The sequence below is a fragment of the Solanum lycopersicum genome, chromosome 7 (assembly GCF_036512215.1).
Source record: "Solanum lycopersicum chromosome 7, SLM_r2.1".
Taxonomy (NCBI): domain Eukaryota; kingdom Viridiplantae; phylum Streptophyta; class Magnoliopsida; order Solanales; family Solanaceae; genus Solanum; species Solanum lycopersicum.
The window spans coordinates 37,229,266-37,301,354 of record NC_090806.1 but is presented as its reverse complement, the minus strand read 5'-3'; the positions used below and the strand labels follow the sequence as shown (position 1 = coordinate 37,301,354).

Sequence of the window (72,089 nt, the reverse complement as noted above, 5' to 3'; positions counted from 1 at the left end):
ATTCATAGATGATATTGTGTTTTACCATGGTATTCCGTTATCCATCATATCGAATAAGGGTGCACAATTTACATCTAGGTTTTGGAGGTCATTCCAAAAAGGGTTGGGTACCAAGGAGAAGCTAAGCACACTTCAATCCCTCGAGGATATGCTTAAAGCTTGTATAATTGATTTCAAGGGGAATTGGGATAGTCATTTTCCTTTGGTTGAGTTTTCCTACAATAATAGTTATCATTCATCTATATCTATGGCACCTATTGTGGCCTAGTATGGTAGGAGATATAGGTCGCTGATTGGATGGTTTAAAGTGGGTGTGTCTTCACTTTTGGGTCGCCAATTGATTCATAAGTCATTGGAGAAAGGTCATATAAAAATAAATCACTTGAAAACAACCTATAGCTGACAAAAGTCTTATGCCAACCATAGGATAAGTGACTTAGAGTTTAAAGAAGGTAGTAAGGTGTACCTAAAAATTTCACCTATGAAAGGGGTGGTGAGATTTTGCAAGAAAGGAAAGTTGAGTCCTCGTTATGTGGGTCATTCTAAAATTTTGCAAAGGGTTGACAAGGTTGCTTCGGTTCATCCGGTGTTCCATATATCCATGCTTAAGGAGTGTATCGGTGATTTCGAGTCCATTCTTCCTATTAAGGGTATAGGTGTATAAGAGAACCTCTCCTATGAGGAGGTTTCAGTTGAAATCCTTGATAGACAAGTAAAGAAGTTAAGATACAAAAAGGTGGCTTTCGTAAAGGTGTTATGAAAGAACCACCTAGTTGAGGGTACAATATAGGAGGCCGAGGCTGACATGAAGTCTCGTTACCCTCATCTATCTGAAAACTAAGGTTAGTTGTACCTATTATAGTGAAAATAATGAGTTTATTTGATGTTACCCTGATTTTGTAAAATACTGAAGTATATGTTTTGTTACAGTGAACTATGCCTATAGAAGTGAAAGTTTTCAAAACAAATGCTCTTTTAATTGATTTGAACTTATGTGATGTATTTTGGTATGTTGTGCCTTCATGAGTTCTATTGAGCATGATGATATGTGTTGAAGAAAGCTTTGGCACAACTGAATACTCATATAGTGAAGCTTGAACTCTTATAAGTTGTAAATGATGTGTTGAGTTGCATTGTGTAAAAGGTCATGTGGTTATGTTGATTTGAATTGTAACTCGTGTTTTGATATGTTCTTGTTGGTTGGCCTGCTAGTATTGAGTCTATTCCTTCCTTCCAAAGTATTTTAGTGTCATTTGGGGACGAATGTTCCTAATGGTGGGATAATGTAATATTCCAAAATTGTAAAGCTTAATCTAGAGCTTAACATGCGAGCCTAAGATTTTTAACACTGTTTTAAAGTCAAATATGATGTATATAAGTCATTTATTAAGTTTTAGAATAAAAATGTCAACAAACGTCCATGACGTCTGGAAACTAGTACAAGAGGTGCTGGCGTGCCTTAGTCTATTTGACAAGGTTTTAGGAGTCGGAATTTGGAAGTAAGATGTCTAATCCATATTAGAGTTGGTTTATAGTCGAAATCGGGTTCCTTTACCCAAATTCTGTATTGACACATAAGTCTTACTTGATTATATATTTAATGAATGTTTCCCATAGGAATTGAAATTGAGACCTTGGCATACTTACAAGATGCATAAGTCTTGTAGAATATAATCTTGGGTAAGTGTAAGTCACTTAGACGAATTATGAATTAAGCCTCATGGCTTGTACATATGGTTTCATAAGTCAAGTGTACGTTACAAGTAAGTAAACCTAAGATAAATGTGATGAATTAATGTTACTAGAGAAGGGTTAAGTAAGGGTGTGAAACACACTTAAAGGCCATGTGCATTGGCATATAATGAAATGAACATTCACATAAAAGGGGTGAGTAATTACGATGAGCTAATATGCTAAAGTTAATGAATGTGGTGACAACATGATAAGAGGCTAATTTGAAAGATGTGATCAATCTTAGATGAGCCTAAGTAAGTGTTGCCAATAACGTACTCACCGATGAGAAAAATAAATAAGGAGACTAGTCTCTAAGATCTAATGGAAGTATTGAGATTAATACACACTTAATACTAATGATGAGATTTGAAATCATCTAATGAGTAATTATTCCCTCATGCTAGTAGCCAACTTCTATGATGTGTGAGATGAATGTAATGGAACTTTATACGGTGCACCGATAGGCTACCTATGAGTTGCGATTCTTTCTTTCGAAAAGGCAGAGGTTCGTGTAAATCTCATAAGATGAGATTGTCCATTTAGGCGGGTATGGGTCTCGTTATATATCCTTGTCTTTGAACCTATGCAGCCAACATAAGGATCTTGTAGGGTTGAATCCCCTACATACGCTAGCATGTTTTGGTTTCACCTTGGCCGGTGATTCCACCTCTTTTTGGTGTGGGGTAGACACTGGATTTCATGGAGCTCACATGATCTATGTCAGTTCAAGTAAAAGTTACCAAATATAGAATGAGGGTAACCTCACTAATGCACAAAACGAAATGAATGATACCAAAATTGTTTGGTTAGGATAATCAAGAAGTGAACTAGACTCAAGAAATGACACTAGGTTGTTCTTGGTCATTGTACAGTGAACTCGATAAGAGTATTAAACTACATCATAGGTATAGATGGTGCTTGCACCAGCCTATGAATGAATGAAACGAATGAAAATTAAGTATGCATGAATGAATGAAGTATATTCTGTGTTTGCCAAAGAAGGCTCCCTAGTTGAGGTCCCATATGTTGAGCCTCATTTTGGGAAGTCCTAATGTTAAGTCCATGATTCCAAAGTCTCATTGCATATGAACGAATGATATGTGATATATGTATGTGTTGTATGAAATATGTTATGTGTTGTGTGCAATATAAAAAGAATGATGATGCATGTTACTCTCATAGCATGACTTTCCTAAACCGATTTGGCAAGTTCAACTGACTTGGCTTTCCATAAATCATATCACTAGGAGAGAGCTTTCCTTAATCATGCATGTCCTTGATGTGTACTTGCATACACCCATACTTAGTACAAGTGTGTACTAATCCCATACAATACTTTACTTTTAGGTGCAGGTGTCGGTGGACGCTAGAGCTTACGAGACTACATTGAATCTATCCAGACGTGGTGCATTCACCCGGACTTGGTAGACCCTCATGTTTGCGAGGATGATTATCTTTTATATTCCACCTTAGACGTATGCATGAGATAGTGGAGAGTGTTCCCCTAGCATTTCTTTCTTACTTATTTCAGATGTTTTATTTGTACCATTTTGGCAACTTCATATTTATGCAGTTGTGAACTATTTCCTTTATTTGAATATCTCATTATTAGATGGTTGTGGTGAACTGATGTGATATATTGCAATTCTTATTATGAAGTCTATGTATACTTCAAAGCAAACAAAAGTTTTAATTTTTTTTCTAAAATAAACCTATATGATGTAATGATGACGTATGTAGGCTTGTCTACGACCTCTAAGAGGTCAATGATGCCATTTTCTAATAGGTTCTAGAACCCGATCATGACAAACGTGGTATCATAGCATTAGGTTAAGTTCCAAAGATAATAAGTTCACATCAACCACATCGAGTAGTTTCTAACTTATGGTAGTGAAGTGCACCACTATCATGGATTAGAGACTGCATCATTCGTAGGAAAATTTCCCTCTTGTGATCTTATCGTGCTTTCCTAAATGTCTGATTTCTTGGAGTTATGAGCGTATCTAACATCAATTCTTATGTATTCAGAAAATGAACACAAGGGGAAACGCGGGCAAGGGAAAAGTAGGACAAGTTGCTGGGGACAACCAAGTTGCACCCCAGGCTCCAGCGGCAGGAGTGGCTATGCCAGTTAACCGTACTGGGTTGAATGATGCTGAGGTGCGGACAACTTTGGCACAGAGGGATCAAGCTATCACTGCAGGCTCAGGCTATGGTGAGATTTTACGAGGATGAATCCTCTATTCTTTACAGGATCTAAGACTGCAGAGGATCCTCAGTAGTTCGTGGAGGAGGTCCAAAAGATTTGTGGCGATGGGGGACATGGACATTGAGAAATCTGAGCTGGACTCGTACCAGCTGAAGGATGTTGCACAGGATTGGTGCAAGATGTTGCAGGATAGCAGGGCGTTGGGCGGAGGTCCGATCACATGCGAGCTGTTTAAGATAGGTTCTTCCTAGAGAGATGAGATAGGCTAAGTTTGAGGAGTTCATCAACCTTAATAAGGGCTCGATGACTGCCAGGGAGTATTCCCTAAAATTCATTAAATTGTCAAGGTATGCCACTTCTCTTGTGTCGAACAGCAGGGACGAGAAGAGCAGGTTCTTTTTACAGGAATCTCAGAGGAATTGGAGGAGGAGTGTCGGGCTGTGATGCTCCATGATAGCATGGACTTGTCCAGGCTGATGGTGCATGTCCAGCAGGTTGAGGACAGTAGGAAGAAGAGAATAGCTCGTGAGGTCAGGAGGCATAACCATTCTGACCAGACAGGTTCCAGCAAAGGTGGTGGCAGGAGCCTTTTTGAAGTTCATGATCAGCCCAGATTTAAGAAGGGGCATCAGAGTTCAGGGAACTCTAACTCTCAATGGAGTGCAGCACCCAGAGGAGGCAGACCCGAGCACAAGAAGGGCAATGGAGGTGATGTGCAGCATCCCAAAAAGGAATGTGGCAAGTGTGGTCGTATTCACCGTGGATAGTGCAGACTAGGCACAAATGCCTGCTTCGGTTGCAGAAGTGTGGCCACATGGTTAGGGACTTTCCACAAAATAGGGGTCAGGCTGGAGGTAATGCTCAGCCTAGACCTAATCCCCAGAATTCTACTGCAGCCGAGCCTCCTAAGAGGAACAAAATTCTACGCCTTGAAGGGTTGTAGGAGAAGTCTGCTGATGTAGTCACAAATACGCTGCAAGTTTTCCTAACCTCTGTTTATGCTTTACTTGATCCAGGGTCTACACTTTCTTTTGTGACTCCCTTGATTGCTCCTACTTTTGGAACACTACCTGAGGTTTTGCATGATCTATCGTAGTTAGTACTCCCTTAGGAGAAAATGTGAGAGCTGATAGGGTTCATAAAGACTGCCCAATAGTAGTATATTGTAAGACTATGTGTGCAGACCTTATGGAGTTACCCATGAATGACTTCGATATTATACTTGGTATGGACTGGCTCCATAAATGTTATGCCTTTATAGATTGTCGTAGTAGGGTTGTGAGATTCTATTTCCCTAATAAATTAGAGCTGGTCAGGGAGGAGTACGATTCGAGTCATTCAGGTCCCTTGATTTCAAATCTAAAAGCTAATAAAATGATATCCAAGGGATCGTTATTACATCTTGTGAGTGTCAATGATCTAGATTATGACGTTTCTTTCATAAACTCTTTGCTTGTAGTGAATGAGTTCCAAGATGTTTTCCCTGATGATTTCCTGGAGTCTCTCCCCCTCGAGATATTGATTTTGGTATCAACCTAGATCCCGATACCAAACCGATTTCAAATCCTCCCTACATAATAGATCCAGCTGAACTCAAAAAGTTGAAGCTGCAGTTAAAAGATCTCACTGATAAGGGCTTCATTCAGCCGAACATATTTCATTGGGGGCATTCCAGTGCTGTTAGTAAAAAAGAAGGATGGAACCCTTAGGATGTGCATCGACTATCGGCAGCTCAACAAAGTCACTATAAAGAACAGGTATCCACTTCCCAGAATAGATGACTTATTCGATCAGCTCCAAGGGTCTATTTTCTTCTCAAAGATTGAATTTCGTTCTGGAAATCATCAGCTTAGGGTTAGGGATTAAGATATCCCAAAGATAACCTTTCATAACCGTTATGGTCATTATGAGTTCCTAGTCATGTCATTTGGTCTCACTAATGCACCAGCTGCATTTATGGACCTTATGAACCTAGTCTTCCATGAATACCTTGATTTTTTCATTATAGTATTCATTGATGACATCCTCATCTACTCTAAAACTAAGGAAGAGCATGAACAACATTCGAGACTAACCTTGCAGGTACTTAGACAACATCAGTTGCATGCCAAATTCAGCAAGTGTGAATTATGGCTAAGATTAGTGACCTTCCTGGGTCATGTTGTGTCCAATAACGGTATGGAGGTTGACCTAAGAAGACTGAGGCTGTTAAGAACTGGCCAAGACCTCTTACTCCCACCGATATTTGTAGCTTTCTAGGATTGGATGGTTACTACCGTAGGTTCGTGGAGGGTTTTTCTTCCATTGCTACCCCACTGACAGCTTGGACTAAGAAGAAAGCCAAGTTCGAATGGGCGGAAAATTGTGAGAAGAGTTTCCAAGAGCTCAAGGACAGACTCACTTCAGCACCCAGTGCTTACGTTGCCTAAATATGGTGAGAATAACACTGTTTATTTTGACGCTTCTAGGGGTTGGTTTAGGTTTTGTTCTTATGCAGGGTGGTAAGGTGATAGCCTATGCGTCCAGACAACTCAAGGTTCATGAGAAGAATTATTCCAATCACAACATAGATTTGGCAGTTGTGGTGTTTGCATTGAAGTTGTGGAGGCATTACTTGTACAGGGTGCATGTGAATATGTTCAAAGACCACAAGAGTATACTATACGTGTTCACATAGAGGGAGTTGAACCTACGTCAGCGGAGATGGTTAGATATGTTGAAGGAATATGACATAAGTGTCCACTACCATCCAGGGAAGGCAAATGTTGTAGATGATTCTTTGAGCAGGTCGAGCATGGGGAGTACATCCCAAATTGATGATGGGAAGGACAATTTGGTGAAGGATGTTCACAGACTAGACAGACTGGATGTGTGGTTGATGGTCTCTAAAAGTGAAAGTCTTTCAGTTCATTCTAGTTCTGAATCATCCTTGGTAGTTGAAGTAAAGAACGGTCAGCATCTTGATCCTGTGTTGATGCAATTGAAGGACTCAGTGCTGATGAAGATGAATGAGACCTTTACCTTAATAATAATAATAATAATAATAATAATAATAATAATAATAATAATAATAATAGTAATAATAATAATAATAATACAGGTTGTGTGTACCAGACGTGGATGATTTACAAAACAAAATTGTTGCAGAGGCCCATGGTTCTAGGTATTTGATACATTGAGGTTCCACCAAGATGTATCATGACCTCAAAGAGATCTATTGGTGGGATGACATGAAGAAAGACATTATTGAGTATGTGGACAAGTGTCATAATTGTCAGCAGGTTAAGGCGGAGCACCTTAAGCCTGGTAGTCTCACCCAGATGATTGAGGTTCTGACATGGAAGTAGGAGGACATTAACATGGACTTCGTGGTTGTTCTCCGAGGACTAGGAGACAATATGACTCCATATGGGTTGTTGTAGACATGATGACTAAGTCTACCAAATTAATCCCTGTGAAGTCCACTTACAAGGTCGAAGATTATGCAAGACTCTACATTGATGAGATTGTGAGATGGCATGGGATTCCTTTGTCAATTATTTCGGATAGGGGACCTCAATTCACTTTGCATTTCTAATATCCTTCCAGAAGACCTTAGGCACGTAGGTAAAGATCAGTGCTGCCTTCCATCCTCAGATAGATGGGCACGTAGAGCGCACTATTTAGACGTTGGAAGACATGTTGAGGTCGTGTGTGATCGACTTCAGAAGTAGTTGGGACAACCATCTGCTATTGATAGAGTTCTCATACAATAACAATTATCACTCCAGCATTGGGATGGCACCGTTTGAGACACTGTATGGTAGGAGGTGTAGGTCTCCAGTTGGGTGGTTTTAGATTGGAGAGTCATCCATTTTGGGTACAAAGATCATTCATGAGGCCTTAGAGAAGGTCATGGTGATTAGGGACGGGTTGGCTACTACTTAAAGTTGGCAAAAGTCTTATGTAGATAACAGGAAGTGGCCCTTAGAGTTTGATGTTTGTGGCCAGGTATACTTGAAGATATCACCCATGAAGGGGGTGATGAGGTTTGGCAGGAAGGGGAAATTGAGTCTGAGGTACATTGGGCCATAAGAGATTCTACAGCGTGTGGGTGAGGTGGCCTATGAGTTGGTGTTGCCTACGAAGCTAGCTTCTGTTCATCCAGTCTTTCATGTCTCTATGTTAAAAAAGTGCCTTGGTGATCCAGCATCGATTGTACCTATTGAAGTTTTGGGGGTTGATAAAGACTTTTCCTATGAGGATGTTCCTATTGAGAGTTTAGACCGGCAGGTAAAGCGGCTGAGAAACAAGGAGGTTGCCACAATGAAGGTATTGTAGAGGTACCATCTTTTTTAAGGTGCTACGTGGGAGGCCGAGGCTAATATTAGATCCCACTATCCTCATCTTTTCAGCTCTTGAGGTTAGACTTCCTACTCTTAATCTAAAGTTTCCTTGCCTCCTCTATTCTTTGTTGATATTGCTTGACTGTGTAATGTACTTATGTTATGATATGACCAGCATTGTGCTAGATAATTACAAGTGTCATTCGGGGATGTGTGTTCCTAAGGGAGGGATAATGTATCAACCCGAAAATGACTATGCTAAGTAATTCCTAAACGTACCTAGAATGCCTATATTAGACCGGGTCCACACAGCTTGATGCGCGTGGAACCAGACCTCAAAACCTATGCACCAGACAAGCTAACTATCTTGGTGAGTTAGTTGATCTAGGCAAGGTTGGGTCCAGCCATGTAAGGCACCCAAATATTAAGATTCACCCGGATGAGTCTTAACCGGACTTGAAAGGGGTAGGCTGAAGTTTGGAGGCTCTAGGAGTAAAATGGTCTTTTCCAGTATAGGGGTAGAATTGTAATTACCCTAAGTTTTTTTTAATTAATTAATATAAAAAGGTAGACAATTCAGGTAGGGTTGGCCAAATTTGACCCTTTTCACAAGTTACGCTTCACCTGGGTTCAATCCTTGGTGGAAGCAATGTTTGGAAGCAATGTTAAATCTTATTAATTTATATTAATTATCTAATTTAAGTAAAGGCACGATTAATCATTTAACCTAAGCATTTAAAAAATCAGATTTTTATTAGTAAATGGCAAGGAGTCCTAGTTTGACTAAGTCTTCAACTAAAACTCCTACTCCTACACTTACTCCCATCTCTCTCCACTCTCTTTCTCACGCTTATTTACTCTCATTCTCACGTTCATTATCAGTAAAAAGAACAAAATCAAAATTTCATCACTCTTAAAGAACTTGAACGCTAAAACTCAAAAGAAAAACTAAACTAAAATCGAAAAGCAAAAACATTGTTCTTGACGAGTTATGCTTGAAGTTTGGTGGTGAGGCTTTGGTATCATGGAGTGGGTGCCATTGGAGAAGATCTGGAGGTGTTGATCCAAAAAAGGTATGTGTTTTTATTATTTTTGGTCCCTTTCCCAAGAGACCTCTAGGATTCAGTCGAATTCTAATTCGAAAACTAGGAATATTCCCGTTGCATGTCCCTGTCACTAGCTCACATCGAATTTTGTAGGTTGGGTATTTTTTGCAGGTAGACTTTAGGGATGTGATGTGTTTTCGTGATGATTATGTCCATTTATATGTATTCGGATTTATGTGAGTAATAAGCATGCTTTCTGAAACTATGTGTTAAACGTGATTTTAACAGTATAAGTTACGGAACCCCATGCCGATTTTCTTAATACCCTGTTAGTGTGTGCATTAGGTATGTCGTGACCTTGGTCACTGGTTGAAGTGTGTAATATGCATGTTAACTTCTTGTGTTTTGTATGCAATTACTTGAAGTAAATTGTGAGGTTCATAAGTAATGTAATGTTGCTAAATTGAGTGAAAATTCTTGATCAAATGTAACCACGAAAATGCACAAAATAAACGTACGAAATGTCCAATGAATTGTCAAAAAATCTAACGTATAAAATGTTGAGGAAAAGGAGTAGAAAGCGTGATCAAATTTCCAGATTTGCTGGAAATTTGGTTTCGGCTAAGTTACTTAAAGAATTAGAGATTTAAAAAGTTTTTTTAAAATAAGTGAAGTCATTAAGGATTGAACCCGAGACCTCACTATATGAAGGCTGCTGAAAAAGTTAATATTTAAAGTAAGGTGAGGGGGATTCGAAATGGGGTAAGGCTGGTGAAGAAACAAGAGAAAAAGGGAAGATGAACAACATGAGGTGTGTGGGGATCGAACCAACAACCTCTTGGATAGATAAGGAAGTTAGGAGAAAAATTAAATAAAATAAAAATGAGGTTGTGGGGGATCTATCCCACATCCTCTCGGTCTAAAAGGAAGAATTAAGGAAAGAAAGTAAACAAAAGGGATGTGAGCGTAGGGATTTGATCTTGGGTCTCCAAGCCGATATGTTTAAAACAAAGTGAAGAAAAGAGAAAAAGGAAGTGTAGGTGTGGGGATTCGATCTGAGGCCCCCAAGCCGACAATTCTAAATCAAGAATTTATAATTAAAAAAAGCTAAATGTTATACAAGGGATTCGAAATCGGGTTCCTTTTCCCAAATTCTGTATTGCCACATAAGTCTTACTTGATTAAATTTTTAATGAATTTTGCCCATAGGAATTGAAATTGAGACCTTGGCATACTTACAAGATGCATAAGTCTTGTAGAATATAATATTGGGTAAGTATAAGTCACTTAGACGAATTATGAATTACGCCTCATGGCTTGTACGTATGGGTTCATAAGTCCAGTGTACGTTAAAAGTAAGTGAACCTAAGATGTATGTGATGAATTAATGTTACCCGAGGAGGGTTAAGTAAGGGTGTGAAACACATTTAAAGGCCAAGTGTCGTGGCATATAATGAAATCAACATTCACATAAAAGGGGTGAGTAATTATGATGAGCTAATATGCTAAAGTTAATGAATGTGGTGACAACATGATAAGAGGCTAATTTGAAAGATGAGATCAATCTTAGATGAGCCTAAGTAAGTGTTGCCAATAACGTACTCACTGATGAGAAAAGTAAATAAGGAGACTAGTCTCTAAGATCTAATGAAAGTATTGAGATTAATACACACTTAATACTAATGATGAGATCAGAAATCGTCTAATGAGAAATGATTCCCTCATACTAGAATTCATCTTCTATGATGTGTGAGATAAATGTAATGGAACTCTATACGGACACCGATAGGTTAGTTAGGAATCGTGATTCCTTCTTTCGGGAAGGCAGAGGTTCGTGTGAATCTCATGAGATGAGACTGTCCGTTTAGGTGGGTATGGGTCTCCTTATATCTCCAAGTCTATGAACTTATGCATCCAACAAAGGGATCTAGCAGGGTTCAATCCCCCTACATACGCTAGCATGTTTTGGTTTCACCTTGTCCTGTGATTCCACCTCTTTTCGGTGTGGGGTAGACACCGGTTTTCATGGAGATCACATGATCTATATCGGTTAAAGTTAAAGTTCCCAAAGAAAGAATGAGTCCAACCTCAGTAATTGCACAAAATGAAATGAATGATACCAAAGGTATTTGGTTTGGATAATCAAGAGGTGAACTAGACTCTAATGACACTACGTCGTTCTTGGTCATTGCACAGTGAATCCGATGAGAGTCTTAAACTACATCATAAGTATAGATGGTGCTTGCACAAGCCTATGAATGAATGAAATGAATGAAAATGAAGTATGCATGAATGAATGACGTAGATTCTGTGTTTGCTAAAGAGGCTCCCTAGTTGAGGTCCCATATGTTGAGCCCTCATTTTGGGAAGTCCTAATTTAAGTACATGATTCCAAGGTCTCATGGCATATGAAAGAATGTATGTGATATATGTATGTGCTATCTGAAATCTGTTATGTGTTGTGTGCAATATGAAAAGAATGATGATGCGTGTTACTCTCATAGCATGACTTTCCTAAACAGATTTGGCAAGTTCAACTGACTGGGTTTCCATAACTCATATCGTTAGGAGAGAGCTTTCCTTAATCATGCATGTCCTTGGTGTGTACTTTCATTCACCCATACTTAGTACAAGTGTGTACTAATCCCATACAATACTTTACTTTTAGGTGCAGGTGGACGCTAGAGCTAACGAGACTACGTTGAAGTTATCTGGACGTAGAGTATTCATCTGGACTTGGTAGGCCCTCATGTTTTTGAGGATGATTATCTTTTATATTCTAGCTTAGACGTAGGCATGAGCTAGTGGAGAGTGTTCCACTAGCGTTTCTTTCTTAATTATTTCAGATGTTGTATTAGGTACCATTTTGGAAACTTTATATTTATGCAGTTATGCACTATTTCCTTCATTTGAATATCACATTGTTAGATTGTTGTGGTGAATTGATGTGATATATTTCAATTCTTACTATAAAGTATATGTATACTTCAAAGCAAACAAAAATTTTAAATTTTCCGCTAAAATTAACTTATACGATGTAATGAAGACGTATGTAGGCTTGTTTGCGATCTCTGAGAGGAAACGGCAATGGTTTCGACTAGGGTCAACATCCTGGTCGTGACAAATTTATTCAAAAATATCTTTCGTACAATTTAGAATCTTCAAAACATGTATAACACAGTGTCAACCAAGACATAGAAAACAAAGGGAGAACATGCAACTCATACTTTAATGCAAGATTCCTATGATGAACAAGCTTCTAGGAACTCTTTAGTTAGAAGCTCAAGTAAGAATAGAAGGACAATGTAGAAATATCTACAACCTTACTACTCACATCACCATCCCCCACTTAGGGTAAACCCAATTAAGAGCAACTTAACCCAACCTCAAAAGGATCTTAGCTTAACAACCTTCCTTTTCATCACTGAAAGTGATTACCAACCTAAAAAGGAATTGCTATAACTCAACATAGGAACACCAAAGGCATTCTAAACCTTATCATCTATGCAAATTATCACCAATCATCAAGTTAGGTCATACTATTCAACCACATAAGGTTTCAAACATATCATAGACACCAAGGGTCACACAACATTAGGGGAAACAATATATGAGACATAGTCATGAGGCCTCTTTCTTTTATTTCAACATTAGAGTAAGGTAACTTCTATGTCAATTAAACCCACATCATCACCCTACCAAGACAAGCATGCTACCCTTACTTCTAAGATCAAGTATATACAAATAACTCCAATCCAAACAAGGCAACACATATATTTAGGCAACATGCTCATTTAGCTATTTACCCTATTTTTCAAAGCATTTCAACTCTAAACCATATCATAAGAATATCATCATGAAAAGTCATATAGCAAAACAACATTCCAAAATAGACTTATTTTATCCGTAACAACTTCTAACATGCTTTAACCATATCATGACATACATTTTTCAACATAACATGTCATTTCACATATAGCTCATATATCGCCACAAAGGGCATCACATTTTCAAAGCACACAAAAACTATCCTTCCACATACTCATAAAACCATAAAACCAAGATAAGCATCAAACTCACCTTTTCTCCCTCAAGCATAAAGATACCATCTCATCCAAGAAATCATAGGTAAAAGACCACCGGACAAGAAAACATAATAGAGAAATCTTATAGGGTTAAATTCTATGGCACGACATGAGAATGATGAAGAAGGTAAACTCTATCGTCCTATAGCCTCTCGCTCATAGAAGTGTTGCGACTCACCACCGATGATCGAAAATCCGCTAGACGTGGCGATATGAGACTTTGGTCCCTAAAACAACTTTCATAAACCTCAAGCTCTGATATCACGTTTCTCACGACCGAGGAGCACCCCCTAGGAGTAACATGGCGTACTTTACCTTTTGGAGGTCTTTTACATGCCCATAACTATCATTCATCGCATTGTCATAGGTAAATTTATGGAAAAATTTAAAACTTTCATAGCCCATCATATGGTAGAACATCACTTCCAATATATATAAATATCATAATACATAGTTAAAGACTCTAGTCTCTTTTTGTCATCCTAGACTCAACATTATTGAAGTATATTAGGGACATGGACCTTACAATATAATTCATGAGTATACGTATTACATAACTTTACAGTAAACCATGACTTAGGAAATCCTTGGACTTAAGGATTCCAATTCTTGAGCTTGGGAATCACATATCAAGATCCTCACTATTAAAGACATCCTTTAGACTTAACATAAGACTTTACTCACAATCCTAATCTAAGTCTACTAGTGCAATGTACATGTGAAACCCATAACCTAACACAAACTTAGTAAACCTATCATAAGACCACAAGCATCTAACATTCACTTCATATATTTACATGTCAAGCAAAAACAACTTCATTCTTGCCAAGCAAAACCTTCATAATATAGTCATTAAGACCAACTTTATGCATGTAGGGACAAGACGACATCATATAGACACATACCAAGCATTTCATAAACAAGTAGAGAACACTATGATGTCATGCATAAGGAACATAAACATAGTCGCTGCATTAGAACACCTTCATAGGACTTCGTTTAAGAGTCACCTATGTAATGCAAAAGTGAAGTACCATTCCCCTACCAACAATAAGCAACTACCCTTAGGTTATCCTTGTTAGGGTCTTAGCCATTTACTTCCAAAGTCCATTTTACTTTGGGGAAACTATAGCCTTAACCGACACTAATACCATGGGTGCCAAACTTGGAATCTGGTGTTGTAGAGCCTTACACCAAGGGAAGATGCTCTACTTAGCCAAAGTAGAACATTAACACATGCTATCATATTAGGTGAAATTACTTGTTATATCCTATGTGGCAAGCATAGTTTAAGGAACTTGGAGGTACATGTGGAAACCCTCTTTATGCCAAATGGGGCATTGTAGTTATCCACTTTTGGAAATATCACTCTATGCCCTTTGGGCTTTGAGAGTAACCACCTTTTGAGAACTATGGTGACCTACCTTCCTACAATGGGAACGGACACCCCTTATCTTCAAGTTCATTCAGTGCTAAGCTAAATTCCCTTTATTGAAAAGTCTTTATTAACATTACTTTATAAAATTAGGCTTTAGGAGATTGACTCCCCATATGCTTAGCTTATAGGTCATAGATGAGATTTCATCAACCTATATCATGTGAAAAACTCTTTCACATGGACATAGCATATTCAAGCACCATCTAGTTTAGGGTACTTGAGCACACCTTTCAAGGCTCCTCTATTGACTAGATCATCATACATGTGTGTGTATACTTATATGTGAGTAAACCTTTCACATAACACATTAAGGCCACACATGTTCATAAACATTACTGCATAAGTGTATTAATGAGAAATCCTTTCATATAAACACATTAAGAAACTAGGTATAATCATACTTGACATTGTAGCATATAAGACATGTTCATAAAATACTTATACATTCATATTCTTGGACATAGATAAACCAACCTTAGGAACTATCCTATCAAGTCACACATGTGCAATGCATATATAAGGTCCCATACCCTTGTCCATACTATTTCACCTATCAAGTCATCCTAGTGAATGATACATCACATAACATCATAGAATGGATAACATAGCATACGGCACATTTATTTGAGACTTACAATATCTTTACAGTAAGCTATACTCATTATGCACCTATATTAACTTTACTTCACATTAAACATTATAATACCTCATCATAGGCGGCACCTACACATAAACTTAAAATGACCATTTACATGCTCATAACATGAGCAACACAACTTAGATCATAGCTAGAATAGGAAACTATACATAGGCTTCACATAGTATGATCATCACCACCACATATTCATAATACAATTGCCTTCAAGACCATGTTCACATGTATATATTTATTTATATATATATATATATATTGAAAATAAATTAACACCGCCACCATAAGTGGACCATACCACACAATGCCATCCAAGGCTTCATCAACAATAACCAATGCTAATGCAAGACACTATCCAAGTCTAGAATTTTTCTTTCAATTTGAACCAAGAGAAGACAAATTAAATCAAAAAATACGAATAACTGACTACAAGTATATCAACCAAATAAAAATAACAAGACAATAATAAATCAATCACAGAAAATACAAAGATTTACATGAAAACCCCTTCGATGTTAAGAGTAAAAAATCACGAGCCTAGAAACTCCACTATAAACACCAAGAGTTACAATATTATTCTCCAAAGTTGGCCCAGTGCCAGATAATGAGCAACAACGAGACAAGATTGCATCAAAGCAATTGAAGGAGAGAATTCACCCAAAAACGAGCTTTTGTTAATGCCCTAAATCAAACACTACAAACAACTAAATTCAATCTCCACCGTTGAATTATAAGAATCAGATACTAAAAACATCCAATTCAAAGTTTAGCATGATCCAACGGTTAACGAAACAAAAATTTTTGTCCAAAGCTGATCGGCTTAGTAGAAAATTTCCTGAAGCAAAAACAAGATTTTTCTCTCAATCTCTAAAAACGCTCTGTCTTGTGTATTTGAAAATAAGACCTAAATAAGCTTATATATGCCATACAATATTGAACTTGTGGGCTAAAGTGAATTGGTCCAAATAAAACTTTCTTTTAGTATCCACGTAGGAAGGGAAAAAAGATCCTAATCCCAATATTAAGGACTTTACATCAAATAGTATAAGTATAATATATTATTTTACCATGAAATTATTGACTAATCCATTAAGAAAATATCTCAAACCGTTAAGAGTAAATAATTTAATAATTAAAAAATTAAAATCTTCACCAAAATCATTAAACCAACAAGTCATTACCGATAAACCAATAACTTATTTTCCGGCCAATTTTGAATAACCCTACTATTAAGAATTGCCCCGCGTGCCCCTATTGCTATTTTTATGGACTGAAGTCTTGTATCCGCCCCGTGCCGTTTCCAATATCAGTCCACTTGAGTCCTCTTTCAAGAATTCAGACATTGGCACCGTGGTAATCGGAGGAGACCAGAATCAAAATCGATCGAAACAGCCGACGAAGATGGAGGAAGATCATGGAAACAGCAACAGTAGTATAACAGTGGATACAACAAAATGGGACAGATCAGTGTGGTTAATGAAGTGTCCTTTAGTTGTCTCCAAATCATGGCAGTCTCAAGCCGCAGCTTCATCTTCCTCCTCAGATTCCCCCCAAGTTGCTAAAGTTATTGTCTCTGTTGATCCTCTTCGTTCCGATGACTCATCTGCTCTGCAAGTAAAACTTTCTTTTATCTCTTCGACAATTTTCCAACCTCACAAAAACAAAACAAATTCAGTTTCTATAACCGATCTTGTTGGTAGTTTATGTGGTATTACTGTATTTTTTAGAATTCGGACATTAATTTCTTTAATTTTTCTAAAACAAACATCTGAAAGTATTTGAGGGTTTATCTGATATGTATTCATGGAATTGAGTTTTCTCTTCTTTTTCTTGTAAATAGTTGGGAGCTTAATTCATATATGTGCTTTCAGTTGTGTTTGTTTCTTCATGGTTGTTAGGGAGGTTTAACCATAACACAAAAAACTTGTATCTTATAGTGCCAATTCCTGTGGACCATGATCCTGCATCTCAGAGATGAATATCAGTTCTTAAAAGTCGGTCAATATACCTCTTAGATGAATATCAGGTTCCCTACAAACGATTCACATCTTTTAATTCCTTTTAAATGGTTTTTTTATGCATAACTAGAGTTTTAGTATGAGGCAGTCATTGGTACTCTTAATGTAGACATATATTTATATATATAGTTGCTTAGCTTTTTTGTGTAGATATATAGAGTCTGACACTGAAATTATACCTCTTTACAATGTAGTCTGAGTTCCAGTGGTCCCTGTGTACCCATTATTTCTTCACTGTTTTATCTAAACACACCTCAGCCAACCCCCCCCCCCCCCCCAAACAAAACCAAGAAAAAATGACGAGAGATGTTAGCAATTATTCTTTACCCTTATGACATCTTATATGATATACAGTTCACTATGGAGATGGGTGGAAATGACGTTGGAAATATGCCGAAAAGTTACTCCTTGAACATGTTCCAAGACTTCGTCCCAATGTGTGTGCTCTCAGAGACAGGTCAAGGTAAGTATCCTGTGTCTATTACTAACATGTTATGAAGTTGTGAGAAGTTTAGTGAAGATTCCTGTTGTTCTTAGCTAATTGATTTGTATTGTTTCTTAGCGAGTTAAATCAGGTTGATTGTTTCCATTTTTTTCTCGAGATGTTATTAAGTTTATCTACCCCTAGTTAACTCTCACGTTGTGGGATTGCATTGGGTATGCTTCTGGTGTTGTGTACTCTTAGTCAACTGAAGGACCTGTACAAGTTCTTCGATTAAGCTCCTCCATCTGTCCTATCAAGTTTAGTTGGAGATTTTACTCATCTATTTGCTAGCAATTGGTTTGGGTACTGATATCAGGATTCTATTGTTTGTTGGGTTATCCAAAAAACCCATATCATATATAAAAAGGCATCTAGAGGGAACTGTAAAATTATCGAAAAAGGCATCCAGAGGGAACTGTAAAATTATCGAGCTACTCCACCCATTGCTTTAAGATTTTTACATTGGATGCTTACATTCCTTTTTGTCATATCACAGTCGACCTGTTATAGTTCTCAAAACATCGGGCTATAGAGTCATTTATTCCTGCAATATAATCGAAACAATTTGAAAACTGTCCAATTGCGAATTTTGCGTAATATACTTTATTTGCTTGATGACAGTGCTTTTCTTTCCTTACATTACCAATATCGTAGTATTGAGGAATTGGTTGGTTTTTTCTCAGAACTTCTCCAATTGTCAAAGTGTTTCAGTTTGTTTTACCTAATTCATTGTCTCACCCTCTCCTCTCCTAATTGTTGTTCTTTCTGAAGGAAGAGTTACCATGGAAGGAAAGGTTGAACATAAGTTTGATATGACACCTCACACTCGTAACATGGAGGAGTACCGAAAAATGTGTCGTGAAAGGACAAATAAGTCAATGATCAAGAACAGACAAATACAGGCATGTTTCCTACATTTGATTGCTTTTCTGATAAATCAATTGTCTTTCAGTGCTTTGATTAAATCTACTGCAAAATCAGGTCATTGACAATGATCGTGGAGTCAATATGAGGCCAATGCCGGGGATGATTGGCATGATTGCATCCAGTTCTAAGGTATACGAACCATCATCTATTCCTCTAGGCATGTAGAAATCTTGCCTTTCTATTTTTGAAAATGGTTGCATTGAAATCTCTCCTTTTCTTTTATCTTTTTTCTCTTTGATTGGTAAATGCAATTCATTAATAATAAGAACCAAGTAGGTTCTGTAAAGTATTTACAAGATTAAGTACCATTTCAGATTGTGTAAAGTATTTAAAAAGTCAACCATGGAATTTGTATCATTAGCAATATCTCGCCTTTTCTTTTATACACAACTTTTTTCTCTTTGATTGGTAAATGCAATTCATTAATAATAAGCACCAAGTAGGTTCTGTAAAGTATTTACAAGATTAAGTACCATTTCAGATTGTGTAAAGCATTTAAAAAGTCAACCATGGAATTTGTATCATTAGCAATATCTCGCCTTTTCTTTTATACACAACTTTTTTCTCTTTGATTGGTAAATGCAATTCATTAATAATAAGCACCAAGTAGGTTCTGTAAAGTTTTTACAAGATTAAGTACCATTTTAGATTGTCTAAAGCATTTAAAAAGTCAACCATGGAATTTGTATCATTAGCAATATCCATGTTGTACCGAGATATTCTCGTATTCCTTTCCCTCTAAAGATCCACCAAATCACTGAAGGGATGGTGTTCCATCTCTTAGGAAACACCATCTCTTTGTCCTTCCTATTCGTTTTAGGTGCACGCTCTATAGAAGCTTCTCATTATTGTCTGTGTGGTCCAATTGACTCCTAGAATTAAGAAAAGCTCTAGATATATGAGGTGTATGATCAAGGGAGAAATAACATCTTCATTATTCTTTCTAACACTGGCAGCATCTACTGCATATATTTGTTGCCCTCTTTTTGAAAGTTTTATGTGTTTGGAACGCTTCTTTGGCCACCAACCAGGTAAAGCATTTAACTTTAGTGGTTCCCTAGTCCTCCAGATACATTATCAAGGCCGCTTCTCCACAACAGTGGCTCTTCAACTGTTGGTAGCATGATTGAACAGAAAACTTGCCTTAGAATCCCGTTCCACCTTTTAAAGTCATTCCCAGGAAAAACCGGAGGGGTCCTGTGCAGACTAAAAGTAATGAGCATAGGCTATTGGCTGTCTATTTCTCAGTCATTTATATTGTGACTAAATACTATGTTCCGACTTTGGTTATTCCTATAATCCGAGACTGATGCTTCAAAATTTTGTGCCATAGTGAATAAATTTAGGTACTGCTCTTTCAGATTTGACTGGCCAGACCGAATATCAAGCCATAGCCTCACTTTTATGCCATCTTGTACTATTGAGGTCTTCGAATGAAAAGTGTCTCAATTAGCACTCTTATATCTCCATATACCACATGTGTTGGGGAAATATGGCTGTTCTGTGATCTAAGGATTGAGAGTCCATATTTAGTTACTATTACATCCCATACAACACAAAAGGTTTATATTACCTTCTTCCTAAAACCCCTTCGTCGTGAAATCTTCAAAGCAATTTTGGTTGCAAGCTGTTACTTTGAGCCCTCAAACTCTCGATGTCGTGTTCCCTGTCTTCATACCACCAGTAGTTATTGTTGCCCATTTTAAAAAGATATAAAATTTTCCTTTCTCTACTCCCTTGACACAAAAAATCTCTTCTTTGTTTATCAATTCTTTTGCCATTGTAGCTAGCAAAGGGAACAAAAACATAGTGTAGGTGGGTAGGGGGCGTTGATTGGTTCAAGCCTATCCCAATGTGAGGTATTTGCTCTGCCAACACAAAAACTTTTCACATTTTTCCATGGTTTATTCCAATTACCAAATGTTGGTTGCTTTAGACGTATGACCAAGTGAGGATCAAGTTGGGAGAGAGTAAGGAAAAAATCTTGGAGTTGGGGAGAAGTATGTGGCTCTAGAGCTTGGGAGATTAGTAAGGATGCAAATATATGTGACTTGGACATCTAATTGTATTAGGGAACCAACTAGAGATGTCTTAGGGGTCTCGAAGGGTAACTTTTGGGACATAAAGGGGGTTGGTGGTGGAATGGAGAGTCGAGGGTAGGTGGAAGTCAAAATGCTACGAACATGAAGTTGGTGGGAAGCTAAAACAAAGACAAAAAGAGGACAAACATGGAAAGGTATAAGATACTAAGAAGTAAGCAGGGTTGGTGGTTACGATAAAAACATTTGGACACTTTTATGAAGAATTGGATATCAAAGGCAGGGAACATAAGTTGTATAGTGTTATGAAAGGTGATCGCCTTCTCGTTGAAGGCGAGGCCTCACCGCCTATTATAGGCGTAGTAATTCGATTTCAGAAAAGCGAGTAATGACGAATAGTGTTTTGGACGGCGAAAGGCAACAAAGGCCAGCCTCGCGACGAGGCGAGTGGCGAGAGACTTGCCTTTTTGAATTGAGGCACCAATTAATACCAGAATTTAAAAATTATGAAGAGAACGATAGCAATGATAAAATAATAAGATAACTGAATCAAAGGAATTAACAAAAAAAAAATATTAAAAAAATTGAAGAATAAGATAGGAGAATAATAATAACATTACTGAAAAGGAAAACTAGACAATGCTCGACTTACTAACCTTCTAACTTAAGCCTTGACCTCCATATCTTCCTATCTATGTTTTCTCCTTGGTAAGTTGTATGTCATTTATGTCCATTCTACTTACCTCTCCCCAGGATTTCTGGGGTCTACCTCTACCGCTCCTTACGCCCACTCTAGCCAAACAAGTTCCCTTCAAAATTTTGGAATAACACACGTTTGAGTGGCTAACTAGGTTTAGTATCATTTTTGGGACGACTAGGATGCCCGAAGAATGGAGGTAGAGTATAATGATCCTGTTGTAAAAGAACAAGGGCGATATCCAAAATTGCAACAACTATAGGGGTATCAAATTACTTAGACACACTATGAAGATTTGGGAGAGGGTGATCAAGATGAGGATGCGGTACTATATTTGAGAAGCAATTCGGATCAAGAGATCGACAATGTAAAGGAGATTGTTGGAACTATATAGGATGAAGAAAAGAGACTTGCATATGGTGTTCATCAACTTAGAAAATGCATACAACACAATCTCAAAGAAGGTTTTGTGGAGATGCTTAAAGTTTAGAGCGGTACCTATGACATAAATTAGAGTGATTAAGGTCATGTACGATAGAGTGAAGATACTAAAGGACTGTGGGATGAGACTTAAAAATATCCTCTTAGTTGAGCCTTCAGATGGGGCTTCCTTGGAGATAAACTATCAACCTATTTTTATTTGCCTTCGTGATGGTTGAATCGCCACAACATATTCAATAGGAAGTACCATGGTGTATATTATTTGTAAATGACAATATTGATCGAGACATATAATAAGGTAAATGGAGTGTCGCATGGAGTGCAAGTTTAGTGTCGCATAACATGAGGCATATGGGGAAGTGAGGATTGATATTCAAGTCATCCTAATCCCTAAGAGAGGAAGCTTTTAGTTTCTTGGGTCTATAATTTAAGAAAATGGGGAGTTCGATAGGGATGTGGCATTGGAAGGAATGAAAGGAAGACTCATATTCGATGTCCTGTGTGATAAGAACATGTCACCAAAACATGAAGTTAATTTCCATATAGTTGTAAGACTGACTATTTTGTATGTGGTGGAATGTTGGCTAGTCAAGAAATTCATTCAGAAGATGAAGATAGCAGAAATGAGGATGCTTAGATGGAAATGTGGACATTCTAGAAGAGACAAGATTAGGAATGAAAATATACATTGCAAGGTTGGAGTAGTCATCATAGTGGAAAAAATGTAGGTTTGAGGCTGAGATGGTTCGGTCATGTGAAGAGGAGGAACATAGATGTCCCAGTGAGGTGCGAGAGATTGGCAGTGACAAGTTGGAGGAGATAGAGTGGTAGATGGAGGAAGAATTAGAGGGGGTGATTCGATGGGACAACTCTCTTCATCTCAGCGAAGACATGACCCTAGATAAGAGAACTTAAGGTCAAGGATTAGGGTATACAATTGTGAGGCAGTAGAGTGTTTTCCCACTTCATGTTGGTGGAGTAGTGTTTGCTTCCAATACACGCAAGTGCACGTGGTCGTACAAGAATATAGAGACTCAAAGAGTCGGATGTCGAACCCATATACATTTGTGATTTAGCAATAATCTAGTTTAATCTAATTCCACAAATTTAAGCAAGTGTTGAAGTGACCAAGAGAAGAGTATGGTTGTTCTATCTACTTAAAATAAAGATTGAAAGCAAATAAATTGGTTGTGATCGCAGTTTGAGAAAAATTCCAGGGTTACAACTCTGTTATGCTGTCATGTAAAGTATTCAATTTCATTGACTCAGTTTATTTATCTAAATGTTGATTACGGGATTAATAATATGATCATGGTCTTTCGAGCCTTATAATCGTCTATCCACATTTACCTCATAACCGCATTGTTTAGCGAAGACGTGATATCCAACATAAATGTAATTAATCGTTTTGTTGTTTCGTAACCAAGCAAGGCTTTCTAGGTATATATTCCTATCTTAGATGCTAATCTATGCTTTATTTTACTTGAGTAAAACCTTACTCCTTGTATTCTAAGTTCCATCTCAATGATTCGTTTTCCAAGTTCACTAAGAGATTATAGATTTATTTTAGTGGTAGCTAAGCATTAAAATAGCACAAGATTATAAGAACACTAATGATGATGAATAAACTTTGTCAACTCAATTCAATTATTTACTAGACAATCATCTATGGCCGTAACCCCAAAACAAGGGTATTTATCTACTCATATCTACTCATAAAGAACAGAAAAGTAGAGAGAAAAAGAACCCTAATGATGTGGTCAATTCTCCATCTTGAGGCTCCCAAAAGGTGATCAACCGCCCTAAAAATGTCCGAGGGTTATTTATAGTAATGGAAACTAACCCTCAATTCTAGTTGGGCTTGGACTAGGACTTTGCAGAATATTTTTTTTAGATACACTGGTGCTGCACGCCACCCATGCCCTAGTCAGGTTAGTGTGTCACGCCATCAGTGTGCTTGCTTTTTTCATCCTCTGAAGTTTGGACTCTAGCATAGTGCGCCAAGTAGTGTGATGCACCAGCCAATGCTGTAGCTTGCTTCATTTAGAATTCTTTCCAGCTTCGATCCTAAGTATCAACATTGCATCTTTGGATTTTTGTGGGTGATTTTGTCCACCTTTTTTTAAACCTGAAATGCATCTAATCACATATTTTAGTTATTATAAAAAATATCATGAATATGAACAAACACTTACACAAGGTTATTAAACAATTATGGTCCCCAAAACAAAGATAAAACATGGGTTAGAAGAGGCAAAATGTGCGTAGAATATGTTCCCTTACTAGTATTATTACTATTATGCTAGCATTATCTTATATGTCGATATTAATACTTTAATACTATTGTTGTTTCTTTTCTTTTGGTTATCGGTAAGATATGTACTATTCCATACTTCTACCTTTTTAATATTTTCATTTTAATCTTTTAATGTTGCATTTCTGTCAAACAATTTTTCTGAAAAATGATTTTCTTGAGCCAAGACAACTACAACATACCCCGTGGAATCCCACAAGTGGGGTTGGGGCGAGAGTCTTTCGAAAACCTCTTTACCCACAAAGTCAATAAAAATCTGAAATCTATTTTACTTCAGAAAAAACATAGAACTTTTTATAATTGAATTTTGGTACTCACTACTCCCTCCCATAGTTTTTTTGCTAAAATACACAATTTCGATGAAATTATAGTTTTTCTTAGTCAACTTTAATTTAAGTTTCAAAGCAACGTTAATTGCTTTTTTCTTAAACTTTTAAACTTTTCTCATCTTTGTCAAATATAATAATGCCATTTTCTTTAACCATCTTATTTTTGGATATTATATTATTCATAAAAAAGAATAAATAGAAGTGCAACAAACAAATTGTTTGTTGTGCTACCTGCTGCTTACACTTTCGGCTATCACCATCATTCCCTATTTACTGATTGAAACCACTTGTTTAAAATCTTCGGTGTTCCACTGGTGGGACTATACTACGCATGTTGTTTTGGTTGGTTGAGACTTTTGGTTTCAAGGAAGAAATACATTGTCTTTAGACTTTATGCTTACACTTTCGGCTATCACCATCATTCCCTATTTACTGATTGAAACCAGTTGTTTAAAATCTTCGGTGTTCCACTGGTGGGACTATACTACGCATGTTGTTTTGGTTGGTTGAGACTTTTGGTTTCAAGGAAGAAATACATTGTCTTTAGACTTTATGCTAATTACAGATTCATTTGGAATATTGTGTCATTTCAGAGGCTCTTTCTCGTTATCTAATGTATATGATTTGATATACTGCAATTTACTTAGTTGTAACTTTAGTGAATGCCTTCTTTAGACGACAATGCTTTTCATGACCTTCTGGAAAGTATGATAGAGCATACAATTGTGTTACATACACTCATAATTATGCTTTTGACTTCCTTGAAGTATCATTATATATGACTTTCGGTCAGAGTACTAGCTTGGCTCACTGTATTCAGTTATGTCATGGAACAATCGAAATGTTTTTTGATCTCTGCGAGGAAAGAAAGAAAACCATCTTTAGCCTTTTTAATCCATTGTTCCCATGCAGGATAAGAAGAAAGCAGTTCCTGTTAAGGGACCGGAAGTCAAGAGAACTAGAAGGGACCGTGGCGAACTGGAAGATATCATGTTCAAGCTTTTTGAAAGACAACCTAATTGGACTTTGAAGCAGTTAGTACAAGAAACAGATCAACCTGCGGTATGTTGTCTGATAAGGATGCCTTTTCTGTTATCAAATTCCTAGGTTATTTTTTTCTATTTTTGGTCACACTTATTTTACTGGCCTTTTGGTTAATATTCATTGTTGTCTTGAGGGAAGTGTCGGATTTACAGCTATAGCTCTTAGCATCCACGTCATATCACATAAGTTTGCTTTCATGTTATCTCAGATATGGACATTTTGCCCTCTCAGTGAGGGTACGACAAAAAGAGAGGAAAAAATGATTATATTTCCTTTTGGTGTGCTTGATTGTTTTTCTCCTTACGACATGATTTTGTATCTAATTATTTTACTTCTTTTGCAGCAATTTTTGAAAGAGATACTGAATGAGCTTTGCGTGTACAATAAAAGAGGAACAAACCAAGGCACATATGAATTGAAGCCAGAGTATAAGAAATCGGTGGAGGAAACAGGTGCTGAATGAATTATCCGTCTGTTGATAGGTACTGTGATATGTTATTGTAAATCATGAATGGATGTAGAGCTATGTTATTGGAATATATATGGAGCCCACTAAATTACAGTAGTACACTTATCTCAGTAATTTATTTTCTGATTTCTACTTGTATTTTCTAATTGACCCCCCCCCCCCCCCCCCCCCGTATAAATTATGCATTTATGCTTAGAAAGTTCTCCCGTCGCTTCAATGTTGAGTTTCTTCTCTTTCTCCCTCGTTGCCTTTGCTTCCTTCCCATTATTATGGAATTGTAAAACTGAAATGCCATCGTTGTATTGTCTGTGCTGTAGTGATGAATAGACTTCCTTTATGTTGTGGTGGATAAATTCGAAATTGCCTTGGAATCAAATGTTGTTTGTCTTTTTATATTTATTAACATTATCATTTTGTTGCAATTGCCTAAAAAATGAAATTGTGAATGATGATTAGCTTTATGTGATTTGTATGCTCCATTACCTTTTAGACTACTAAATTAGTAGTTAGTCAGACATTATATAATTAAACGTATGGCAGCACATGTGGACTGAAGCTTCTTTCTTTATATCTTTGTTGAATAGTGTCAATGGAGTTGAAAGGTTTTGTATCTTCTCCTATGTGGTCTATATTTTGCCTAGACTGCCTTTTGCAAGTGCTCACATCCAGTCTGCGCGTTGCCTGTTAAAAAATAAAAAGGAATGAGACCTTGCTGATGTTTGTTTTCCAGTGTCACCTCTATGGTGTTTTCCAGCATCCAATCTCCTATGTTTTGAAGAGAGTATGATTTTAGTTAATTAATGGGTCGACCTTATAGTGGACTTTGATTCTTTGAAGAATAATGAACCCTTCATTCCTTCTCCTACCAACACAAAATTTCTCTGGTCAAAATATTCTTTTTTTGTTACTTCATTAGTAATAACGAAACTGGACTTTGGACTTTGAATACAATTTACTTAAGTGTCTATTGGTAATAATGTCTCCAACATCTGTGTGTTTTGCCCTATTCATAATTTCCCCAGCAGTAAATACAACATGTACAACAGAAAATGACATTTTCTTGTGTCCCAAGGAACGCTTTGTCACTTTCAGCAACGTTATTAGGATGCTGTAACGTTGTGGGTTCATTTCCTTGCTGTCCCAAACCCACGAAGGTGCATGAAATAGTTTATATGGTATAATTCAAATTTCAAAAGTCAAACATTTTAACTTAAACTGTAATTTATGCATGAAATTTTTATTAAAATTTTAAAAAATTACTATAGATCCAAAAATTTAAAAGATATATGAAATATTATGGACAAAAAGAGACTTATTTAATTCTCTACATTCAAAATCTGCCATATAAATTGAGATGCGGGAGTGACAAGCTGCTAGTTTCCATGTTTGTGCAAGCATTCATGCGGCAATCTTTGCCTAAGAAAAAAACGAAGAAGTAAAAGCATCCCTCTAGCCTCTATCTTATGAGTTCAAAATCTAGGATAGAGACATCTGTATAAATTGTTTAGTCCCTGGTTGTGAACAGAGGCGTAGCAAGAATTTTAGGTCATTGGGTTCTAAGCTTTTAAAAAGAGTAACGATTTTTAACAAGAAGTAACAATCGTCAATTAATTTAAAGTTTTACAATATTGTATTTTTTAAATACAAATTTTGAGCACTCTTAGTATAATCATCAATATTGTTCTAAGTAAGATTAATATTATTAAATTCAGCATTAATATTTTGACAACTAAAACAAATATTTTACTAGTTTTACTATCATCTTGAACCACTACAGCCATCAAAAGTTCAAATTTTAAGAAGCAAACAATAATTATTTTAATATAATCAATTATCTGTTAGAAAATAAAATACAAAGCGGAAGCATTGCAGAATTATACATCTTAGATGAATATAGACAACAATCACAAATATGTATCACGTACAAAGTATGCTGAAAAATTAACTTAGGATTACCGCTTGAAGCGTGAAGTAAATCTGACTCCATTTCTATTGTCTTTTACAGTGATCTCAAATTAACAACTGAACTCTCTTAATACTTGGGTGGATAAGTATAGTACAGAAAACTAAATTGTGTTTCTAGGTTAGAAAAATCCATACTTATAGAGATATCTTCCTAATTCAAAAAAAGGAGTCTTTTTCATCAAGAAAAAGAAACACACGTTTCTTCTCCTAAAAAAGAATGCTTCCTTTTTCTTAGTAAATAAGATTCCGAGTTCTAGTTAAATTAGACACTAGAGGGATCATAAAATTAACTACTCAATGATTAATTTCCTTTAGAGCAATACTTGACTTATTTCATGTGCTAAATTCATAAATCTACCGGCCGAATTTACCCATGAAAATTTATTAGTTTCTCATAAAAAGGTGTATCATCAATCTCTAATATTGAGATATTAATTCCATCAACTAAGAATTATTTCACCAATATATATTAGTATCATCCAATCTACCCGTCATATTAACCTATCTCAGAATCTAACTTTTTAATAAATAAAACTATAATGAATATACACAGATCATAATCCTAACATCAAGATGAAGAATATAAGTACATTTAACAGTTTAGAGAATATGATTTTATAAATAAGTTTAAAACATTTATCTCTGCACGATCTCGTTCAATACATACAAAATGCACTAGCGCGAGAAGTTAGAACTGTACAATTCTCATAATCAAGATAAATTACATTTATTCTCATGCTATAATCTTTTTGATGGTTTGTCCAAATTTCCATCTATGGTTGTGAACTATAACTTTTAACTTATAAGAACCGATAATTTAATTTTTTGTACATAAGCTTAAACTCCATACACCAAATCATCTACTTATAAACGAATTGATCTATTTAATGTAACACTTTATTATATTGAATAAATAAATAAATAAATAATTTTTTAATAAATAGTACTATATCAAAATGAATGGTTAATAGTATATCCTAACAATCTCCCATTTAAACTCATAACCATGCACCTACAATTCTAACACATTCCTTTAACATGTTTATCCAAAGACGTTTGCGATAGGAGAAGCTCTTGAATTGTTCACCTCGCATGAAACCCGACAATGGCCCAACTGGAATGCATTGGCCAAAGACTTTATCGATCGATTCGCTTACAATGTAGAAATTGTTCCAGATCGATACTCTTTCGAAAAGATAAAGCACAAAACAACCGAGAGCTATGGGGAGTTTGCCTATAGGTGGAGAAAAGAAGCGGCAAGGGTGAGACCACCTATGTCTGAAAAGGAAATTGTAGAAGTGTTTGTGCGGGTGCAAGAGCCGAGTATTATGATCAAATCTTGTTGCTCGTAAGAGCAAAATTTGCCGAGATAGTCAAAGTTGGTGAGACTATTAAAGATGGGTTGAAAACGGGAAAGATAGCTCGTGTTGCTGTATCACCCGAATCATCATGTATGTTGAAGAAGAAAAGAGAAGAAATTGCTGCTGTTTCATATTGGGGGAAAGAAAAACCCTAGAAGCTCGTTATATTCCCAAAATTCCTACCAAGTTTGATACACGCAAGCTAGTCATCCCAATAATCCTCCAATTTATTAGAATGCTACCTCCACTTATCCGAATGTCCAAGATCCACTATACAAAAGTCCACCCCCCCAATTACCAAAATCTATCTCCCATTTACCCAAATCATCCTCCACCCTACCAAATTCCATCTCCCTACCAGAGTGTTTCTCCCAACTGTGCTAACGTACAATCGAACTACCGAGCACCCCCTCTTGCGTATCAAGTCCAAGATCCAATGTATCAAAATCCCAACCCAAAGATCCAAGTTCCAATGCCAAACTACCAGACAAACTCATATCCCAGAAATCAAGCTCCCCGTCCGAATAATCGAGGTTATCAACAGATGCCTCCTCCACAAGGAATTTATGATTCCCCTCGAACATAGTTCAAGAAGAAACCTTCGAGAAATTTCACCATGCTCGGATAAAGCCGAATAAAGTTGTACGAGCGACTGGCTGTGGCCAGATATATCCACCTAGTGGGGCCCGAACCCTTGGATATCAATTCAAAATTCTATAAGCCATATCAGAGATGTGCTTATCATTCCAACAGCGTTGGGCATGATACTGAGGACTGTATCAACCTCAAGCACAAGATTCAGGACTTAATTGATTAAGAGGTGATTTCTCTCCAACCAGCTGCACCTAATGTCAATACCAATCCTTTGCCGAATCATGGAGGCGGAAACGTCAGTATGATAGAAACATATAAGGATTGGTGTGGGACGAAAGTTATAACTCCAATCGTTCAGGACGAGTTGGAAAAGTCTGTAGTTTCCTTGAGAATAAAAGAGAAGAAAGAGTTCGTTATCTTGACACCCGCAGAGGCTATTGCCTTGGTGCCATCAAAAACTCTGATCAAGACAAAATTTGTGATTGAGACTGTTGTAGCACAAGGTATGACTCTATCTGGAAGATGTTATACTCCTGAGGAGCTTGCTCGCGTAGGTCAAAGGAAGGACCAAGCTAAAAGGCCAATAAGTGAGGGTGAGGCAGAGCAGTTCTGGAGATGCAGCCGAAATATTATTCTATTGTCAAGCATTTGGAGAAGACTCCAGCCCAGATCTTTGTATGGGCCCTGCTGATGAGTTCTCAATCACAACCGCAGGCTTTGATGAAGGCCCTAATGATTTGTATGTACCCGCAGGAACAAGCAGGGATAACTTGGCCTCTATGATTCACCAGGTTATTCGAGGGCATCAAATAAGATTTTGTGACAATGAGCTGCCTTTTGAAGGGAGGTCGAACAACAAGGCGTTGCACATCACTGTGGTATGCCGCGAAAAGGTCGTAAATCGCGTTTTGGTGGATGATGGATCTGGTTTGAATATTTGCCCGTTGTCAACGTTGAGGCAGTTAAGATTTGACTTGGGAAAACTTGGCAAAATTAAGTCAACGTGAGAGCCTTCAACGGAGTACAGAGAGATACGTTGAGAGCGGTGAATCTGATCATCCAAATGGGTCCAGCAGAATTCAGTGCAGAGTTTCAAGTATTGGACATCGATACCAGTTATGACCTTTTTCTAGGAAGGCCTTTCATCCATGTGGCTGGATTTGTCCCTTCTACTCTGCATCAGATAATGAAACTTGTTTGAAAAAACGAAGCGCTGGTTATTCATGGCAAAGGAAGTCACTCTGCCAGACAGGCGCCAATTATTGATGAAGTGTCGCGAGGTACATATTTCTACACAGTGGAGCTGGTAAATGCCACCGGTGAAGACTTGGCCCCACAGACTCCCATGCCTACTGTCTACAAGAGATAGCTACAGTGATATTGCAAAGTGGATTTGAGCCAGGTTTCGGATTGGGAAGGAATTTCCAACGAATTGTTGAGCCCATTCAAGTTCCTGTCAAAGGGGCAAGGTATGGATTGGGGTATGTCCCCACAGATGATGATGATAAGACGAAGAAGAAGAAGAACAAGCATTGGCCAAGCTAATTCCTCATCTGTATCAATCGTTCCCAGTACAGGAGTATGCCGAGCACGAAGACCTTTGGGAAGGAATCTGTGGCCTTTTCGAGGAGATCAATGCTATTATTGAAGAAGAGGCCGAGCTAACAGGATTCCGTGATGCTTAGCCAGGAGAGATGCTGCAGAACTGGACCTCCACACCCACTCTGATTCCCCGAACTCCTTGGTAGAAGAGCATCGTTTCATGCATATTTAAATTTGTAGTAGTCCGGAAGAGGCTTGAGATCCACCATTTTGCACTTCTCTTAACTATTCGAATTTTTTATTTTCCATCGTGATGTTTAAAAAGGCAACATGACCCTATACCATGGCCAAAGTTTGCATCGTTTTTTCAAATTTGAATAAAAGCCTCTTTTGTTTTAAAATTTGTTTATTTACTCATCTGTTATACTTTGCCTTCCTAACTTTGTTTGTTTATGGTTTCAATAATGTAAGTTATAAACTTGATAATGTCATGTCATGTCACAAGTTGAATGAACAAAATGAGGCAGGTGATGATGAGGTTGATGACTACGAAGAAGAAAGTGAGGAACCAAAATATGTCACCAATGAATTTTGGCAGTTTGAAAATCAGCATAAGCCGAATATAGAGGAAACAGAAACGGTAAATCTGGGAGACCCAGAGTGAGTTAAAGAGGTCAAGATTAGCATTCACTTGAATGGACATCAAAGAAAGGGCCTGATTCATTTACTCACTGAGTACATTGATGTGTTCGTCTAGGAAGTTAGCAACATGCTAGGGCTGAGTACCGATGTTGTGTCTCACAAATTTCCAATTAATCGAGGGTTCAGTCCGGTAAAGCAAAAAACTAGGAAATTCGAGCCTGAGTTGAGTTTAAAGATTAAGGAAGAGATCACCAAGCAGATAAAGTCTCGATTGGTGGAAGTGACACAATATTCAACTTGGTTGGCCAATGTTGTTACGGTCGCCAAAAAAGACGGGAAGATCAGAATTCGTGTTGACTACAAAGATCTCAACAAAGCTATCCCCAAGGATAGTTTTCTGTGCCAAACATTTACATTCTGATGATAACTGTGTTAAACACGAAATGTAGTCATTTGTGGATTATTATGCAGGTTGTCATCAGATTCTGATGGACGAAGAAGATGCAGAAAAGATAGTATTTATTACACTTGGGGTGTGTACCACTACAGGGTAATGCCATCTGGCCTAAAAAATGCTGGTGCTACATATATGAGGGATATGAAGACTATATTTCATGATATGATTCATAAAGAGATCGAGGTATATGTGGATGATGTCATCATCAAGTCCCACGAAAGTTTGGACCACTTGACATATTTGAAGAAGTTCTTTGATCGTTTGCGTCGGTATAACTTGAAGTTGAATCCCTCTAAATGTGCTTTTGGAGTACCAGCCGACAAGTTGTTCGGATTTATAGTCAGCAGAAGAGGTATTGAGCTTGATCCTTCCAAGATTAAGGTGATTCAAGATTTACCTCCGCCGAAGACTAAGAGGGAGGTGATCAGTTTCTTAGGGAGGTTGAACTACATCAGTCGATTTATAGCTAAATCAACTGTGGTGTGTGAGCCTATCTTCAAGTTGTTAAAGAAGACACTACGACAAAGTGGATTGAAGAGTGTCAGACTGCTTTTGATGTTATCAATAACTATTTGTCCAATCCACCGGTACTGGTTCCTCCTCGAGAAGGGAGTCCATTGTTGTTGTATTTGTCTATCTCGGATAGTGAATTCGGATGCGTGCTTGGTCAACATGACGAGACAGGAAAGAAAGAAAGGTCCATCTATTACATAAGCAAGAAATTTACTCCATACGAGTCTCGTTACACTTTGTTAGAGAGGACGTGTTGTGCTTTGACTTGGCTTGCACAGAAGTTGAGACATTATCTTTCTTCTTATACTACATACCTCATTTCCAGAATGGACCCGCTAAAGTATAATTTCTAGAAGGCCATGCCAACCAGAAAATAGGCTAAGTAGCACATGATGTTTAGTAAGTTTGATATTGTGTATGTGAATCAGAAGGCGATAAAAGCACAGGCTTTGGCTGATAATCTCGCAGAAAATCCCGCTGATGAAGAGTATGAACCACTTAAGACTTACTTTCACGATGAAGAAGTGTCATTTGTGGGTGACGATATTTCTGAAGCATATTTAGGTTGGAGACTATTTTTTGATTGAGCGGCAAATCATCAAGGGAAAGGTATTGAGGCGGTGTTAGTGTCCAAACCTGGTCAGCACTATCCCATGGTAGCAAAGCTCCAATTTAATTGCACGAACAACATGGCTGAATATAATCTTGTATTCTTGGTTTGATAATAGTCATTGACATGAATGTCTACGAGTTTTTGGTTATTGGAGACTTAGATCTTTTGATTCATGAAGTTCAAGGAGAATGGGTTGTGAAGAACCCAAAGATTATATCTTACGTGCAGTATGTACGTAAGTTATGCAAAAGGTTCCGTAAGATCGAGTTCAGACATACTCCAAAATTACATGAGTTTGTTGATGCCCTTGCCACCATCAGTTCTATGATTAAACATCCAGATACTGATTATATCGATCCTCTAGATATAGAGTTGAAAGAACATCCGATCCATTGTTCACATGTTGAGGCGGGACCAGACGGTTTACCATGGTATATTGATATAAAGAAGTATTTTGAGTCCGAAAATTACCCTGAAGATGCCACACCCAACCAGAAGAAGTCGATACGCCGTATGGCTCTCAATTTCTTTCTAAGTGGGGAAATCCTGTATAGGAGAACTCCAGATTTCGGCCTTCTCAGATGCGTCGATGCTGTTAAAGCTGCGAAGCTTATTGAACAGATACATGCCGAAGTTTGTGGCACGCATATGAATGGGCTTACTTTGTCAAGGAAGATCCTTCGAGCCGGGTATTTTTGGATGACTATGGAGAATGATAGTTGCAAGTATGTGCAAAAATGTCATAAATGTCAAGTGCACGGTGATTTGATCTGAGTGCCACCTCACGAACTTAACGCTCTGAGTTCACCTTGACCATTCGTAGCTTGGGGCATGGATGTCATAGGTCTGATAGAGCCAACCGCTTGTAATGGACATAGATTCATTTTGGTTGCCATTGATTATTTAACCAAGTGTGTGGAAGCAACTTCTTACAAGTCGATAACCAAGAAAGTTGTGGCTGATTTTGTTCGCAACAATCTGATTTGTAGATTTGGAATGCTAGAATCCATCACTACTGATAATGGTGCGAATCTCAACATTCACTTGATGAGAGATATTTTTAAACAATTTAAAGTCACTCATCGGAATTAAATTACTTATCGTCCACAAATGAATGGAGTTGTATAGGATGCCAATTAGAATATCAAGAAGATTTTGAGGAATATGATTGACAATCACCGATGTTGGTATGAGATGCTGCCATATGCTTTGTTACGTTATCGAACGACAGTCAGAACGTCAATTGGATCCACTCCATATTTGCTAGTATATGGAACAAAAGCAGTCATACTTGCTGAAGTCCAAATACAATCTTTGAGAATCATCCATGAAGCTAAGTCAAGTAGTGTTGAATGGGTCAGCAAGCGGATTGATCAATTACATTGATTGACGAGAAAAGAATGGTGGCTGTTTTTCATGGTCAGTTGTATCGATAGAGAATGATTCGTTCTTTTCACAAGAGAGAGAGCCAGAATTTTTGAAGTTCATTAGTTGGTCCTTAAGCGTATTTTTCATCATTAAGACGAGTACAAGGGAAAATTTGCACCAAATTGGCAAGGTCCTTATATGGTTCGTAAAGTATTATCTGGAGGTGCTTTGGTCCTGTCGGAGATGGGTGGCACCGCATGGCCGAAACCAATCAACTCAGATGTTGTCAAGAGATATTTATGTGTGAAGTTGCAGTTTGTATTTCTGTCATTTATTTGTAATTATTCTTTTTTTTCTTGTATTTGCTCTGTTTAATTATCCCTCTTGTAATGAACTATGTCTGACCTGAATTCTCAAGAATGAGATACGTAGGTGGCCTATGTCGGCCTCGGTCACCCCGTTTAACTTCTCTGAATATTTTTTTATTTTCAACTACGTTTGACCTGATTACTGCCTCAACGAGATACATAGGCGCCACAAGGGTTCGGTCATATCTCCCGTAAGATTTCTATTCCTCTTTACAATGGAAATGGGGATTGGATTTTGAGAGGGACTAAAATATTCTCGAGAAGAAGATTCTTCCTCAGCAAGTCATGACTGAAGATATTTTGAGATTTGCAACTGGGATAGAATTTTTGAGAAGATCTCAAAAATTCCACGATCTACTCAGTTACAGTAGAAAGATAAGCAAGATAGTTAACTGGGACAGAAATTTTGAGGATGAACTCAAAATTGTAGCATGGGTTTATCTACAAGTCTGGAGTGACTCGAAAAACTCCCCAGCGAATAATAAGATAAACATCCAAGCATTTGACTCAAAGAAGTTTGTTAAGCTTGATATGACATGACTTGGCAGTCACCTTTTTCAGATACTATTTCTCAAAAATTTATTTCTCTTAGAATTTCCCTTTTACATTCCATTTTTTTTGGCATAAAATATTTTGTCTTATCTATCAAGAGTCGGTAGATCGAGAAATCAACCGGACAAGGGGAAGACAACTGAAGAAATCTTCACAGATTGTTTTGTTTTTCAAACTAACAATTTTTCTGTGGACGCATGTTTATAGCTTTGCTTTGAAATCAGCAAATTCTTTCGATGGATGAATATGGAGAAGTCAAAGGAGGAGAAGGCTATCCCAAAATCCATAGTTTTCCTAGAAGCAAGAATCATTTTATATCACTTATGTCAGAGACTTAGGAATATGATTGTTTATTTCAACCAATTTCCAACAACATGAAATTTATAAAAAACGTCCAACTACATTTGAAGGTGAATCAAGAGAAAATCTCAAGGATGAGTTTACGATTCTGTAAAGGACGTCATTTGCATCATGATGTCTGATATGATATTACGCATTACCCGGAGGGGTTAGTTATTTTATCGTCGATCAAGATGATATACTATCTTAAAATCGTTTTGACGTTATCATCATTGGAGACGATATGATTATTCAGAAAGCACCCAGAAGATCACTATGTTGCTCGTTTGAAGCACTATCTTCATTTAGTACCACGGATGACATGAAGAGTCAATATGCATGCATCACGGAAGATCATGCATCGTGAGTCAATATCCATGCATCACAGAAAATCATGCAACTCGAGTCAATATCCATGCATTGTGAGTCAATATCCATGCATCGCCGAAGATCATGCATCGTGAGTCACTATCCATGCATCGCTAAAAATCATGCATGGTGAGTCAATATTCATGCATCGCAGAAGACCATGCATCGCGGGTTAATATTCAAGCATCGCGAGAAGATTTCATACCTCGCAGAAATTTATGCATCACAAATGCCTCGTTGATATTTATGCATCGCGAGAAGATTTCATACCTCACAGAAATTTATGCATCACGAGAAGATTTCATACCTCACAGAAAGTTATGCATCACGAGAAGATTTCATGCCTCGTTGAAATCTATGCATCGTGAGAGGATTTCATGCCTCGCAGAAAGTTATGCATTCTGAGAAGATTTCATACCTTATAGAAATTTACGCATCGTGGGAAGATATTCATGCCCCACAAGTAGTCATGCACTGCCAGAAAAGGAAATCGTGCATCCCAAGATGAATATTTATCCATCGGCATCAACTGCATTCTTTATTTAAATAAAAGTAAACATCAAGAAGAGCATTGAAGATGGCGTCAGAAGGAATACTAGCACACCGCATAAACTTTCCTTTATGTTGAAATCAAATGAAGAATGCATTGAAGATGATATTGCAAACACAAGACATAAGATTTATTTGCTTTACGTCAAACAGATTGAGTTGACATCAAATGTCGAGGAGAACGATTAAGTGTCAACACGGTAAAAGACAATGTCTCCCATTTAAATCGCATTTTTATACTGACGAGTTTTATCTCAGTCTTTGTTGAGAGCATCCGAAAGGATGAATTTTCCAAAAACAAACCATATGTGCGGACGACATAAAAAAAATGCAGCACAACATGAAACTTTTTTCTTACCAGCGAACTGGGAAATAGTCCAAAGAGGATTGTCAAACTCTAAGGACGCGAGTAGGAGCGAATTCCACCACAATCAAACCACACCCGTATCACAAGGAATGTGGGTTTTTCTTTGACTTTTGTCAGTTTAGGTCTCACATCCGGAAATCTTGATATGTGCCGGAAGCAAGCTTCCAAGCTGAGTGACAATGCGCCATGAGACTTGGAAATTATGTCCGTGTAAGCTCTTAATTATGGGCGTGAAGCGCGCTATGTTCATGACTAAGAGGCTACAAGAATGCTTTTCACACTCGACTCAATTTGTCACTCGTCTCAAAGGTTATCTAGCACAATAGATTTCCTTTTCAACCGATCGAGTCGAACTACAAGAAGCCTAATTCCTAAGGTTTAAGGATATGTAGGCAAGCTCAATGTTGAAAACTCGGCTGTTTTTCAATATTAGCTCTTAAATCCTATTCCCGAGCATTTTGATCCCTTCATAATTTGGTATCAAGATGGCTTTGCACTTTTTCAAAATCATGCGTTGAATCGAGCTTGTCGAACTACAAGTAGTCCGAGTTCTCATATAACTTGAAATATGTAGGAAGCCCTTTTCCATCTTTCGACCATAATTTTTTAAAAGTCCGTACGAAATCCTCTTCTCAAAGATAAAATGTAGTCGGTCAAAATTGGCTTGGTCATTTTTGTTTTCCTCAAATTTCTTGCATCAATCCCAGTAAAATGAGGGATAATTGTTAACACCTAGTTTTAATCTTCCCCGATATAAATTAATTAACGAGCTTCTTAATTTCCAAATGACTTAAAATAATTAGTTTTATAAAATTCAAAATATGTCGTAAGTCTATTTTAAATAGTTTTGTCATTTTTTAAAATTTTTTTAGATAATACATATGTTTTGCGTAATTATATATAGGATTAATACATTTTATGACTATTCAAAAACCGTCTCATAAAGATTTTTACTTCGTTTTAATAGTTTACTAATAAGTTCTATTATATAATATTCTATGTTCTAAATTTATTTAATTTGAAATGAAATTAATTATTTTATTTCGTTGAAGTCAAGAAGCTCGTTAATTTATTTATATTGTTTCATTTTATCTAATGTTTAGCCGAGTTCCTCGTCTAGATACCAATTTCTAAGTCATTTGACAAACCATTTTTTTGGGCCTCTTATGTTTCCTTTTTTTCTAGCGGTCCATCAATTTTCAAATCAAATACCTACTTCCCCTAATTTCAACCGATCCAAACCATTTCCTCCCCTATACCCGATCCAATTTCTTTCCCTTACCCAAGAGAAAGAAGACGCAGAAGCGTCTAAATCCCATGTTCCCCAGAAGCGCATCCTCATCATGCATTCCCAGGGACCAAAGTCACGCAAGGTCAATTTACAAAGAAACCCAGCGCATATAGTTCAGTTCCAGCGAGAGGTGAATTCGCAGAGACTCGGCAAGAGATGCAACGTTCTATTTCGTCATCTGCCATATTCTCCCCTCTCGTACGACTTTGACAGGCTGGGCTGGGCACACGAACTTGTTCTTGATGGCTTGAGATGAATCCACGTTATTCACCAAGGACAAGAGGTGAATTCGAGCCATCAATTTGCCTTTTCTTCTTTTGGATAAGTTCAAAGTTTTCGAAAGGTATGTTGGTTCTATTTTGGTGTTTTTTTTTGAATTTCAAATTTTCAATGGTACAAGAGTTTGATCTGGTGTTTCACCCAATTACGAAAACCCTAGTTTTCCCCTATAAATACCATCTTCTTCATCTGTTTTGGGGGTTGAACGATTTAGGTATATTTCAAAAAAAAGTTTCAAGAAAAATTAGAAAGAATTCTGTGGAAAAAAATATTTTTAGTTTTAGTTGGTTTTGAAATCTTCTGAAAGTTTTTCTACACTTGAGATTTTGGGGATATTTGGGCAATATCAAGAGGAAAAGATATAGAAAATATCTAGGTTCTCTTATAGATACATATTTCAGAATAACTATACTAGAGAATATTTGAGCGCCCCTTTCTTCCTTGGAGACTACGCGTTGCTCATCGGAGCTCTCAAAATTAGTGTGTGGTGTCGGAAGAAGTTCACTGCCTACCTCACTCGTTGTCTTTGTTCGCTGCCACGTAAAAGGTGATTCCTTTCCCCACTCATGTTCTATTTCGATAGTGAATAATTGCGTGATATGTGTGTTTTCTGTATACAATTTTTGGTTTCGTTATGTTTCCCCTGTTTCTCTTATCAGAATCATGTATTAAAAATAATAGTTAAAAAAAATTGTCCTATCTCGAGTAGAAATATTTAGGCTTTTCTTCGCATTTTATCATTTATTTATTGGTCTATCGATATTTTGCATTAATTATCTCAAATATTTTGTTGGGAGATAGTCATGTTGCAGCTATTTGTTGGGTCCTTGGGCTTTGATTCGCTGATTTTGTGTTTCTCTTTGTTCTCCTTGATCTCATTTAATGATCATTGTTAGCTCTCGTTTCCCGCTTTTTTTCCCTTTGATATGTTTTGTCCTATTTCATTTTACGTGAGTTATTGTCGTGCGATTCATGAATTTTCAGTTTAGTCTTATTTTGCATAGTGTATGCTCGGTCTATTTCTAAGTAGCGAAGCGTAATTGTTTTTCCCTTTTTTTTCTTACTCGATTCTATAAAATAGCGAAGTCCGCTCCTTGTACTCGTCTTGCCATGTCAATGTTGCTTCTTGAGTGATCTGTGTGATATAAGAGTTCCACTCCATCCTAACGTCGTATCGTTTGCCCCCATTTTACCAAGCATGTTGAGTTATCACTATGTGTTTTCTCCTTTTATTAATGCATATTATTATGCAACAATGAGTTAAGAGTTTGGTCATCAAAAATTGTTTCTCTAAGATTTTGATGTTTTCTTAGTCTCCGTTCGGAATCCAATGTGTTAAATTTTTGATTTGTTTGATGTTTGTTAAAGATTCAGAATTCAGGATTTTCAGTCATTATCATTGTTATGCCTTCCTGAAATACCTATCTTTGATAAAGTATTCGACTATGATTTTGAGCTTCTTGTATTTTCATGAGAATGTAGACCCCGTTTTGGCTTAAGTTAGCCATATACTTTATTCTCTCTCTACATGTTTAGTAATCTGATAATCATTTGTTTTTGCGCATTGTTTCGATTCATTACTGTAAAGAGTCTATCATTTTCTTTGGCATCTGCAAACAACGTGCTCGAGTTGTTAAGTTGAAACCGTATTTCTTGCCGATTGAAATATGTATGATCTCTGCCTCCTCTTTGCCTTGCATTCTTAGCCTTCTAGAAGTAGTATTATTTTCACTTAGATGGTGAGTCTTTTACTATCCGTTATTATATGCATACAAGTATTAAATGGATTTTCTCTTTATAGTCGTTGCTCATGCTACAACTATTGACCCCTTGGCTACTGTTATTTAATCTATTTTTTATTTGTTTCTTCTATAGAAGCTAATCCTTTATTGTTTGTGTTTGCATGCGATATACATCCGGATCCTCATGGGTCGTACCCTCAATTTTTTCCTATCGGGCCACAGAGGCCCAATTCTTTATTTCTATTCAAACCCATAACAAGACGAACATGTTTCAAAGTCGAAGAATCCGAAGCAAGTCAGAAGAATTGAAATGGCGGGAGCTAAGGATTTAGGCTATAAGAGCCTCAAATTTATTTTTGCCAAAATTTTGTATTTTGTTGTTTTAAGGGCCTAAGCCCTTGTCGTTTTGTTTTATTTATTTATTATTACATATTTAGTATAGGATAGGTACAAATATAAATGGGTCAAAAACCCAAAATAGGTGGGTCCAAAATTCTGGTCAAGGCGGACGGTAAATCCAAGTTCGGAACCAAAAATATCTCTCCCTCTCTCTCTTACTTTTTTACTTTACCTCTTATGTGTTTCGTTTTGTAGTTAGTCTTAAGGTTAGAGAACCCAAATCCCTGCAAGACGCTATTTTGTTTTAACGTTTTAATCAAATCAAATCAAGTAAATAAACTAAAATAACTAGATAATAAAATTAATACATCATTTTCAAAACTATTTTTTTAAAACAATTTTTACCTCCAAGTTTAAGCTAGATCATTTCAGCCAAACTAAGTTAGTTGTTGGGTAACTGCAAGTAAGCGGAACGTCTTAGGTGCTATCAAAACCTTCTGAAGACGTTATACGAATCTCCGAACCCCCCTAAATGTTTTCAAATGATTTTTCAATTTAAGTTTTTGAAAACTAGTTTTCTCAATTTTTCTCAAAATTAAGTGGCAACTCTAAAAAAGTCAAAAACTCTTCAAAACAAATAATATTTTTGCATTTTTCTATTAAAACACCATCAATGGTTGATCAAGATGTTGCTTGGACTTTACCTCAACAACCATTCACAGAATCTTTCAATCTAACACCCAATCTAACCAACCTATGAACATCCTTCACTAGGTCTTTCTTGGCTTCCTCTGTATGAGACACACTACCCATGGTCATATGACTTAGAGCATACGCAACCACATGGGCCTTGAAGGGGTGAAAAGAACACTCATGTCGTAATCTTTCAACAATTCCAACCACCTTCTTTGTTGGAGATTCAACTCCTTTTGAGTAAACACAACACATCAACAGGAATAGAGGAATCGGCCTCTAACTCAAGATCATGTGTTGGATAATTACTCTCATGCACCTTAAGTTGTCTAGACGAATAGGCTATTACTTTCCCATGTTTCATAAGCACACACCCTAAACTCACACGGGATGCATCACTATATACAACGAAGCCCTTTATACCCTCAGGTAAAGTCAACACCAGAGCAAAAGTAAGCCTATCTTTCAAGATTTTGAAGCTTCTCTCACATGCCTCCGACCACTCAAATTTCTTACTCTCTTCGGTCAAAGTAATCAGGGGAGATTCAATGGAAGAAACACCATCCACAAACCTCTGAAATGATATGACCAAGAAACGTCACCGACCTCAACCAAAACTCACATTTGATATACTTGGAAAATAATTGGTTCTCCTTAATCACTTGTAACTATAACAACCCTAATATGACTATGATAAGTAATGCCTAATGAATCTAGAATGCCTAGATTAGACCGGGTTCACACAGATTGATGCGCGTAGAATCAGACCTCTGAACCTCTACAACAACAAGACAACTAAATTGGTGATTTAGTTGAGCTAGGAAAGGTTGGGTCCAACCATGTAGGTCACCGAATATAAACATCTACCCGGATGAGTCTTAACTGGACTTAAAAAAGGGTAATCTTAAGTTTGGAGGGTCTTAAGGTAAAATGGTATTTTCCAGGATAAGGTTAGTATTGTAATTACCATAAATAGTTAATTAATCAATTAATTAATATGGTGGATGGGAAATTCGGGTAGAGGTTGCCGAATTTGACCCTTTACGCAAAATCTAGCTCCATCCGGGTTCGAGCCTTTGTGGAAGCAAGGATTAAATTGATTTAATTTTATTAAGTGAATTAGTTGAATTAATTAATATTTAAAAATATTATTTAAGTAAGGGAAAAACCATATTTTCAAAATAATAATAATAATAATAATAATAATAATAATAAAATAAAAAATTAATAAATAATGAGGAGTCCTAGTTTGACTAAGTCTCCACCTAACTCTCCTGATCTTGATCCTCTCATTCTCACGTATCTCACTCTCATTCTCACGTTTTTTATCAGTAAAAGAACTGAAAATAATAGTTTTTCATCTTGAAGAACTTACACACAAAAACTCAAATGAAAAGCTAAGCTAAAAACGAAAATCAACAACATTCTTCTCGACGGATTGTGTTTGGGATTTTCGTGGTGAGGCAGTGGTGTCGTGGGAATTGATAGAATTGAAACAAGTGTTGAACGACATTAAGGTATGGGTTATATTCTCTCTTGGTCCCTTTCCCAAGAGACCCTTAAGAATCAGTTTAATTGCGATTGAAAAACTAAGGTTGTCCCCGTTGCGTGCCCCTGGGATTAGATCCTTTGAAAGATTCAAAGCATGCGTTGGTATGTCTTCTGATAGATAATTTTTTGTAAGGTTGTGATTATGTGTTGAATGTGTATTCGGAAATCATGTAAGGGATGAAAAATATATTCCGGAAAAGTATATTAAGTTGACTGTTTTGAGCATGTGTGTGCTGAAAATTTACTATGTTTGTTGCCACAAATTTGTATGTTAAAATGTTGTGTTTCACGTGTATAAAAATATTAAGAATGTGATGTTCATGTAAGGTTAAGGTGGATGAATTAATATCATTCAAAATACTACAAAATCAACATAAAATAATGAGAGAAAAACGAATTGAAAGAGGACCAAATTTCCAGCTTGCTGGAAATGTTGGTCTTGACCTATATTGTAGAGTTGGGGATATGTTTTAAAATTTTATTCAAAATGTGAGGTCATTGGGGATCGAACCCAAGACCTCACCAAATGAAAATTACATAATAATATTATGAGAAAAATGAAAGGAAAAAAAATGTGGTGTGTGGGGATTGAACCCACAACCTCTTGAATAGATGAGAGAGTTAGGAGAAAAAAAATACAAAAGAAAAATAATTGTGGTGAGTGGGGATTTAACCCACAACCTCTTGAATAGATGAGAGATTTAGGAGAAAATAAAAGGGAAAAATAAATATGGTGAGTGGGGATTGAACCCACAACCTCTTGCATAGGTGAGAAAGTTGAAAGATAAATTAAGAGAAAAGGAATGAGCTTGTGGGGGATTGATCTCAAAACCTCCTTCCCTTAAACGATAAAGAGAGGAGGAAAAGAAAGGAAATATTATGGGAGTGATAGGGATCGAACTAGGGTCCCCCAAATCCTCAAAATGCAATTATCAAGTTTCATATAAGATTAAGTGTTGCTTAAGGGATTTGAAATCGGGTTCCCTTGCCCAATCCCGTATTGACACATAAGTCGTACGTGAACAAATATTTAATGAATGCTGACTCTAAGGATCGAAATCGATATCTTGGCATGCCTACAAGATGCATAAGTCTTGTACCACATAATCTTGGGTAAATATGAATCACTTAGACGAACTATGAATGAAGCCTCATGGCTTGTATGTGTGGACTCATAAGTCTAGAATACATTTAAAGTAAGTGAAACTAAGATGTTATGTGAAGAGATGATAAAACCCTAGAGGGGTTAGGTAAGAGTGTGACATAAGGGCCAAGTGTATTGGCATTCGATGAAATGAAAATTCACGTAAAAGGGGTGAGTAATTATGAAGGTTAAATGTTCTAAAGTTAATGAATGCGGTGACTACTTGACAAGAAGCTAATGTGAAAGGTGAGAGAAATCTCAAATGAGCCTAAATAAATGTTACCAAGACGTACTCACCTATGAGAGTGTAAGGTTAATGAAGAGACCAGTCTCTATGAACACTCTAATGAAAGTATTGAAGTTAAAGCTTACTTAATACTAATGATGAGATGAGAAATTATCCAATGAGCTATGATGCCTCATGCTAGAAGCCAGCTTGTATGATGTATGAGATGAATGTAATGGAACTTTATACTGAGCACCGATAGTTTAGCTATCACGATTCCTTCTTTAGGGAAGGCAGAGGTTCGTGTAATTCTCATGAGATGAGAATGTGCATCCAGACGGGTATGGGTCTCCTTATATCTCCTAGTATTTGAATTTATACTGCTAATACAGGGTTTCAGCAGGGTTTGAGTTCCCTATATACTCTGCCATGTTTTGGTTCACTTTATCTAGTGATTGCACCTCTTTTCGGTGTGGGGTTAAACACTGGATTTCATGATACTCACATGATATACGTCGGTTAAAGTTAGATTTCCCAAAGAACGAATGAGGCCAGCCTCAAGTAATGCACATAATGAAATGAACGATACCAACGGTGTTAGGATATGATAATCAAGAGGTGAGCTAGACTTAAGTAATGACACTATGTCATTCTTGGTCATTGCACAACGAACCCGACGAAAGTCTTAAACTACATCCTAGGTATGACTGGTGTTTACAGTATCTTATGAACGAATAAAAATGAAGTACGTATGAATGAATGAAGCAGACTCTGTGTTTGCTAAAGAAGGCTCATGGCATATGGACTTCCTCATTTTGGGAAGTCCTAATGTTAAGTCCATGATTCCAAGGTCTCATCGCATATGGACGAATGATATGGAATATGTTATGTGCTAATAGTTAATATTTTATGTTTTGTGTGCAATATGTTATGTTTGATGATGCATGTTACTTTCATAGCATAACTTTCCTAATTCGATTTTTGGCAAGTCCACTGACTTTACTTTCCCTGATTCATATCGTTAGGAGAGAGATCTTCTTAATCATGCATGTCCTTGGTGTGTGCTTGCATATACCCATACTTAGTACAAGTGTGTACTAATCCCATACAACTCTCTACTTTTAGGTGCAGGTGCAGCTGGAAGCTAGAACTTACGAATCAACGCTGAAGTTCTCCGGACGAGGAGCTTTCATTCGGATTTGGTAGGCCCTCATGCTTTCGAGGATGCTTACTATTTTACTATAGCATTAGACTTAGACAGTATCTAGTGGAGCATGTTCCACTAGAGTTTCTTTCTCAATTATTTTCAAACATTATATTGGTGCTGTTCTGGCAACTTTATATTTTATACAGCTATGACTTTTTCATTTAGTGAGTATCTTTATATTAGATAGATGTAACGATGATGTATAAAGGATTGACTACGACCTCTGATAGTTCAACGACACCGGTATCATCTGGAGTCTAGATTCGGTCGTGATAGTAACACCACCCTCAAATTATCCATGTGATCACCCTCATTTTTTATTATACCAAGATGTCGTTAATGAAGACAATGATAAATGAATCTAGGTAACTTCGAAACACCCTATTCATGTGATCCATAAATGTCGTCGGAGAATTAGTGAGACCAAAGGACATTAATAAGAACTCATAGTGACCATATCTAGTCCAAATTGCCGTTTTTGGTATATCCTCACTTCTCACCCTAAGTTGGTGATACCCCGATATCAAGTCAATAATACAAAATTAGTTTCCCCTTGGAGTTGGTCAAAAAAGTCGTCTATCCAAGGGAGAGTATACTTTTTATTAATAGCGACCTTATTGTGTTGGCGATAATCAATGCACATTCTAAGGGACCCATCCTTCTTCTTCATAAACAATAACGGAGCAGTCCATGGAGAAATACTAGGTCTAATGAAGCCTTTGTCAAGTAAATATTTGAGCTGAGCCTTCAACTTTTTCAATTCGACTGGAGCCATCCAATAAGGAAGAATTGAAATGGGATTTGTATTCGGTAACAAGTCGATACCAAAATCAATTTTCCATTCGAGAGGAATACCGGGAAGATCATTAGTAAAGACCTCTAGAGTTAAAGGCACAACTTCAAGAGTTGCTAAGCAAAGGCTTTATTAGACCAAGTGCATCTCCTTGGGGTGCTCCGGTGTTATTTGTGAAGAAGAAGGATGGGAGTTTTCGGATGTGCATAGACTACAGACAGTTGAACAAGGTAACTATTAAGAACAAGTATCCCATTCCTCACATTAATGAATTGTTCGATCAGTTACTAGGTGCTTGTGTCTTCTCTAAGATTGACTTGAGATCTGGTTATCATCAATTGAAAATACGAGCAACGGATGTGCCAAAGACTGTTTTTCGGACCAGGTATGGGCATTACGAATTTGTAGTGATGTCTTTTGGTCTTACAAATGCCCCTGCTGCTTTCATGAGCTTGATGAACGGGATTTTTAAGCCATATCTGGATCTCTTTGTGATCGTATTTATTGATGATATACTGATATACTCAAAGAGCAAGAAAGAACATGAGGAGCATTTGAGAATGGTATTGGAAATGTTGAGGGAGAAAAAGCTTTATGCCAAATTCTCCAAGTGTGAGTTTTGGCTAGATTCAGTGTCCTTCTTGGAGCACGTGGTGTCTAAGGATGGGGTGATGGTGGATCCTTCTAAGATTGAGACAGTGAAGAATTGGGTAAGACCTACTAATGCGTCAGAAATAAGGAGCTTTGTTGGTTTAGCTAGCTATTACCGTCGATTTGTCAAGGGATTCTCTTCCATTGCTTCCCAATTGACGAACTTGACTAAGCAGAATGTTCCATTTGTATGGTCAGACGAGTGTGAAGAAAGCTTTCAGAAGCTCAAGACTTTGTTGACTACTGCACCAATTCTCACCTTGCCCGTGGAAGGTAAGAACTTCATTGTTTATTGTGATGCATCCTATTCTGGTTTGGGTGCAGTGCTAATGCAAGAGAACAATGTAATTGCTTATGCTTCAAGGCAATTAAAGGTGCACGAACGCAATTACCCGACCCATGATTTGGAATTGGCTGCGGTAGTGTTTGCATTAAAGCAATGGAGACATTATTTGTATGGGGTTAAGTGTGAAGTATACACGGATCATCGTAGCCTACAATATGTTTTTACTTAGAAGGATTTGAACTTGAGACAGAGGAGATGGATGGAACTACTGAAGGACTACGATATCACTATCTTGTATCATCCGGGAAAGGCTAATGTTGTGGCAGACGCCTTAAGTAGAAAGGCAGGGAGCATGGGAAGTCTAGCTCACTTGCAAGTTTCTAGACGTCCATTGGCTAGAGAGGTTCAGACTCTGGCTAACGACTTTATGAGGTTAGAAGTAAATGAGAAGGGAGGATTGTTGGCTTGTGTGGAGGCAAGATCTTCTTTTCTTGACAAGATTAAGGGAAAACAGTTTGATGATGAGAAACTAAGAAAAATCCAAGATAAAGTATTGCGAGGAGAGGCTAAGGAAGCACAAATCGATGAGGAAGGCGTTTTGAGAATCAAGGGAAGGGTATGTGTACCTCGAGTAGATGATTTGATCAACACTATTCTGCCAGAGGCTCATAGTTCAAGGTACTCTATACATCCTGGTGCAACCAAGATGTACCGTGACCTAAAGCAACATTTTTGGTGGAGTAGAATGAAGCGTGACATTGTTGATTTTATTGCCAAATGTCCAAATTGTCAGCAAGTAAAATATGAACACCAGAGGCCCGGAGGAACACTTTAGAGAATGCCCATTCCTGAATGGAAGTGGGAAAGGATTGCAACGGATTTCGTGGTTGGTCTTCCAAAGACATTGGGAAAGTTTGATTCTATTTGGGTAATTGTTGATAGGTTAACTAAGTCTGCTCACTTCATTCTGGTCAAGGTGACTTACAATGCAGAAAAGTTAGCCAAACTTTACATCTCGGAAGTGGTGCGATTGCATGGGGTTCCACTCTCCATTATATCAGATAGAGGTACGCAGTTTACTTCTAAGTTTTGGAAAACATTACATGCGGAATTGGGTACTAGGTTGGACCTAAGTACTGCGTTCCATCCTCAAACCGATGGTCAGTCTGAGCGAACGATTCAAGTGTTGGAGGATATGCTTCGTGCATGTGTGATAGAATTTGGTGGTCATTGGGATAGCTTCTTGTCCTTAGCAGAGTTCTCCTACAACAATAGCTATCACTCAAGCATTGATATGGCCCCATTTAAGGCACTATATGGGAGAAGATGTAGGTCTCCCATTGGGTGGTTTGATGCATTTGAAGTTAGACCTTGGGGTACTGACCTTCTGAGAGAATCGTTAGATAAAGTGAAATCTATACAAGAAAAGCTGTTAGCGGCTCAAAGTAGACAGAAAGAGTATGCAGATCGAAAGGTTAGAGACTTGGAGTTCATGGAGGGTGAACAAGTCTTGTTGAAGGTTTCCCCCATGAAAGGGGTGATGCGTTTTGGTAAAAGGGGTAAATTAAGCCCAATGTATATTGGTCCCTTCGAGGTTCTGAAGCGCATAGGGGAGGTGGCTTATGAGTTAGCCTTGCCTCCAGGGCTGTCCGGAGTGCATCCGGTATTTCATGTGTCTATGTTAAAAAGATACCATGGGGATGGAAACTACATTATCCGTTGGGATTCAGTTCTGCTTGATGAAAATTTGTCTTATGAGGAGGATCCTGTTGCCATTTTAGATAGAGAAGTTCGCAAGCTGAGGTCAAGGGAGATTGCATCCATCAAAGTTCAATGGAAGAATCGACCCGTCGAAGAAGCCACTTTGGAGAAAGAGGCTGATATGCGAGAAAGATACCCACACCTGTTTACAGATTCAGGTACTCTTTCTCGCCCTTGTTTTCCTTCTTGTGATCGTTCGAGGATGAACGATGGGTAAATTGGTATCTATTGTAATGACCTGTTTAGTCGTTTTGAGCAGCAGATTTTATTTCTGGAAAAACACGCTGAGACGACGGAACCCACGATGGACCGTCATGGGCACGACGGACCGTCGAGGATGTCTTGTTCCAAAATACTTAGAATTCTGAAATTTGGGTACTGAAATCGACTCTCTGAACTTCGTAACGGAATGACAGGACGGACCGTCACAGGTGTGACGGACCGTCACAGACTCTTCAGAGAATTGAGTCTCTGAACTCTGTGACAGAGCAGCAGGACGGACCGTCGCAGGCACGACGGCCTGTCACAGGCTGCGTAATCCCAGGCGGAGTCAGATTTCTTTAATGTTTTAAGGGACATTTTTGACTATTCATGCTTTAATTATAAAGTTAGTGGGTTAATGTTAATAAGTCTAATTAATTGGGGGTTAAAAGAGGTAACCTTAAGTTAATTAGGGGGTTATTATTGCCATCTTTTATTCTTAATTATATGCTAATTAGGGTAAAAGAAAGAGGGTTTGAATAAAGGAAATAGAAAGAACAAGAAGAGAGAGAGGATCGATCGAGAAGCGGAAAAACACGAAGCTTCGGGGAATTTGCTTGCTTGATCACTAATCTTCGGTGGAGGTAGGTTATGGTTTTTACACTATTCGTAGTAAACTCTTAATAGCGAATGATATGTATTGGGTAGTGTTGTAAACCCTTCTATATGCTTAATTGTGTGTTTGCATGTTGTGATTATATAATTGTGATAAAATAAGCATGATGAAGCTATTGAATCCTAAATCTTGAAAAAGAAACCCTAATCTACTTTGTTAATGATGACGCCTTGGTATAAAAGAAGGCTTGATGAACGAAAGTAGTGAGATTAGGGGATCGGGTGCCACGTTCCGGTACCAGGATAGTATATGAGGATCGGAGTGTCACGTTCCGACACCAGGATAGAATATGGATCGGGTGCCACGTTTCGGTACCAGGATAGAATATGGATCGGGTGTCACGTTCCGACACCAGGATAGAATGAGGATCGGAGTGTCACGTTCTGACATCAGGATAGTATATGGATCGGGTGCCACGTTCCGGTACCAGGATAGAATATGGATCGAGGGTCACGTTTCGACACCAGGATAGAATGAGGATCGGAGTGTCACGTTCCGACACCAAGATAGTATATTGAGGAGCGGAGTGTCACGTACCGACACAAGATGAATAAAGATAATGAATCTTGAAAGATGTTAATATATTCAATCTAATGCACCTAATTCCCAAATGAGTATGATGAGGAGGCGTGAGTCCTCATTGATGAGCTCGGTGTTGTAACCAAGGGTTATGGTAATTGTAAATGCTGCATGCTAAGGATATTAGTTGATTTAATGATGTTATCTGATATATACTGTTTTCTATTTTGAGTTGGCCGATGATACCTACTCAGTACTTGTGTTTGTATTGACCCCCTACTTTTATGTTTTTTTCTTTGTTATTTGTGGAGTGCAGCAAACGTGCCATCGTCTTCAACTCAACCGCAACTCTAGCCAGTCTTTATCACTCCGAATTTCAGGGTGAGCTAATGCTTCTATCTTGGACTGGATCTTCCTCTTCATGTCTTGATGCCTTGAAGTTCCGGCATGGACTAGCTTTTTATGTATTTTAGCTTCTTAGATACTCTTAGCTTTAGTAATTTGAAGTAGATGTTCTTGTGATGATGACTTCCAGATTTTGGAAATAATAATAGTTGTTGAGTTTTCAGAAGTTATTTAATTGATTTTTATTAATGAGTTTAAGTCTTCCACATTATTTTCTGTTATTATTGGTAAACGATTGGGGTTAGATTGGTTGGTTCGCTCACATGATAGGATAAGTGTGGGTGCCAATCGCGGCCCGATTTGGGTCGTGACAGATATGTAATTTCTTTTTCTGATAAGTAACTAATAAAATCATTAGAGAGGTCTTCGCCACCATGATCATATCACAATGACTTGATATATTTTTTAGGTCGTTTCTCCATTTTAGCCTTTAACTCTTTACATTTATCAAAGCATTCGAACTATATATATATATATATATATATATATATATATATATTCATATTTTGAGTAGTTATAAATGAAAGTCACGAAGTACTCATATCCACCTTTCGCTTGAATGCTCATCGGACCACACAAATCAGAATAAATTAACTCTAGTTTAACATTGACTTTGTTTCCTTTTGAGGGGAATACCTCTTAGTCATTTTTCTTTCTAAACAAGATTCACATGTTGATAGTCCCGCCAATTTAATGAACCTCAAGTCAATCTCGAACAAATCTTGAAATCCTATCTAGATTTATATGACATAGACACAAGTATGATAGATAAGTCTCATTAAAATTAGAAGAACACTTCCTTTTACTTGAAATATTAACATTATTCAGTTCTACGATTTGTTGTAGTTTTGGAGAGAAATTAATAATAAAAAGACTATCAATCAATGTACCAATAGAAACAAGATGTTTATTATAGCTAACAACACAAGAAAAAAATTAATATCATAACCATCTCTCAGAACTTCAGAAACTGAAATTAAATTTCTTCAACCATCAGGTGCATATGGAAGGTCTTTTTAAATTAAAACTCTACCACTATCAAACTAACAAGTAACATTTTCTCATGCTAAAACTAGAGTTGTTAAATCATCTGTTTGAAAACGCTAACTTCACCTCTAATTATCTTGCATGTTGATATATTTGATGAAGGTTGTTAAATTAGACAATAATTTAGTAATTAGACATGCTATAACACTATACATTAGTGTTACATGTTGTATTAAGTCACAAATTAATTAAATTAATAACAAAAACCACATGTAAGGTTATCATAAGTTGAAATATATTATCGATCTATGGTAATTTCAACACAAAATTGACCATATATATATTCCAACAAAATATACATATATTGCCACAGATGCCAATTTGATGAAGATATTAAGTGATAAATTAAGTAATTTTAAAAGTTACATTAGACCATATGTTGCAACATGTAAGTCAGATGTTTATAAATTGAGCATATGTACCAACATATTGAGCAATATATTGAGATTTTTGTAACTTCTGTCAGCATATTGACCAACAAAATATTTATATGTTTCCATAAATGCCAAACAATTATATAATAGAGAAAAATAACAGAAAGAATGGAATAAAAAGAATAACAAAACAATAGAATAGCAACATACATACATTAATATGTCAAGTAGAACAACAAACTTCATAGTTAAATATTTAACAACATCCAAATTCAGATCTACAAAATTTAACATGGTAATAGAACTGATGGAATAGGTTCATTGTTCAACAATGAGTGTATTGCGTAAAAATCTAACTACATAATATAGTTCTAAATCACATCTACATAATTCACAAAGATATCATCTTCATCGTCACTTCCCTTCGGCCCTCCTTTCTTGCGAATATTTTGCTCGCGTTGATGAATAGTGCAACAAATGGGTCTTTGTCCAAAACATAAGGTTTGACACCCACATTCTACCTAAAACTTGTCGTAAATTATGTCGACATATCCTGCTTTTCTGTGGCTCCATTTGTTTCATGTTAGCAATGAACATCAAACCTTCTCGCATGTATTCACCACCCCTTGAAGATTGAAATAATGGCAAGCACATAGGATGCACCAATGTGACTTTCGTTGCTGCATGTATAAGTTATATGTTGCAATATATGGTCATTCTGTTGCGATAGATGAATCATATGTTGCAACATGTTATCATTTGTTGCGAGATGTTAGTCATTTAGTTCAACATGTGACTATCACAACATGTTAGCATATGTTCCAACATGTATCTCGTTTATTGTTATTGATAAATTATGTATTTTGAGATGTAAGTCATATATTGAGTGAGTAAGCATATGTTGCGAGATATGATTTACGTGTCGCAATATGTAAGTCATACTACAACATATAACTATTCGATCGCGACACATAAATCATTCACTGCAACATCTGTAATATGTTGCAACATATGACCATTTCGTTGTGATTGATAAATCATATGCTGCAACATATGACTATTTGTTTGTGACAATTAAATCATATGTTGTAAGAGGAAAGTCATATGGTGCAACATATAACTAGTCTGTTGCAACATATAGAATATGTTGAAACATTTGACTTTTCTTTTGCAACGTAAGACTATAATCTGTTTCAATATCTGACTTATCCAACACGAGTTAACTGTTGCAACATATATAACCATCTTCAGAAATGCGAATATAAATTATTAAAAAGAATTGCAGGTATAGCTAGATGATGAATAATTCAAAGAACTATTAATTTTACTTACGAAATAATGGTGTGTGAACATAATCACTTATGAAGTAATACCGATTGATATAGAATGAAATTTAATCCGCTGATTAACTAAATCTGATTCAAGAAGAAGAAGATAAGAAGAAGAAAAAGCACAAGATATAGTAGTCAAGAACGACAATGCACGAACAAGAAGAAAAAGACAAAAAACTAAGAGAACTGGAAGAAAGAAAGCAAGAACGAACAATAAGAAGAAGAAGAGAACAAGCAATCGACGGTAGCGGATATGGGCATTTTGCATCTTTTATTTCCCCTTCGGATTCCTGGCTTCCCTCCATTTTTTGGTTAAATTAGGTTTTAGTCTTTTACCCTTTTACCTTTCATTTAATACAATGGACCAAACTATCAACTTAAGAACTTAAGGGCGACTTCCACATATGCCTCATAAATTTTTAATCCTTAATTACATAATTGTCACCTACAAAAAATTAAGATAACTTGTCATCACCATTTGCTTTTGAATCCTTAATATCACCCTTAACTCAAAATCCTCACTAAGTTGACGTCATGATGTAAATATTGTAACACTCTACAAGACGAGTTTTATTTCAATTAAGGTTTTTAGAGGCAATTTTACTCTAAACTCTAACTCATGTCTATATAAAGGGTAACATAGACATCTCAAATATTCCTAAATTCACAAGATATTCATAAAGAGATCAAGATGTGTCCTCCTGCGTTCGAGAAATATGCTACTAACAACTCTTAGATCGGAAAAAAAATACAGAGAGACGAATCAAGGAAGCGAAAATACGCTACTAACAACCCTCAAATCACAAAGAAAATACAAAGTGAAGAATCAAGGAAGCAAGAACCCTCGAATCACATAAAAAATACAGAGAGAAGAATCAAGGAAGCAATGCTTGCGTAACCACCATAATACAAAGAAGGAACACACTTATATCCATAATGTTTTCTAATAAAATTATGTTCATTGTATTTTATTTGTGATTGCAATCTATTTTTTATCACTTGTAAACTTAGTTGCAAACAAAAGGTCTCTTAGCTAGCGTTTAGACACAAGTTTTTAAATATTCTTGGCAAGTCATTTTTTGGTGAAGTGTTAGGGTAAAGTTTCACCATGCGTCTGACAAATCATTTTCTTTACGAATCCCAAATTCCTAAGAACACAACCGAGTACAATATTTCTGAGAAAATTAAAACAACTTTTAAGTGGATACGATTCAGTAGAGAGAAAATTAAAACAACTTTTAAGTGGATATGATTCAGTAGAAGAGATTTTGTTACAGCAGTCATCAATCACAGTACCAACTATAAGAAACAGAAACAACTCTATACTCCAAGCCATTACCGGCCTTCTAACAACTGACTGCTTATTGTTTGAGGATGTACAAATTACAAGTGCACGAGGTTCAAAAGGCATTTCCTAACACTCACGTTTTACTGGCGTCTTACCATGAATTTATATAAGCATGAAAAAAGATCGAAGCACGTTTTGATCAATGATCAGTAGTGTTAACACAATCATTTATGTCATTTAATCATCATCCTCACTAATCAAACAAAACGAGAATGGGGAGAACTTGTATCCATCTCCCTCATAGAACTTGTTCTGGAATTCTACCCAATGAAGACGCAAAGCATGTAAGAATGCACTTAGAGTTTCCATCACAAGTAGCACACCGACAGTAGCAAATGTAAATACCACTATACCAATGATAAGTATGATGAGATTATTGTACCTGTAAGAGAACATAGGATACACTAGATGTCAGGTCAAGGAAATGGTCGCTTGCTCAAAGAGAAAACAAGGATAATAATCTCTACAGTTCATATTTATGGGCAAACAAGGAAAAACCTTACCCCACTGCGAGAAGCAAAACTTTGTCATAGAACACGCTTGACAGTTCTGAATGTGCCAAACTGCACAGAAACAGAAACATAAAAATCATATACCTTGATAAGGAGAACAGATCTTTATTACTAGCCAAGGACTAAACATAGGTAACACGAGAACCCTTAGATGATCGCCTTCGGGCTACATATACGTATTCTCAACAGCTTCTATCAAATACAATGATCTCCTCTAGACTTGTACGCTCTACGCTCTACAGCTAACAGCTACAACATGAAAGCAAACTGAGAAGAACTGTCAAACTTATTCAAAACGTTCAGACTACTATAAGATTAATCATGGCCTTCAAAGGGCATCAATCAATCAACAACTCCTCGACCCCACACTAATTGGATCAACTATATGAATCTGCTATACCATTCTGCTATACGTACTCTCAACAGCTTCTATCAAATACAATGATCTCCTCTAGCCTTGTACGCTCTAGGCACTACAGCTAACAGCTACAACTTGAAAGCAAACTGAGAAGAACTGTCAAACTTATTCAAAACATTCAGACTACTATAAGATCAATTATGGCCTTCAAAGGGCATCTATCAATCAACAACTCCTTGACCCCACACTAATTGGATCAATTATATGAATCTGCTAGACCATTCTGCTCTATTAGCATCTATTCAACTCATATACTAAATAATCTGTCTTTAGAGGCAAATTAAACATTCTCTAAAACTGGCACCTATCCCCACACTAACATAAAAGCAGTATCAAACAAAAAAAAAAATACCCATGTCAAGCACCTAACCTAATGAAACTATAACAACCAAAATTAGTATGGACTCAATGAATCCTTGTGTTCCATGCTATATGTATCCTGAGCAGCTTCTATGATATATTATCTTTCACAGGCATTAACTTTACATCTAAAAATGGATAGCATAATAGATATCCTGACCAGCTTCTCTCATATAAAATGATTTCTTACAGACTGATTTGGTTTACAACTGAGTGTTGATAGTGAATTGAGAAATGTCAAACTCATTGAGATCAAACCTACTGGATCAATCCACCCGTCATAAATCAGAGTTCTTCTTGAAGCTTATTTCATAACTCTTGAATAGATGTGTCAACATAAGCATGGTTCAAATAGGAGTGTCAATTATTTTGCCTAGCGTCCAGAGGATTTAAAGATGCCAAACTGTTCAAGCTTCTCAAAGCATTATTAACAAAAGCTGAAGATCTATCATTCAATCATTCTGGTTAGCTCCTTTCGAAGCATACACAAACGTTCGCAACACAAAAAAATAAATAAATCAGATGAAATGATTCTCTCCATTGCTTTTGCTTGTATCAGTCAATCACGGTTTATCAGTAAAATTTTCATCCCTGTTAATCTGAACTTTGACTACTTTCTAGAGTGAATACTGATCAGACATGCATTCATTGATCAATTGTGAACTAGTCTTTTGAACATCTAACTTTAAAACCGAATACTTATCAACAGAGGTGAGTCTGTATACATTTGCCAGACAGGAGAAGTTATCAACTTGATATATGCGTTCATACTTCAAAATTTCAAAGCTGGTAGATACACACCTGAGGGCCCATAGACGCAGGTATGAAGCTGTATTAGAGACTGCTCCAAGTACAAATTCTATTGTATGTATGAGCTGATGTACAAAAATTTCACTGAAATCAAATTCTTCATGTCCATGTGAATGATCGTGTGTCTCCAACTCAAATGAATCATCAGTGCTGTCAAGCATAGCATACAATTGACCTCGATGCCTCTGGAAATTCATGATGTGATAATGAATAAAAGTTCATGGAAGAAGAAGAGCAATACTAGAGAAAATAAGTAACGCCAAAATTTTGGCTGAATTTATAGGAGTTTAGACATACTTCCTCATGTTGTTTCTTTAGAAGAAATGGCTTTGGAAATAACATCCACGGAACGGCAACAAGTGCAAGTGATACGAACAAAAGCTGGATCAGAAGAGAAGATATCAGATATTAGAGATGGTGTCTTCTGTAGCATGTTAGATGTATTCATAAATGAAGAAAAATGAAACCTGGAGGTACTTTTGCCCAGGAAAAAGCTGGTTCTCGCCCAAATCATCAGTCGGGCTTAGAAACATGTATATCATCACATGGTACAGATCGGCTTGAGAACCAGTGCACCATTTGACAATAATAAGAAGTGAAAGATAGCCAAAGAGGCTGTTCAGAAATATTATCTGGGGGACAAACTGATGCCTGAAAAATACATGACAATAAGTATAATTGCAGAGTGGCACACTAAAGTCCAATAGCACATGAAAACTTTACACACATTCAAGGGTAGAGATTAACAAGAACTGAAAATGTTGACAAAATAGAGCCAAATTGTTAAATATAACTGTGAAAAATCCCGAGACAACCAAGGAAAGAGGCATGTAATGTAGCTTACCAGACATTCACATTATTTTGGAAGAACTTTGCATTGAAATAGCTTAAAATGATTCCAAGATTCATTTGAGCTACACCTAGTAGAATTGACATCTTCATCTTCAAAGAATTTAGAAACGGTAATTCGCTGCGTGAACCATGCCACTTAGGGTCCACACCAAATGGATAGGCATCGCGGACCTTGACCAAACCTGTTATAGTGGCATCCCTTCAACAAAAATAACTGCTTGAAGGATTGGAATTGGAGCAATGAAGAAAACAATGAGAGCCTGCACTACTACTTCAGCACCTACCTACAGGAAGGATCGCGACAACCATAAGCTGATTGCCCAAATATTTCAAAGGGGACAGAAAAAAACTCGTTATATATGAATCCTGTATATATCGAAAATAGAGCCATCATCATAATAATGTAGCGACCACCAAAAGTCATCTCCATGATGTCGCCAAGCTTCTGTTGAGACAAATCAAATTAATGAGCCTACAATGCTCATAAAACTTATTAACTGAATACAAAGTCTATAAAACATGATTTATCAGAGATGCCAACTCAATGATGCACAACTAGATCTTAATCTTTCCTAAGCAAAACATAATTTTCCAATAAATTTAGCAATCAAAGATGGTACAAATAGGGACAAAGAACTGTAAAGACAGATGCATACAACAGCTGAATACTTTTCAAAAAAGAGGTTCGGCACTGACCTGACCAGAGAGCTTCCTCTCCCGTAAGATGAAATATAATGTCGTAAAAAACAAGCATATACCATGTCCCCAGTCTCCAAACATGACAGCAAAGAGGAATGGGAAAGTTACTACTGTGAAAACAGCAGGGTTAACTTCCTGATATTTTGCAATCCTATAATGAACACAGACAAGAGGATCTCTAAGGAAGTGTAGATACCACAGTACTCCAGTCAAATAAATCGTTAAAAAAGCAAAATGTTGTCCTGCAAGAGACCACTTAATAACGACTCTCTCATGGTCATGGTAATAAAGATGAGGAAATCAAGTTGCTAGAACAAGAAGTGTTGAAAGCTTGATGTCATAACCTATGATACTTTGTCACAAGGATAAGCAGTCAGAGGAAACCAGTTAACTGTTCTTTTGTTTTCAACATACATCTGTGTGTATATATTTAAATATGTTAAATCAGGAAAGAGACTAGAGAACTGCGATCTATATAAAGGAAAGAAGTCAGTGGGGTGCAAGAGAATGCCAAACAGAGCAGTAAATTATTTTCGCCGACAGTGAATGGCAACTATCAAAGATCACATAATGTTTTGTTACTCATTATTCCTTCAGTTTTACCCTTATATGAGCACATTGAATAATAGACTTAATTGTATATATATGAGTAGATCATATATTGAGCAGATTTAACTGTCTGAAAATCAACCTGTATTGGTTTTAAAAATTGGTGTATTCAGACCTTATGTTTTCTGGTTGTGCTGAACTTTTTTGGGACTCCGATGCTTTGAGGTGGGTTCAGATTTTTGCATAATGCATGAATCAACTCAGAGAAAATTGTGTATTTTGAAACTAATCTTTCCAAAGTAATAGCTCCCTATGCAGTTTATGGCTGCACACTGAAAACCTGAAGCAATCACACCAGTATATGGAGGGAATGAAATTTGCAGAATTATAGTCCACACAAACAACCAGAAATATCAAGTATCTAATTGAGACCGAGGATCACAACTCAACTTTCAAGGAAGAAAATGTACTTCAATTAGTGGGTGTTCCTAACCGTAAATTCATTTTAAATTACTTATCCAAGGATAAATACTCACTTGGGATGTGAATCATGTATGTGGTAGTTCAATCAGGAAAAATATCAAACAAAGTTACCTACTCTTAACGGGCAAAGCGAGCCCCTTTATTCTAAACTAAAGCATTCAAAATCAATCAAATATACTATTACTCACCCATATGCATCAACAATTTCTTGAAAGCCAGATGTAAATTTGTTTGTACGGAAATATGTAGGTGGCAATTCTGTGGTATGCAAGACCTGGAATATGGCCCCAACTTGTGAGTTACCATCCAAAGTTGCTCGATGCAATGCATTTTGTATCTGCAAACGTCCAAAGGAAGTATGTTTTAACAGTAGAAATTACATAATGACGACAAAACACAAAAGTAAATTATATCAAAAGGTGGGTGCACTGCACCTGGCTGGTCGCATAAACTGGACACCAACCCTCACCCACAAGGCACTTCTTTGTCACATCAAAACTGAGCATATTTAGTGTATGGAAAATGAACTTCTCCTGCTTCACCTTCACAAGTAGAAACGGATGCAATTCAGAGACAATGCAACTCTTGTACACATGTCCAACCAACAAATTTGACCACTTGAGTAATAAAAGTGTGTGGTTCCATTAAACTAATAGATGGCTAAGAGAAACATAAAACTTACCAGAAGGTTCCATTGGTCAAATTCATAACCAATGGTCTGTAAGAGATTTGCCCGGTGTAGCTGTCCAATGTCTATGGTGGTCTTCAACTCTGAAAGTTTTCCAGATACCTATGAGTAAAATAGGGAACCAACTTGGTAAACTCAACAGAAATGCCAAGGTATAAACCTTAAAAAAGAATAGCTGCAGTAACATGTTATGGTAGAAGTCCATTCTTTTTTCAAAAACGACTGCTACTCAGAAAATTTAAGTGGTATAGAGAGAGAAAGTAATGAATCATTTCATTAACTTACATCAATATCTTATATGGTTCACTATTAGGTTACAGGCTTTAAAGAAAATTGACAGGTTGAGTCATGCAAGGATAAGGAATAGTCTTTTAAAAAATTAAGGATAAGTAGAGAAATATCTTTTGAATTGTGAACTAAAAGATCAAGTATTAAAGGAAACCATTCTAACAGATGTATCAGAAATCATAATGGATTTAATCCAGTTGAGTCTCATGTTCAAAATATTTGTCATCAATAGCATATAAAAAAGTTTGATAAGCCAAATCTGATGAAAATAGCCTTCTAATATATTTGAGATCAGGGTATAAAAACTTGAACTAAATTTATGTTTGCTACTTCTAGATATTGCTTAAAGGAGATAATCATATGCGACGAGTAACTAACACTTATATAAGCAAGAATTCTCTTCTTTAACTGATATATAAGCAAGAATTGATTTAAGAGTTCAATAACTGGCAAACTGCACCAATCATAAGGTTACGTTGAAGTCCATCCAGTCAAGCATACACAACTAATCCCAAAAGGTGATTTTGTGGCATACCTCCGTTATCATCTCAAACTGTCTGCCTATGTCGTCAGTGAATGGATACCGATTTGCTCCAAATGCATCGCAAATTTTTAATATCTTGTTCTTCGCCCTTTCTCCAGAGTAAAAGATAACAAACACATTTTTTTCAACCTAAAAACAAAATTTAATAAGCTCATTGCACTTCAGGGATATGATTATCTTGGATTTCACAGGAAAAAGAAATACACTCAACATGAAAGACAGGGGGATATCAGATACACAATTAGGTGTCCTTATATCCTTCTCCCTCCCAAGGAGAATTCAGTAGTGAACTTTATACTCCAAACATCATAGCACTTATATCTTCTAAAATGAAATAGCTTGCAATTAAAACTATGAAACCCCAAATCTAAGCATCCAATTCTCAAAGCACAAAACTTTAAGTGCATGTTGTTCGGACTCTTCAAAAATGTGTTTCAGATTCTCCGAAAGTAGTGCATTTTTGGAGAATTTGACATGGGTGCAGCATCAAAAGTGAAGAGACTACACAACTTAGATTAAGCATCATATGAAACCCTCTCTATTTTAAACAAGTGAAGTACTGGAGTTAACCTCGCTGCCTGACAATGGATCCTTCACAGGATTTTTCACAACCACTTGCTTTAAGAATACATTTCCTCTGGTTGCACGAAAAAGAAACCTTTCAAAAGCCATAGATTTCTCTCTAGCAACAAGCCCACTGACAAATCCCAGCTTAACTTGTTTTGAAGAATCAGTAAAGGCTTCCTGTGTGAATAGCAAACAAAGTATATCAATTTACAACTACAGCACCTCTACCAGAAAAATACAACAACATCAATATAGCAGTACCTGCTCTAACAACAGAGGACTATCAATTGATCTCTCGCCATGCATGTGCTCCTCCAGTTCTTTCTGTTGAGCTGTAGCGCTGTTTTGAGCTGAATGGAAGAACTCACCAGCCTGATGGAACAAAAACAGCTTGTATTTAAAACATCTCTATTATAAAAGAACATAATGCTAGCCAAGCAGATACATTGTGACAGATAGTTCTATGCCAGAGATACTTTGCATCAATGTAGCCTCACCTTCTGCAGAACAAGCTTATACTCAAGAAGCTCATTGTAAGAACGTTGAAGCTTTTCAGTATTAGAATTCATCTCTGCTAAATCAGCTTCGAGTTCACCAAGTTTGACCTTTCCATTTCCATTTTTTTAAAAAAAAAAAACATGGCAACAATCAGAATCATGGTAACAGTGACAATAGAAGTGATCTAGAGAAAATAGCATTTCATGGTGAGCCTTTAATACAAGTAGATGAAATAAGCAGACCTCCAATTCATCCAGATTTATGTTTGGGCACATTGTGGTCCTTGTTGAAGGAGTAATCCCTGCCTTCGTCATTTGTTCCTTTAAAAAGCGAAGTTTACGTGCCATCTCTCCACATCTTTTAATCTGTGAAAGTAAACCCATGCATAACTTAACTGAGAATATGCAAATAGAAAGTGTGTTGTATTGGTGCAAAGGTTATCTAAGCTGTGATGCTAGTGGTACTCAAGCAACGTATAAGAACTGAACGAGCATGTCTAGGAAATTGATCAAGTAGAAAGCCAGTGCCCAGTACTGATGAAATGCCTGGCCATTCTTATTACTTCATTCAGACATTCAGATGAATTACAGAAAAAGAAAGAACACATAATTACAGAAAAAGAAAGAACACATCTGAATAACTTATAAAATCCTACAGGATACAGATGAAAAGGGTAATCTTTGTGTTCTATCAGATGAAAGAGGCTTGTAGCTTCAAATATGTTCTTTCAAAAATAAAAATTAAATTAACCTGTTCTATTTTACCATGTTAATGACTTAGGCATCGTTTCGTTAGTGGACAAAATTACAGTGAGATTTTGATGCGAGGATTCTAACACTGAGATTAATAATACCTAGATTATTTAGCACTCCCTCCGTCCCATTTTATGTGGCACCCGTTAACTTGACACGGTTTCAAGAAAAAAAAAGGAAGACTTTGGAAACTTGTGGTCTAAAACAATCCTTGGATATTTGTGTGGTTGAGATTCACTTCATTAAGGGTAAAAGGGGAATTTAAAAGTTAAATTGTTTTGGGATATTCTTTTTGGGATGGACTTGAAAAAAAAGGGTGCCACATGAAATGGGACGCAATGAGTAATAATGTTTTGTTTAGTTGATTGAGTAAAAAATGAGTATATGGTGTATAGTCAAAAGAGGGAAGCACGATGCATTAAAGCTCTTGCTATGCATGGGGTCAGGGGAAGAGCCGAACTACAAGGGTTTACCGTGAGCAACCTCACCTTGTATTTCACAAGAGGTTATTGTTCCACCTAAGTTGCCCAGACTCGGATCTAGGTGTCCGATACGGTTGGTTTTCTTAAAGGACTTTGTGGAAAGAGCATATTTGACTTTTAATTGTTTTATCCCTGGATTAACCTAACCTAACCTGACATTGTTATCCCACATTAAATGTGGTAAATGTACCAAGATTATGGTATAAAATAATCGAAGGATTACTTAATCCCGAATGAAATATTTCAACCAAACACAGGATAAACTAATCCCACTTTTTTATTTTGGGATTATTTCTTTATCCCTGATACAGAGCGACCCCCAAAATGCTAAAGCCCCTAGATGAAGGGTGTGATCCAATGCATTGGTGGCCGCAATAGAAGGTTTATCCTTATACAAGGAAAACATTCTTAAGAAAATTCGCGCCAACAAATCCTCACTCCAGATAATTTGCAAACTGGTTCAAATCAATGTGCTGCAACAACTATTACGGCTCCAATAGAAGATGCTAACATAGTAATAAGCTAGAGACTGGATAACTTACAAATCAAATCACTAAAAGCAAGGGAGATGGTGCATCACACAATTAACAGCTCACTAAAATTTCCACTTCAGTGTTTGCCTTACAGTTGTTGAAATTCTATGGCACTAATGCATGCATTAACTCTATAGAGATGAAAAAATGTCAGATAATAAACCAAATGGCATGGTTAGTAATTACTCTTGTTTGTCTTAGTAAGCTTGCATGCCATACTCAAAGGTAGAAGTGGCTCAAGTGTGAAGCACAATTGAAGAAAATGCTTGAGTGAGCAATACACAAAATGAAGGAAGAAAATTACATTTTACAAGAAAAAACAATAGAAAATTTGAAAAAGACATTGCAATTGAGCACATATATGAAATAATGGTGATGTCTATCTAGTTCAAAATCCATTTAATTCTGATTCTAGCAGAAGATGGTGTGTTAAGCTTACAATTTAAATTTGGTGTGTAGATTTATTGCAGTACTAAATTTATAATTTCCTTTCCTATAGCTCACAGATTTATCCATTAAATTTTATGAACAATAATATAAAGTGTTGACAACTATTTTTTCCTTTGATGTCGCCCTACAGAAGTATACTTTAGGTCCTATGTTTTCCCAAGAGTTTTTTCATCATGTCAGATGTTTATATGCTACCCGAAAATATAGAGAACAACTGAAAGCTTTTATTTCTATTTTTCATTTTTTTTTTCTAGTATTGGACTGACATGCACTGAAATGGAGCAATATAATTTGCTGTTGTTTTGTCGCTCTCTACAAGATGAAATCCAGCCACATAATCAATTAAATTCTGTACACTACTTCACAACACGGTTGATTGGCTTGTTTTTATTGAGAGTATGCCTTACCGCCTTCTTTGAAACGCCACCAAAGAGAAATTAAGTGTTTAACCTACATTGATAGTGATATAATTTGATAAAGAGTAATAGTGAAATGAAAGTATCAGAAAACGGCTTTACACAGCCAAAATTTAAGTAAACTTATACTTCAATTCCAAAATAAAACTAAAATGGTGTAAAAAAGAACATAACAAGAATGATAAAACAAACCTGGGTTGCATATGTTCGCTGGAATGGGCTCTTTTCCACATTGAGCTGTAAAAAAGCATTATCGGGTGGAAATAATCATTCCTTTGTTCTAAGATCTTTCAGCAACAGATACAGACCCAAAGAGAGTCTAGTGCATAATTAAGAAACATAAAGTTGCATGAGAACTTGGTGATCTACTATCAGAGATCCAAGGTCATCTTAAAAAGGAAAGCAGAAAGAAAGTAAAACCCCTTAGTAAACAAAACTGATGCAGTCATAAATTGTTCCTCCAAGATAAGCTGATTGGAAAAAACATGTTTAGAATATAAAAGGCATAGTCACAAATATGTGAAACTGTGTTGCAGAAAGAATTGAAGCTGGCAATAGATTGATGCCTTCAAAAATAACTTGAAGGTGCACATAGGAGGCAAACTACATGACAGTTTCTTCCCACAAAATTTTCTGAATTACCTAAAGGAATTAAAAGAAGATCTTTCACAGTCAACATTACAGAAGTTACTCTAAGAGAACCAAATTCGTCTAAGAGCTAAGAATCCTGAATAAACAACTCCCTGCATTTCAAAAGATTGACATCATCACTTTTTGAGGAACCTAACAATTTCCTACTATAAATTTTCATACATTTTTCCACATATTTCTCATAACAAAAGAAAATAAATTTAAACTACTTCTATGTATTTTTTAAAAAAAACTAAATCTTAATTCTAAAAACTAAGGACCTTAGAGTTAAGACTGAAAATGAGATGTTTCATGCCTCAATAGGATTTGTAGGATAGGCCTAGCTCATTGGTCGTTGACAATCACTTTTTGCCTAGAAGGAGTCTACTCGATTTGGCTATGAAGGCCATAGCACCTAGTAATAGCACCTAGTAAGAGCTTGGAGTTATCATGCCAAGGCATTGGATACTACATCACTGACTGAGAAATTCTAGGTTCTATTATTACAACCTCCTTACCATTTTATATGTCAGCTTTCATATTTAAAGAGTCAAACAAGTCTATCTTTGACCGTAAATTTTTAATAGATGTTATAAACCTTTTGAATTATCATTATTGTGATTCATAGTACTTTTTACGTAGTTAACAAATATATAAATTTCATTTCAAAAAAATTGAACATTCCATGAGCAAATTTTCGATCAAACTTAAACTGTTTGACTCTCAAAACATAAAAGGTGTCATATTAATTGGGACAGAGAGAGTATTTCGCAAGTTTCTAGTTTGGATTAGTTAGTACAGGCCTAAAGTTTAACCCTGAGGGGTAGCTCGGCTGGTAAAGGCTTGAGGACAAAGTCCTTCAGGTCGCCAGTTCGAGCCCCAGCAGCGCCACTGGAGGCATTACAAACCAGACGCGTCTCCATGGCCCCATGAAACTAACCGTGGTGCACCCGCCTTGAAACAGCGGGACCCGGTGGGTACAGCTAGTCGGGTTCGCAAAGCGACACCCGAAAACCACGGCAAAAAAAAAAAGTTAAAGCCTAAAGCCCTTACTTGTACTCTTCCCTCTGGGGTTTGTTTTATTTTTAATTAAAAAGAACTAGCCAGACAAACCCTGCCTGGTGGATACACTTAAAAAAAAAGGAAGCGAGAGATAATCTGACTATCACGTTGTGAGGGAGCTAAAGGTGTTGAAGAGGGTTCAATTGAATCACCTACAACGGAAAATTACACAGTACAAATTAATAGTTATACATATATATCGTTTGATCCCTTTTAATAGTTAAGCCATGCACAAATATTCATTATTCTGAATTCCCTCATTAGAATTACTAGCTCCACCACGGCTATAAGGGACCCTAATCCCGTCATTATTTAGAAAACTGAATATTACAATACAGCAAAGTCATCTGATCACATTTCGTATCAAGTTCAGCCCTTTCAGCTATGAAAAATATCGCAATGTGTAATTCAGTTAAAAGGAATAATCAGAATAAAAGTCATAATTCATAATACACACACACATATATATATATATATACACACATATATATATATATATACACCAGGCAGGCGGCTCCTCCCTTGTGGGTAAACGGGAAACCCGACTCTACGAACCCGAGGAAAGGCTGCACAGCAGTAGTAGGGGCGTTAAGACCGGAGCTTTTTGTAGTGCTAGCAGGAATATATATATATATATATATATATATATATATATATGAAAGATGCAGGGATATGTAAACATTCATATTCATATGAATCAAATGTGTTTGCTTGATGCTTACGTCTTTGAATTGGAAGAGACCGAGGTCACCGAGGTAAGAAACTGTACGATGAGCGGATTCCAACGGGATAATCAATTGCACCAACTGCATTGGTTCAGATCGTAAAAGATCCATCGTCGGACAACATCCTCCTCCGTCTACCATTATTTGATTTTCTCAAAATGGTTAAGATTTATTAAAAATGTACTTTATGGAAAGTTTAATGCAGCTTGCTTTAACAATTCTTCCGATGAAATTACTGTCGGCGGAAATTCCATCGGCCGATCGATTTCTGATTGTAGCTTTCTCCGGTAGTCTTCTCCATTTGGTTATAAAGTCATAGTCCTCAAACAATTGAGATCTGCATTTTCTAAAACCATTTAAATAGGAACTTCTAAACGGCAGCGTTCTTATACCGCCTTCCGATTCTCCATTTTTCAACTTCTCTTTAATTACTACTGGGTTAGTTATTATATAATACTTTTTTATAATATAAAATGATGAGATAAGTTTGAAATTTTGTTTGCAGTATGATTTGTATTTTTTATATAAATATAAAAATCTTATAAATGATAAAATTATTGAAATGGATCTAATTGTTCATTCAATTTTATTAAATAAATAAAAATTTATCAAACTTTAATTCAATTAAAAAGTTTAACATAAATTATAATATTAGTCTTTAACCATAGACTATGACAATTTTCACTTTCGTATCAATATGGCAATTATTTATGCCTTATTTCACTTGTGTGTAATTATACATTTTCAGTGCATTAATTTCGTGTTAAAAATTAAAATATTGAAAATAGTGATTATCAAACATACATCACCAAATCTTTTTCTTATTAATATTAAATTCTTTAAATATTTTTACTAGCCAAACGTTCTTTTTTTTTATTCTCACTTTATTCTTATTTATATTCACCAAATCAATTTCTACTTTATTATTTATATTCACTAAATTTATAAGCATACGACTTTTATTTTTACAAAAGAAGAAGGATGGTTTCAATAATGTATTGTCTTCATTGATGTCAATTTCTACTTTTATTGTTGTTTAACACCATCAAATTTTACTTAATTACAACATAAACCTAGAAAGCAATCAGTAAAAGAAACCCAAATAATAACTATCACCATTCTATAACATAGTATTTTTAGACTTTGTGAGATTCAAACATTTAATTTTAACATTCAATTTTTTTATTTTTTTCTAAATATATTTACTTATTTGAAAAATACTATAGTATAACTTATAATAATTAATAATTTAAATTATTCAGTATGCGTATACAAAACTTAGCATAAACACAACTCATTTTGCTATGAAAATCTAAACATCATTACATAAATTGAGATGAAAACAAAATTAACTTTAAAAATTTCTTTAGTATGATTCTACATTCTTTGAAGAATAACTGATGGTAGAAATTTTTGGGAAAAAGAGAAAGTACCATAATTATGTTGTTAACATTGAGAAGAAAAGTATTGGGGGTGAAAAATTGGCAGTAGCAAGGGCAATAGTAAATCCTAAAATTAAGGAGCGGAAAGAGGAAAAAAATAACTAAGGAAATGATTTTAAGAAAATATTGGTTAATTGTCTATTACCTAGTAAATATCTGCTTGTTTACAATAAAGTTTCCATTCATAGACGATATTAGTTAAACTCGTTTCTTTTTCTTTTTATTATAAAAATAGCGGGTGATCCTTGAGCCTGTTTGATATTACTGCTAAAAATTACTTATTTTTTAAAATACATTTTTAAAATGATTTTTTAAAAAAACTGATTTTTATCAAAAGGAATTTGTCAAATGAAAAGCAATTTGTGCTTGACAAATTCATTTGAAAATTATTTTGATAAGCAAATCGTGTTTGAGTAATCTTTTTTTTTTCGATTCTCACTACTAAAAAGGGCAAGTATCAATATACGATTAATAGTAACATTATTTAATAGATAGAAACTATTTCAAATATATATTAGAATTTTTTTAATTGAATTAAAATATATATAATCAAATTTTCAATCAATATTATACATAAATAATAAATCAATTAAATATTAATATATAATTACATGATGTCTTAAATATAATTCAAAATATCAAGAAAAATAATTTCTAAAATATTTTCACAAATTAAACCACTATATAAGAAAATATTTGCCACAAAAATAAATAAAGCCTTTCATATTTTTAACACTACAAAAATATTGTTGTTACATTTATTTCGATTATGTAAAATAAAGCGTTAAATAATATATAAAATATAAAATAATAATAACGTATAAACATAAAAATAAAAAAAAATTATTGTATAAATATAAAATAAAAAAATTAATATCTTGAATGAAAGATAACCAAACTTATGAGATATGTTATTTAATTGATAAGGGATATATTAGTAAATATGTACATATGAGGGAATAACTTACTCTTCAAGAAAATAATTTCTACTTATGCTTTTGCTTTTTCAAAGAAACAAATTTTTTTAGCATCTTGCTAACAACAAAAAATTACTTCTGCTTCTATATAAAAAGAGTTTTAAGAATTTGTTAAATAATACTTTTTCAACAAAAATAAAAGTATTTTTTTTCAAAAAAAAAAACAAAACAAAAAAACTTTTGTCCTCCCAACAACGATGCAAAACGGACTCCCAATTCTGAAATAAAGTAGAAAGAAATAGTCTCATATCGCTCTAGATTTTTTTCCCCGTCTCAAAATCAATTTTATTAATGATGTTTACATGTGTTTCCGTACACATAGAGCCGGAATGGCCAAAGGTCAGGCAAAGAAAAACAACAATAAGATTGACCTCTCTGATATGAATGTCACGCTTCGAGGCTATCCACTAGACGCAACATGGAACCTAGAATCACGAGTGACCCTAAGATAATTCTGAGTCTGGCATATCACAAAAATACTGAAATACAACTAAGTAATCGGAAGCATAACTATAAAGTGAGTCAAGACTAAAAAATCTTTGAGTGAGAGTATAATTGAATAACAATGGGGAACAACCAAAAACCACTTAATACCGACTTTAGGTCTGAAAACCTCTAATATTAATGAGCTGCTTTTGGAAAAGTCCCCAGGTTGCTCTAAAAGTACACAAAAGTGATAATGATCTAACTAAACAAAAAAATATAAAGAAACATCCTCAAACTACGAGACTCACCACTGAAGTTGTTGAGTATGAGTCTAAACTTGAACTAAGTGCAATCAACCTACATCATACAACAATTTAGCGCAAAATTATATGTCATACTTTGAATGTACTGAGTTTGATGTACTAAGCATGCATGATATATATACTTAGTTGAACAACAAAAACTGAGCATGGAAATAGATATACCGAGACATAACTGAAAGCTGAGCAGGATCCAATGTCACGACCAGGGAGCACCCTCTAGACGTAACCGACATCTTCTTCCTCGAAGAGGACTTGGACTATCCATTAACCGTCATAACATATCATAGGTCGAAAATGCCAAAAATTTAAAACTTTTACATAGTGCGGTATACTTAGACCTCTCACTTATCATACATGAAGTTTACATAGACTGCTCGCTTATGAAGTTTACATAGACATCTCTTTTATGCAATATATCCAACTCATAAGACATAGTCTAATACTTTGTCTCACATTTAACCATTTAATAAAGAATTACAAAGTTGGGCATAGCCCTTACTTCAATACAATATGTCACATATAGACTTACAACAATAGTCTCAAATGATAAAGGAAGGAATAAGTGTCTTTAGACACAAACAACATCATAGCTAGAGTAGAAGAATGGCAACATCCTCAGACTTGAGGACTCATCAATAACTTGGAAAAGTTTCAAGTCTTCCTTCAAAATTGCCTCCTACACTTCGATGGCTCGAACCTACATCGTTTGGGAAAAGGGAAAAAATTTGGGTTAATACAAACCTAATGTACTAAGTGAGGAAACATATGCAATTAAAACCATTGAAATCATGCTTAAAGGGACATTTTGTTAAAAACCATGATCATTCACTTTTAATAGCCTTTATGCACATACAAGAGCATATACAAGCCAATAATCATAATATCACTT

General features: G+C 36.3%; 2 protein-coding genes across 2 annotated transcripts; one reads left to right on the top strand and one right to left on the bottom strand.

Moving 5' to 3' along the window:
- Positions 1 to 16,704: 16,704 nt before the first annotated feature.
- LOC101263130 (transcription initiation factor IIF subunit beta) lies at positions 16,705 to 26,383 on the top strand. The gene is made up of 6 exons (XM_004243094.5): positions 16,705 to 17,103; positions 17,862 to 17,970; positions 18,763 to 18,893; positions 18,973 to 19,047; positions 25,651 to 25,800; positions 26,126 to 26,383. The coding sequence occupies exons 1-6, from the start codon at positions 16,891 to 16,893 to the stop codon at positions 26,243 to 26,245; spliced, it is 798 nt and encodes a 265-aa protein (XP_004243142.1). The 5' UTR covers positions 16,705 to 16,890; the 3' UTR covers positions 26,246 to 26,383.
- Positions 26,384 to 55,592: 29,209 nt separating this feature from the next.
- LOC101245671 (V-type proton ATPase subunit a2-like) lies at positions 55,593 to 68,450 on the bottom strand. Its single transcript, XM_004243114.5, has 18 exons — positions 68,030 to 68,450; positions 65,808 to 65,852; positions 63,225 to 63,347; positions 62,982 to 63,089; positions 62,746 to 62,856; positions 62,488 to 62,661; positions 61,909 to 62,046; positions 61,080 to 61,187; positions 60,832 to 60,939; positions 60,586 to 60,734; positions 59,363 to 59,516; positions 58,951 to 59,111; positions 58,659 to 58,865; positions 58,282 to 58,465; positions 58,112 to 58,195; positions 57,806 to 57,999; positions 56,218 to 56,277; positions 55,593 to 56,096 (listed from the first exon to the last, which is right to left on the bottom strand). The coding sequence occupies exons 1-18, from the start codon at positions 68,171 to 68,173 to the stop codon at positions 55,892 to 55,894; spliced, it is 2,457 nt and encodes an 818-aa protein (XP_004243162.1). The 5' UTR covers positions 68,174 to 68,450; the 3' UTR covers positions 55,593 to 55,891.
- Positions 68,451 to 72,089: the final 3,639 nt, after the last annotated feature.

What these genes read in the sequence shown, in the direction of transcription:
- LOC101263130 (XM_004243094.5), top strand. Translation starts at nt 16,891, where the DNA reads ATGGAGGAAGATCATGGAAACAGCAACAGTAGTATAACAGTGGATACA. An exon ending in TGATTGCATCCAGTTCTAAG is followed by an intron (nt 19,048 to 25,650) that starts GTATACGAACCA and finishes GTTCCCATGCAG; the next exon opens with GATAAGAAGAAAGCAGTTCC. An exon ending in AAGAAACAGATCAACCTGCG is followed by an intron (nt 25,801 to 26,125) that starts GTATGTTGTCTG and finishes CTTCTTTTGCAG; the next exon opens with CAATTTTTGAAAGAGATACT.
- LOC101245671 (XM_004243114.5), bottom strand. Translation starts at nt 68,173, where the DNA reads ATGGTAGACGGAGGAGGATGTTGTCCGACGATGGATCTTTTACGATCT. An exon ending in TAAATCTGGATGAATTGGAG is followed by an intron (nt 63,090 to 63,224) that starts GTCTGCTTATTT and finishes GGAAATGGAAAG; the next exon opens with GTCAAACTTGGTGAACTCGA. An exon ending in AGAGGAAGCTCTCTGGTCAG is followed by an intron (nt 59,112 to 59,362) that starts GTCAGTGCCGAA and finishes TTGTCTCAACAG; the next exon opens with AAGCTTGGCGACATCATGGA.